The 72,089-nt window shown below is 37.2% G+C and overlaps 4 protein-coding genes, 1 non-coding gene and 1 pseudogene across 5 annotated transcripts; 1 reads left to right on the top strand and 5 right to left on the bottom strand.

The window, feature by feature from the left end:
- Nucleotides 1-19,796: 19,796 nt before the first annotated feature.
- Nucleotides 19,797-29,829, bottom strand: LOC110306333 (olfactory receptor 5AK3-like; annotated as a pseudogene).
- A 1,260-nt stretch (nucleotides 29,830-31,089) lies between these two features.
- On the bottom strand, nucleotides 31,090-32,019 carry LOC110290352 (olfactory receptor 5AK2-like). Its single transcript, XM_021156870.1, has one exon. It carries the CDS (start codon nucleotides 32,017-32,019, stop codon nucleotides 31,090-31,092), a length of 930 nt encoding a protein of 309 aa, XP_021012529.1.
- An 11,391-nt stretch (nucleotides 32,020-43,410) lies between these two features.
- On the bottom strand, nucleotides 43,411-44,355 carry LOC110290381 (olfactory receptor 5AK3-like). The gene has a single exon (XM_021156903.1). The coding sequence runs from the start codon at nucleotides 44,353-44,355 to the stop codon at nucleotides 43,411-43,413; it is 945 nt and encodes a 314-aa protein (XP_021012562.1).
- Nucleotides 44,356-49,117: 4,762 nt separating this feature from the next.
- LOC115030479 (small nucleolar RNA SNORA48) lies at nucleotides 49,118-49,261 on the top strand. Its single transcript, XR_003836075.1, has one exon. It is a non-coding gene; the product is annotated as a small nucleolar RNA SNORA48 (small nucleolar RNA).
- A 10,941-nt stretch (nucleotides 49,262-60,202) lies between these two features.
- Nucleotides 60,203-61,147, bottom strand: LOC110290382 (olfactory receptor 5AK3-like). The gene has a single exon (XM_021156904.1). The coding sequence runs from the start codon at nucleotides 61,145-61,147 to the stop codon at nucleotides 60,203-60,205; it is 945 nt and encodes a 314-aa protein (XP_021012563.1).
- A 7,319-nt stretch (nucleotides 61,148-68,466) lies between these two features.
- On the bottom strand, nucleotides 68,467-69,414 carry LOC110290330 (olfactory receptor 5AK3-like). Its single transcript, XM_021156854.2, has one exon. The coding sequence runs from the start codon at nucleotides 69,412-69,414 to the stop codon at nucleotides 68,467-68,469; it is 948 nt and encodes a 315-aa protein (XP_021012513.1).
- Between the last annotated feature and the right edge of the window lie 2,675 nt (nucleotides 69,415-72,089).

The raw sequence follows: 72,089 nt of genomic DNA, 5'->3' as shown, positions 1-72,089 counted from the left end.
TGTGGGGAAGCAGATAGGGAACGGGAAGTAGGGTCAGGATATAAAGAATCAAAGTATGTTCTCCAGCAAGGCTTCATCTAATTGTTCAGATCATTTCCCAACAGTGCCACCAGCTCGGGACCAAAATCTAAACACACTTATTCAAACCACATCAGCATGATATTGTGACGCCTCCAGCATTGTTCCTTCTGCTCAGGATAGCTTTGGCTACTTGGTATTTTGAGCTTCCATAGGAAGTTTAGAATTTTTTTCTAGTTCTGTGAAGAATATCATAGAATATTAATAGAGATACTGTTAAATCTGTAGGTCATGTTTGGTAACAGGGTCATTTTGTTCTGCAAATCACCTGTTCAGCATTGTTTCTTTTTCCAGTGCTGTAACATATTCATTGTAGAGAACTTTCATCTCTTTGGTTAATTTTATTCTTAATTACATATTTTTTTTTTACATTTTCCTTTAAGACAAGTCAATCTATGATAATTGCTTATAGCAGCCTGGACTAAGGCAGAAATATGTATGTAAGAAGTAGGGAGCTGGCATTGTATATACCTAAAGCTGTGGAATCTGCTGAGGCTCAGGCCAGTATAGGTATTAACAGAGCTTCTAGCAATAAAAATGGTTTGGGAGAAGGCTCAGAGAGAAGAAAGAAAAAGAGCTATAATGAGTGTTTCTGTATTCATAGGGAACACTTGGGTAATCATGTACAGATACTTTTTAGTAAACATATAGGGTTCTAGGAAGATAGAAGTTGTATGTAAGGAGATCTGAAATTTTGCTGAAGAGATTTCTAAGCAGAACAGTGAAGGACTTCATTCCCCTAGGACTGCTTATGATAAAATGCAAGAAGAGAAATGATTTAAAGATGAAATTAACAAGCAAATAGGAACCAGGATTAAGTTATTTGGGAAACTGAACTTTTTTAAAAATTTATTTTTATTCGATATTTCTTTATATACATTTCAAATGCTATCCTCAAAGTTCCTTATACCCTCCCCATGCCCTGCTCCCCTACCCACCCACTCCTGCTTCTTGGCCCTGGCATTCCCCTGTACTGGGGCATATAAAGTTTGTATTACCAAGGGGCCTCTCTTTCGACTAGGCCATCTTCTGCTACATATGCAGCTAGAGACATGAGCTCTGGGGGTACTGGTTAGTTCATATTGTTCCACCTATAGGGTTGCAGACCCCTTCAGCTCCTTGGGTGCTCTCTTTAGCTTCTCCATTGGGGTCTCTGTGTTCCATCTTATAGATGACTGTGAGCATTCACTTCTGTATTTGCCAGGTACTGGCATAGCCTCATATGAGACAGCTATACCAGGGTCCCTTCATCAAAAGCCTTATTTATAATAGCCAGAATCTGGAATGAACCCAGATGTCCCTCAACAGAGGAATGAATACAGAAACTGTGGTACATTTACACAATGGAATACTACTTAGCTATTAAAAACAATGAATAGGAAATTCTTGGACAAATTGATGTATCTGGAAGATATCATCTTTAGTGAGGTAACCCAATCATAAAAGAAGTCACTTGATATGTACTCACTGATAAGTGGATATTAGCCCAGAAACATATAACACCCAAGACACAATTTCTGAAACTGAACTTTTATACTCTCTTGGTAAGAGGATGATCCAGGAATAGATAAGAGATTGTCCAGTAGAAAGACGAAGACAGAGAAAATGAGATAAAGGGAAGGTGCTGTTTCTGATTTGTTAGATGCTTCGGAGCCTTACTACAAAATGTTTAGATTTATAGGTGAGAAGCTTTTAACGACAAGGAAATAACGACCTTGCAAACAATTCGGAATTCACTTGATTTACTTCTCTCACTACAGGTCCAGAGTGCTCAGGTTCTTGTCAAAGTACAAGAACAAAATACAAATAAACTGTAGGTAGGTCATGCTTGCAGAGCTGGAGCAATGGTACAATCTCAGGTCTAGCACAACTGTGCATGGAGTTGTTGGCTAGTTTTGTGCCATCTTGACACAAGGTTGTGCCATCTGAAAGGAGGCAATCATATGTGCCCCCAGCAAATATACAGCAGAGGACTTCTGGGTCTGGGTTCAGTTAGAGGAGATGCACCTAACTCTCAGGACACTGGAGGCACCAGGTAGTAGGGAGGTCTGGAGGGGAAAGGATTAGGGAGTGGGGTGGGGACATCCTCTTGGATGCAGGAGGGGGAAGGTATAGAATGTGGGACAGTCAGAGGGTGACCGTAGTGAATAAAATCTGGAGTGTAAAAGAAAAAGATTAAATAACATTAAAAAAATCTGGCTTTAAGTCATTTTCTTAATTAGTGTTTCATGGGGGAAGACCCTGTCCATTGTGGCTGGTGCCACCCTTGGACTGGTGGTTTCTAAAGTGCTTTAAACATGTGTACCAATTTAAAAAATTATTTATTTTTGACTTACATAAATCTATACAATGTATTATGTTTATATTTGACCCAATTACTCCTTCTTATATCTTTCCCACTTCTGACTCACTTCTTTCCAGATATTTTTCATCTCCATTCATATCTTGTTTTGTGTGCAGGTCTCTTATGGAATATCGTACTCTCTCTCTCTCTCTCTCTCTCTCTCTCTGTCTGTCTGTCTCTCTCTCTCTCTCTTTCACACACACACACACACACACACACACACACACACACACACACACACACACACACACATTAGTGCTTCATAATATATAATCAAATCAAATGGCTTGATTCATTCTTGTATATGGCTGTAGTGTGAGTAAATTTTTAGAGCCATTACAAAAGTGTAACTGCTTTCTGCCAAGATTGTCCAGGAAAGGAGTTCTGAGGCAGAGTGCTATTCCTGAGAGACACAGGACTCTTTTGTTAGTCCATTTTGGCTCTAGGGTTTCTTGGTGATCTTTATTAAGTCTTCCTCGTACTTTATGATCAGATAAAATGTTTCCACCTAGTCTTCCCCCTCTCTCCCTCTCCCTCTTCCCACCTCTCTCTCCTTCTCTCTCTCTCTCTCTCTCTCTCTCTCTCTCTGAATCTCTGTCTCTCTCTGTCTCCCTGTCTCTGTCTTTCTCTAGGTAGGTCAGACTTGTATCTTCCCTCATATTTCCTTACATATTGGAATTCTTGTAACAAATTGCTTCTATGTTTGATTCCATATAGTGGCTGCTTTGAAGGAAGTATGCTCTCTACTAATTAGTATGTGATTCACTTTTAGTTTTTTTTCTAACACTTGATACATGTGCTATAGGTTTTATTGTGCATGATACATGATACAGGTTTTCCAGATTCTTTGGTCAGTTTTTATTTCTATGACTGCAGATTTCTTACCATTTTCTTCTTCAGGTCTACTCTCTTCTTTGCACCAAAAATGACTGTGCTGGACTGGAGGATTTTATTCCCACTCTTAGGAGATGGCTCATTAAGATTTCAGATTTTTTGTTTTATTTTCATTTGTCAATTTCTCTATTTAAAAAAATACTTATTGAGCAATGATAATGTGCTCAGAATATCTAGACGATGTGTAAGATGTTTACCTTGCCTTTATATGTATGCTTGTGTTGGTGGGAATGATCATGTCTCCTGTTGATATGATGAATCAGATGAATCATACCATAATTAAGTAGAAAGCAAAGGAGGAAATTGGGCATTAAGTAGTGAGGATGTCACAGTATTCACTGTATAATTATGTGTCTCCTCAAGTGAGTATCCAGCACTTTATGTAGGGTGTGTCCCTTCTATGTTTGATGTGGTGAAGTCAGAGGAACAAATTAGAGGGGTGTTTTCCTAGTGAGCATTGTTTTTATATGTTGCAGAACTTGATCCTCCTATGTTTTCCTTAATTTAAGACATTGCAACTTGAATGAAGTAAAATTAGTCGATTGGAGGCACAAACATATTCCTTATTTTAGACACATTAAATTGTGGTAGAGCAAATGTACTGGATACTTTGATGTATTGACTCTAACTCTGGGTGCAATCAAGAAGAACTATTACTCTTTCATCTTTTTTGTTTGTATGCTTGCTTTTTGAGATAAGTTTTGTCTGTGTTAAGAGTCCTGTCTGTTCTGAAGACCAGGCTGATCTTGAATTTACAAGACATGCCTGCCTTTGCTAGGATTAAAAGCATACACCAACATGTCAGGCTTACATTGACATCTTTAGTTCTTGATTTACTTCCATGTTTCTCATGTCATAAATGACAGCATTCAACATGGCAACAAAAATGCAATAATATGAGAGGATCAGAGGTGAGGAGAACACAACATCTGTCCCCAATACTGGGAGTAACTAGGACCAGTGGGACCCAGGCACACAGGAATTCTGCCAGACCAATGGCAAGGCTTCCTTCCAGTCTGTCTGGGCCCCTGACCTGACCAGACCTTGGGCACAAACTCCGCAGCTAGCCTCATAACGCCCAGAGGCAGCTCCACTCCCAGGTGCTCTAACACACTCAGAATCACAGGGTCCTAGGAGCTTGGTCACACCAGTATCTCAGGGTCCCAAAGGAAGCTTGACTTTCAGGAGCTCAGACACACCCAAGACCTCAGGATCACAGGATCCCAGAATCACAGGATCCCAGAGATAGCTTGACTGGGAGGAGTTCTGACACAATCAAGATCACAGGAAAGACAGGCTCCAGTCAGACATAGCCAGGGCAAGTAGCACTACAGATAACCAGACGGCAGCAGGTAAGCATAAGAACATAAGCAACAGAAAACAAAGTTACTTGGCATCATCAGATCCCAATTCTCCCACCATAGCAAGTCCTGGATACCCCAACAGACCAGGAAAACAAGATTCAGATCTAAATGATGATGATAGAGGACATTAAGAAGGACATAAATAACTCCCTTAAAGAAATACAGGAGAACACAAGTAAATAGCTAGAAGCCTTTAAAGAGGAAACACAAAAATCCCTTTAAGACTGCCCCACCTGGGGATCTATCCCATAAACAACCACCAAACCCAGACACTATTGCATATGCCTGCAAGATTTTGCTGACAGGACCCTGATATAGCTCTCTCTTGTGAGGGTAGGCCAGTGCCTGGAAAATACAGAAGTGGATGATCACAGTCATCTATTGGATGGAACATAGGGCCCCCAATGAAGGAACTAGAGAAAGTACCTAAGGAGCTAAAGGAGTCTGCAACCCTATAGGAGGAACAACAATATGACCCAACCAGAGCTTGGGTCACTAGTTGCATATGTAGCAGAGGATGGCCTAGTAGGCCATCAATGGGAGGAGAGGCCCTTGTGCTTGCGAAGACTATATGCCCCATTACAGGGGAATGCCAGGTCCAGGAAGTGGGAAGTGTGTAGGTTGGGGAGCAGGGTGGGGGAATTGTATAGGGGACTTCCCGAATAGCATTTGAAGTGTAAATGAAGAAAATAGCAAAAAAAAAAAAAAAAAAACCAAAAACCAAAACCAAAAACAAACAAACAAACAAACAAACAAACAAACAAAAAAACAGGCAAAGGAAAGGAACATCACCATTCAGGATCTAAAATTGGAACTAGAAACAATAAAGAAATCACAAAGAGGGACAACCTAGAGTTAGAAAACCTAGGAAAAAGATCAGGAGTCATAGATGTAAGCATTACCAACAGAATACAAGAGAGAGAAGAGAGAATCTCAGGTGCAGAAGATACCATAGAAAACATTGACACAACAGTCAAAGAAAATGTGAAATGCAAAAAGATCCTAACCACAAACATCCAGGAAGTCCAGGACACAATGAGAAGACCAAACTTACGGATAATAGGTATAGATGAGAAGGAAGATTTCCAACTTAAAGGACCAGTAAATATTTTCAACAAAATTATAGAAGAAAACTTCCCTTTAGGAAAGAGATGCTCATGAACATACAAGAAGCCTACAGAACTCCAAATAGACTGGACCACAAAAGAAATTCCTCCTGTCACATAATAATCAAAACACAAAATACACTAAACAAAGAAAGAATATTAAAAGCAGTAAGGGAGAAAGGTCAAGTAACATATAAAGGCAGACCTATTAGAATTACACCAGACATCTTACCAGGGACTATGAAAGCTCGAAGATCCTGGGCAGATGTCATACAGACCACAAGGAAACACAAATGTGAGCCCAGGCTACTATACCCAGAATAACTCTCAATCATCATAGATGGAGAAAACAAGATATTTCATGACAAAACCAAATTTATGCAGTATCTTTCCATCAATTCAGCCCTACAAAGGATAATAGATGGAAAACACCAACACAAAGAGGGAAACTACACCTAGAAGATGCAAGAAAGTAATCTTTCAACAAACCCACACAAACCTAATTCCACCTCTAACAAGAAAATTAACAGGAAGTAACAACCACTTTTACTTAATATCTCTTAATATGAAAATTAATATTACCAAAACAGTAATTGATTGAAATTCAAAAATATGAGGAATTAGAAATTTGTTGGCTGTCATCCCATGGTCTCTCTAATTTGGTAATGGGAGAAGTAGGTCCAATATTGTACAATACATATACACTTTCTGCTTGTTTGTATATGACAGGGTCTTACAGTGTGCCACATAGTGGTCTTGACAGCATGCTTCTCCTATCTCACCTATGTATTAGTAGAATTGTTTATTTCATGTTTTTACATTATACTATGGCTTTCAGAATAGCTTACATATTTCAAATTTTTTATACAATAAAAAGAAATGTAGGTAATTAATTTGAAAGGTGGCTTGTAAGAGAACAGCAAAGAGTGAGACTGAAGGCTTTGCTTGCTATTTATAATTATTGTATCAATTTTGAAGAAGTGGACTTTATAATTTACTCTTATTCTGAGATGAATGCTTTTCAAAACCATCACAGCCAATGAACCAGAATCTTACCTTCACCTAACGTCTGTGCCACCCTCTAAGCAGAACCATTGTTCATTGAAACAGTTGATGAATGACTTCATGGATAGATAATCTTAATATACACATCATTTCTTAGATGAATATAAGCTGTTCCCTGCAGGCTGAGAATGATGACAATCACTCAAGTCAAATAGTTTTGATCATAGCAGGAAATCTGTATCCAAAAAATTGTGCCTACAATTCATTCCTTGGTGCAGTAGAACTGTCAACTCTTAACTTATTTACTATGGATGTAAAATCCTTTGGTGATGTGAGGGACATTCAAGTACAGCCTTAATACAATGAACTCCAATGTCCAAAAACTGTTCTTATTCTGTGTTTGTAATACAGTAAGAGCCAAGATTTTATGCTCTACTAAAACAAACAAACAAACAAAAAGACTTTATCTATTTATGTTCATTAAAAAAACCTAATAGTGATATATTATTTTAAAATACCTCTCAGTTAATATATTTGGAGTTATTTAAAATTTATATTGAGAAAAATGTATGTATTCTCAGTATTGCTGTAGACAAACATCTATATAAGACTGTTCAGTTGATTGTTGTTTTATATCAAACAACTTTTATAATACTCATTTTTATTGTTATAATATTTTGTAAATTTTGAAGAATATGATAAAAAATAAAAGGTATTGTAGGTTTTGAAGGGAGGGTCTCTGGGAGGAGTTGGGATACAAAAGGGAAAGAAAAATGTGATGTAAGTCTAATTACTCAAAATATGTTTTTAAATGTTAACAAATTCAGAAAAAAATATTTAAAAACCCCTATGCCAACAGAGGGATAGATAGACATACATAAACTTGTATTTTTTTGAAAAAAATATTTATTTTATTTATATAAGTACACTGTAGCTATTTTTAGACATACCAAAGGAGACCATCAGATCCCATTTTAGATGGTTATGAGCCACCATATGGTTGGTGGGAATTGAACTGAGGACCTCTGGAAGAACAGCTGGTACTCTTAACCACTATGCCATCTCTCCAGCCTAGTAAGGATATTTATTTTTTTTTTATTTTTTATTTTTTTTTGGTTTTTCGAGACAGGGTTTCTCTGTATAGCCCTGGCTGTCCTGGAACTCACTCTGTAGACCAGGCTGGCCTCGAACTCAGAAATCCGCCTGCCTCTGCCTCCCGAGTGCTGGGATTAAAGGAGTGCGCCACCACGCCCGGCTCAGGATATTTTTAAGAAGCATTTTTGTTGGTGCAATGGTGCACATCCATCCATCTTGTGTATCTTGCCCTCTGCTAGACTTTTATTTTTTTTATTTTTTTTTTAATATTTTTTATTGCATATTTTCCTCAATTACATTTCCAATGCTATCCCAAAAGTCCCCCATACCGCCCCCCACTTCCCTACCCACCCATTCCCATTCTTTTGGCCCTGGCATTCCCCTATATTGGGGCATATAGAGTTTGCAAGTCCAATGGGCCTCTCTTTCCAGTGATGGCCGACTAGGCCATCTTTCGATACATATGCAGCTAGAGACAAGAGCTCCGGGGTACTGGTTAGTTCATCATGTTGTTCCAACTATAGGGTTGCAGATCCCTTTAGCTCCTTGGGTACTTTCTCTAGCTTCTCCATTGGGAGCCCTGTGATACATCCAATAGCTGACTGTGAGCATCCACTCCTGTGTTTGCTAGGCCCCGGCATCGTCTCACAAGAGACAGCTATATTTGGGTTCTTTCAGCAAAATCTTGCTAGTGTATGCAATGGTTTCAGCGTTTGGAAGCTGATTATGGGATGGATCCCTGGATATGGCAGCCTCTAGATGGTCCATCCTTTCATCACAGCTCAAAACTTTGTCTCTGTAACTCCTTCCATGGGTGTTTTGTTCCCAATTCTAAGAAGGAGCATATTGTCCACACTTTGGTCTTCATTCTTCTTGAGTTTCATGCGTTTAGCACATTGTATCTTATATCTTGGGTATCCTAAGTTTTGGGCTAATATCCACTTATCAGTGAATACATATTGTGTGAGTTCCTTTGTGATTGTGTTACCTCACTCAAGATGATGCCCTCCAGGTCCATCCATTTGGCTAGGAATTTCATAAATTCATTCTTTTTAATAGCTGAGTAGTACTCCATTGTGTAAATGTACCATAATTTCTGTATCCATTCCTCTGTTGAGGGGCATCTGGGTTCTTTCCAGCTTCTGGCTATTATAAATAGGGCTGCTATGAACATAGTGGAGCATGTGTCCTTCTTACCGGTTGGGCCATCTTCTGGATATATGCCCAGGAGAGGTATTGCTGGATCCTCCGGTAGTACTATGTCCAATTTTCTGAGGAACCGCCAGACTGATTTCCAGAGTGGTTGTACAAGCTTGCAATCCCACCAACAATGGAGGAGTGTTCCTCTTTCTCCACATCCTCGCCAGCATCTGCTGTCACCTGAATTTTTGATCTTAGCCATTCTGACTGGTGTGAGGTGGAATCTCAGGGTTGTTTTGATTTGCATTTCCCTGATGATTAAGGATGTTGAACATTTTTTCAGGTGCTTCTCTGCCATTCGGTATTCCTCAGGTGAGAATTCTTTGTTCAGTTCTGAGCCCTATTTATTAATGGGGTTATTTGACTTTCTGGAGTCCACCTTCTTGAGTTCTTTATATATATTGGATATTAGTCCCTTATCTGATTTAGGATAGGTAAAGATCCTTTCCTAATCTGTTGGTGTTTTTTTTTTTTTTTTTTTTTTTTGTCTTATTGACGGTGTCTTTTGCCTTGCAGAAGCTTTGCAGTTTCATGAGGTCCCACTTGTCAATTCTCGATCTTATAGCACAAGCCATTGCTGTTCTATTCAAGAATTTTTTCCCCTGTGCCCATATCTTCAAGGCTTTTCCCCACTTTCTCCTCTATAAGTTTCAGTGTCTCTGGTTTTATGTGAAGTTCCTTGATCCACTTAGACTTGACCTTAGTACAAGGAGATAGGAATGGATCGATTCGCATTCTTCTACATGTTAACAACCAGTTGTGCCAGCACCATTTGTTGAAAATGCTGTCTTTCTTCCACTGGATGTTTTTAGCTCCCTTGTCGAAGATCAAGTGACCGTAGGTGTGTGGGTTCATTTCTGGGTCTTCAATTCTATTCCATTGGTCTATTTGTCTGTCACTATACCAGTACCACGCAGTTTTTATCACAATTGCTCTGTAGTAAAGCTTTAGGTCACAATAGACTTAAAAGTCAATATGCTTAGTCAATAAGTTTGAGCTGTGACCTTGCTGATGTAACCTGTGCCCCTATTACTGCTTGTAATATACATTCACTGTTGTTTCCTTTGTAACTTGCCTTGAGGTTCTAATTGAAGGTTGACCCAACACAGAAAATAAACCTTTCTTTTGCATGAAAAAACATGCAATAATACATGGAGACAATTTTCATATTTTTTTCAGAAGCTGTACATACACATAAGCAAATGTTCCATGAAAAATGGTGACTGCTGTCAGTTAGGAAGCACACATGGAGAAAGTTTTCTTCTTTCTGACAGCAGAGAACATATTTTGGATAGTAAACATGATGCACATGTAGGAGAAGATAATAGCAAACATCCGTGAAATCAGTGAACAGCAAGTTAAATTCTACAAAAACTTTGAGTAGATGATGTTGATGTCAGCATTAGAGCAAGTCAGGGTGAGAATAGGGAGAGAACTGCAGAAAAAGTGATTGAAGATGTTGGGCTTTGAGAAGGACTGGGAATGTTTGAATCCCATAAACAAAAGGAACTAGCTACTAAATGGATGCATGCTTGTGGAGTCATGAGTGTGAAGTGTTGGTGAGTCTTATAAATGGCACATAATGATCCATTGCCATAGCTGCCATGGAGTAACAACCATGGGTTTCAAATTGCATTGCACATCCTTCAAATGATAATAAATTTGCTGTTGTCATGAAGTTATATAGTATAAAAGTAACTTTTATTCACTTCTGGCAATGGGATGTAATGAGAGCCATACTCAATCTGTGCAAATATACAGGCTTGGGCTGAGCCCAGAGCATTTATTTCTCTGTTCTAACTATCTCTAGGCTTAGGAGCTTCTAGCCTCTGTACAATCAAATCTTCGTAAGCCCAGTCCTGAAGGCTTCACCATCCAGCCTCTGTTTGCTAACCTGGGCCTAGAATGTTTCAGCCTCTGAAACTTACTGCTGAATAAGGTCAGCCTTGCTAGAACTTCTTTCTGAACTCTGACTGATTGGTTCAACCCAGCTCTTCTGGCTGAAACACCTCTCCAAGTTTACTGATTCAATATCTCTCGACTTCACACTGAATTGCTCTGCATGACCTTAAACTAACTCTGACAATGTGTTCTAATCTTCTGGATCCTTCTTATTCTCTGGTGTCAACTGGCTCAACTCACTACACTGCAATCACTGCACTGACTCTGAACTGATCGACTCAACTCAACTCATTCAACTGACTTCTAACTCCCCTCTCTCTTCCTAAACTACTCTTGAATAGTAGCCTTTTCCTTTGCTATTTTCTAACTCATTCTGTCAAATCTTTCTCTGATTCATCACTTAGTAGGTCCCTCAATTAGACATCACTTTTAAACACAGTAGCATTCTTCTAAAAACTAACTTTACCTACATTGTTTGAGATTAAATGTATGTACTAAAGGTTTGTCTGTATTCCAGACAGAGTAGTCCTGTTGCTGGACTAAAATTCTTTTACACTGTATCATCTTGGGAGTGATAGTATATGTGTTCTCAAAAGTAGCCAGGTGTTGTAAAAGGAAGCATGTAGGAGATTGAAGTCTAGAATTTGTGTTGATGAGGAAGATCATCTACATATTACCCACCATGAACATCACATGGATGACAAGAAGCACCATGAAGGGTACACACGGATATCACCTTGGGCATGAAATCCCAAGGATAGGGATCAATGACTTCAGTGACTTTTTATTGTGTCATGGTCATCAAGTGACTAGAGAGGACTAGAAAAACATCCAAAAAAGGAAGTTTTAATGGCATTTTGATATGCTACCTGACAATTTACTCCTTCCTTTCTGAAACTATGTCAAAGTGTTTTGTTGTAGTATTGATTAATACATAAGCTGTATTTACTGTACAAAACATAAAGTACATTAAGAAACAAATACATGAACAACACTATTACCCCCCCCCCATACACACACACCTCTAAAGATTCTCACATATTTACTTGGGGCTAAGACTTGCTTGACAGTAACTACCAAGGAGGTTTTATTCTCTCAACATACTATTTTATATTCTTGATAGAAAGACTTAAATGTGCATTTGAGCTAGTAATCTATCTGAAAATGAAAATTCTTCATAAAAGAATATTACTTTTCAAGATGTGATTCTAAGAAACACTGATTAATTCTCGTTTCTATGACATTAAGCATGCATCTATATTTGTATAAGGCAATGTTCAAATATAATTTTCTGTCTTTTTACCAGCCTCTAGTTTTTTTTTATCCATTTATGATTTTAGTGTTTTAATCCTGGCTTCTCCTCAAATTACTACAGCAAGAGTGGGTAGACTTTTCTTGGAAACATAGGAACTGTGCATATACATATTTTTAGGAATATTGTATCAAACATCAATTTTGCTCCATACCATATTTATAAAATATCCCGTCCCGCGGGATTCAGTTATTCATGGGTGCGAGGGGGACCGCAAACTTGGATGGAGATGAAAGGAAGGGAAAGAAAGCAGGAGACCAAGCAAATTTGTCCAGGTCTCATTTATTATGCTGAGGTGCCTTCTTTTTAAAGCATACATCACAGGGTAATAGGGGAGGGGTCAAGGGGGAATTTTACAAAGAACAAAGAAGCAGGCATCTGCTGACATGGGGGCAGAAGTCAGGCACCAGGCAGTGGGCACTCTGCATCTTATCTCTGAAACATAGACCCTCCTTGACAGCCTTGGGTGTCAGGCTGGGCTCAGGCGTAACTCATGTCCTTGGATGGCATGGGAGTCAGGAAGAGATAGGGAAGAGGGGACTATAATTCAGCTTTTACAGCTTCAGGTTCCAGGAAGGAAATAGGGAGGAGGGGGTGATAACCAGCTCCAAGCACGAGGCCATTTGGCCTGTCAGGGAGATTGTGAAGGGCTCACTTTCTCACGGGATGGTCTCTGACAATAAAACCCATTATTTTTACATTGACTATTTATTCATTCAATGCTTTTAAAAAGTTACTATTTTATTTTGTTGCCATTATAGTTTAATTTTTTAAATTAAATAGTTGGATAATTTAAAATTTATATTTCTTCTGTATCCATATATTAAATTTCCAGTTTACCATCTCCCAAATATATTGCCATTATTATTTAATTTAACTTAGTTAATTTTTTACATATTCACTTTACATTCCACTCACTGCCCCCCTCCTGGTTACCCCCTCCCACAATTCTTTCTCCCTGTTCTCCTCTGGCCAGGTTGGTGGCCTCTCTGGGTATTCCTCCACCCTGACACTTCAAGTCTCTGAAAGGCTAGGCTCCTCCCACAGAGGTCAGACAAGGTAGCCCAGCTAGAAGAACATATCCCTCATACAGGCAACAGCTTTTGGGAAAGCTCCCATTCCAGTTCAGAACCTACATGAAGACCAAGCTGCACATCTGCTATATATGAATGGGGAGGCCTAGGTCTAGCCCATGGTTCTTTGGTTGGTGGTCCAGGTTAATTGACTCTGTTGGTCTTCCTATAGAATTTTTATCCCCTTTGGGACTCAAACCCTTCCTTCTTCTGTATGAATACCCAAACTCCATTCACTGTTTAGTTTTGGGTGTCTGTCTGAGTCAGCTGCTGGGTGAAACTTCTCAAAAGAGGAAGGAAGAAGAGGGAGGAGGAAGCGGAGACAGAGGGAATGGCCAACCAATAACTGGCCCAACTTGAGACCCATCCCATGGGCAAGCACCAGTCACTAACACTATTAATGATACTCTGTTGTGTTCATAGACAGGAGCAAGTATTGTCATTATTTTAATGTTGTTTCCTTGTGCAAGATTTAGCTGTGGCTCATGATGACACCAATATGACCATGTAATAGGCTATCATGTACTTGGATCAATCCTGGGATTTCAGTTATAATGTATCATTTTTTTTCTCTCTTCATGTTTAAATAATGTATATTTTATTACTAGTTTTTTATGTATTGTACCAACTATATTGAAGTGTGATTTATATGTGTATTAAGTCCTACATGCTCAATGTATACATCTCAATAACCATAAGTTAACAGTCATGAAATCAGTCACTAGCAAACCTACAAGCATGTGAATTAATCACTTTATTTCTGCCCCTTTATAGTGTTATTATTATTTTATAACAAGAGGATCTAATAGCTAACATATGCACTCACTGATAAGTAGATATTAACCTAGAAACTTAGAATACCCAAGATACAATTTGCAAAACACAAGAAAGTCAAGAAGGAAGACCAACGTGTGGTTACTTCATTTCTCCTTAGAATAAGGAACAAAATATCTATGGAAAGAGTTACAGATACAAAGTTTGGAGCTAAGACAAAAGGGTGGATCATCCAAAGACTACCCCACCCGGGGATTCATCCCATAATCAGCCACCAAACCCAGACACTATTTCATATGTCAGCAAGATTTCGCTGGAAGGACCCTGATATAGCTGTCTCTTGTGAGAATATTCCAGTGCCTGGCAAATACAGAAGTGGATGCTCACAGTCATCTATTGGATGGAACACAGGGTCCCCAATGGAGGAGCTAGAGAAAGTACCCAAGGAGCTAAAGGGGTCTGCAACCCTATAGGAGGAACAACAATAGGAACTAACCAGTACCCCCAGAGCTCGTGTCTCTAGCTGCATATGTAGCAGAAGGTGGTCTAGTTGGCCATCATTGGGAAGAGAGGCTTAGTCTTGCAAACTTTATATGCCCCAGTACAGGGGAACACCAGGGCCTAGAAGTGGGAGTGGGTGAGTAGGGGAACAGGGTGGGGGCAGAGTACAGGGAACTTTTGGGGTAGTATTTGAAATGTAAATAAAGAAAATATCTAATAAAAATCATTTAAATGACCAATACAAAAAAGAAAATTAAGTATGCAGTATAATATTTTTATTATAGTCCTGTACAGTACAGTGAGTCTTCAAAATTTACTAATTTGGCAAAACTGAAACTTTGTATCATTTGACTACTACTTCTCTAATTTCCTCCAGCCCTGGTAACCATGATTCTCCAGCTTCCTTGATCTATACCCTTCTAAACTGTATATAGAACACTATAGTTTGTGTTTGTAATTCTGACTTAACATAATGTTCTCCAGGTCTGTCTGTATTGTCACAAGTAGAGTTATATTTTTTTTAAACTGTAATATTCCTTTCTTAACTGTATTTGTAAATTATATACATATGATATTTATGGCATTTATACATGTATCTGTCCATTGTTAAATATTAGGGTGCCCACTGTCCTGATTCTCGTAACTAGTGCTACAAGTAACATGGAGGGTAGATATCCCTTGAGAACACTTGTTGTTTCTCATTAATTAATTTATTCACTTTACATCCTGGTAGGTGTCTCCCACTTCCCAGTCCCTTCTCACATGGTCCTTCTCATTTCCCTTCCCCCTTTTCTCTGAGAGGGTGGAGGCTATGCCTGGGTATGCCCCTACCTTGGCAGATCAAGCCTCTGCAGGGCTAGGCCATCTTCTCCTACTGGGGCCAGACAAGCAGCCTAGCTAGGGGAATGGATTCCATAGAGAGGTAACAGCTTTAGGGACACCACACTCTAATTTCTAGGTGACTCACATGAAGACTGAGCTGCACATCTGCTACATATGTTGGGGGTAGGGATGGTAAGGCTCAGCCATGTATACTCTTTGGTTGGTGACTCAGGCTCTGAGAATCTCCAAGGGTCTAGGTTAGTTGACTCTGTTGGTCTTTCTTTGGAATTCCTATCCCTCTTGAGGCTGTCAATTGTTCCCCCAACTCTTCCATAAGAACCCCCTTTCCAATGCTTGGCTGTGGGTCTTTGCATTTGTTTCAGACAGCTGCTGGGAGCCTCTCAGAGGACAGCCACACTATGCTCCTGTCTACAAGCATAACAGAGTACCATTAATAGTGTCAGGAATTGGTGCTTGTCCATGGGATGGGTCTCAAGCTGGATGGTTATTGGTTGTTTATTCTCTCGGTCTCTGCTCGTCATTGTCCCTGCATTTCTTGTAGACAGGATGAATTTTGGGGGAAAGTTTTGTAGGTGGGTTGATGTCCTATCTCTACAGGAGGTGGCCTCTTTAGGTTCATATCCCCACTGCTGTGAATCTCAGCTAAAGCCATCCCATAGGCTTCTGGGAGCCTCCCCTACTCCAGGTCTCTGGCATGGCCTACAGATGCACCCCCTACCAGCAATAGATATCCATTCACTCTCCTGGCCCTCTGGACCTCTCTCTTGTCTCTCCGCACTCTTGATCTTGACCCCGCAATCATCCCCTCTCCCACCCAGTTCCTTCCCTTCATCTGCCTCCTATGAACATTTGTATTCCCCCTTCTAAGTGAGATTCAAGCATACTAGCTTGGGCTTTCCTTCTTGTTTAGCTTCTTTGGGTCTGTGGAGTGCAGTATGGGTGTCCTTTACTAAATGGATAATGCCCACTTACAAGTGAGTGCATACCAGAGAACACTATCTTTAATGGATTTTACAATGCTGAGTTATCACATGTTCCCATCTTAAAGCTAACTTAGTTTGAGTGCATTGATGTTTTAATATGATATTTAATATGCTGCTGTTTTTACCTCACATTTATATATTAATACCTGTAAATGATTTCATACTGATTCTGAGGCACTTGGTTAGCTAGCTTTATAATGTCACTTTAGAAGTGTACTTTCCTTCTCTGTCTCCTCTCCATCAGTTCAAGATTTGGTATAGCCCTTAGTATTTTGTTTTTGGTTCATAGTACTTCAGTTGGGAGAAAAGGGCTGTATCTTCACTATTGTATTTCTTGGGTGGTTGCTGCTCTTCAGTGTCTCTTGTAGCACTGCTTGGCAATCAGTATATTGCCTTAGAGAGTTATTATCCCATCAGGTGGTATAATCTATTTCCATGCTGCAGAGTTAATTATTCTCATATTCTTCTACTTCTTTTGTCAACAGTCATACTTCTTTTGCTAAGACAGCAAATAGCAAAATGGTGAAACAGAATATCCATTATCACTGCTATTTTAACTGCATGGAATAAGAACTCATATTCATTAATTTACTTGAAAATACCGATTTTAATTAGATTAAAATAAATTACTTTCTTCTCACCTTAAAGTTATCTTACTACTCATGGAATATGAGCTTCATTATTTTTCCTGTTATTCCTTACTTGTAGCTATAGAGGTAAAACATTATTAGGACATTATATAGTATAGTTTAAGGCTTTTCCAAAATTGTGGAATATTAGTATATGCATATTTGTAAATTTGGTTTCAATTTTGTCCTTAAACAAATAGTGGTTTAAATGATCTTTAGAGTCTTAAGTGCTAGAAACCTAGCCTTACTTAACCCATGCTCACATTCTCTCTGGGAAATACATCTTTTACAATCTCCTCCTTTACCTGTCCTGTGGAGAGGCCCACAGGTTCTAAGAAGTCAAACAAAAAATGAACCACAGCCCTTAACTTGTTTTTGGCTCAAGGCATGCTTGTTCAGAAGGTATTTAAAGATGTCATTACTGCATGGATTAACATTTTCTTTGATTTATTGAAATTAAAATGGCATTTTATCATGTTTCCCTTTCCCCTTATTCTCTCCAATCCTTCCATGTACCATGTACCTCCCTCACTCTGTCTCAAATTCATGAATTCTGTTGTCTTTTTCTTTAGTTGTTGTTATATATATACAAACACATGTATTCCTAAATGTATACTAAACATTTTATATATATATACATACATATACAATTTTCTCATCTCATATAACTAACTTATCTTATAACATATCCTATAACCCATATCAAATAATTCTATAATTAAATACTTTCAATTTTGTCATTCATAAGTTATTTAGTTATTTCTATTGCTATTAATATTGTATTTCTTTTATGTCTTTATATTTATATCTCATATTTATGAATAGTGAAGACATCTCACTTGCAATACAAATACCCCATGAACCTTTCAGAATTTTGAACAGTTTAGTTCCTTTGTGCCAAGGTTTTTATGGGCATTATATTGAATATTATTAGTTATAAAGAGAAGTATCAGGATGGGTAGGCAAAAAGATAGTCCTTCTCAGGAAATAGTCCACAGTGCCAAAGATACAAACTCGTCCTTTACTTGTAGACAAATTTGTCTGAATTTCAAAGTAGAATTAAGGTTTATTATAACAGAAGGGAGGATGGACAGGCTTCTCACATGCAGTGTAAGACCAGAGTTTTGTAATTTCTTTCCTTCAATGTACCTTGTTCTATGGATTGGGTTTTCTTGAAATGCTGTGGTTGCCTCATGGCTCAGTTGTACCTGTATCATCTGTGAAATGTGACCTTTTGGAAACTCTGCAGAAATAGCAAAGTCTACTGTGGCAATCCTTCCGCTAAGTACCATCTACCTTACAGCTGGTTACTGAAACGAAAGGGAGGAAGTGATAAAGTCATTTTGTTTATGAAAGCATGTATCTTAACAGGTCCAAAATTATTTTCTTTCACAAGTGAGATAGGTGTTTTGCGCACAGGGGTAATTTTTCTCTTCAAATAAAGTACTTGGTCTTAATTTTAAATTGATTTGTAGACTTGAACCTTGAGTTTTGTGTTTCTCTTTTGTTTTTATTTGTTAATATTTAGATATATCATGCATGAAGTATGTGTAAATGAGTATGTTTTACACTAAGGAGTAAACTTTTAAGGGTGTTGTCTTAATGTTGTATTGCTGTGAGGAGACATTGTGACCAAGACTATTCTTATAAAGAACACACTTAACTGGGGCCTTGATTACATGGGAGAGCATGGTGACATGAAGGTAGGCAGACCGACATGGTGCCCCCAAAGCATCTGAGAGCTCACATCTTATCCACAAGTTGTAGATAGAAAGTGAAAGAAAGAGAGAAAGAGAAGGGAGGGTCGGTGTGGGTTTTGTAAACTTCAAAGTCCACTCCTAGTAAAACACCTTCCCCCAATAAGGCCACCTCCTAACCCTTTCCAAACAGTTCTACTAAGTGGTAACTAAGTATTCATCTATATGAGCCTATGGGGTATCTTTACTAAAACCATCAGAGGGTACAGCCATACATTCATATTTCCAATAATAATACTGATATGTGATAGATTTTTTCAAATACTAGAATAATTTAATAATTATTGTGAAAATAGGACAGGAAGGATGGATGTTGTTTCCTAATGCCTAGGTATCTATGGGCATTTTGCCTATACTTTTCCTATTCTACTCTACTTTGCTGTATGTATTGCCTTAAAGAATTCTGTGTTAGAGTTTCCTGCATAATAATAACATGGACAAGCAGAGAAAAAAGAGCTATTATCCTCAAAGAATAAAGAAGAGAGGATTAAATATAACTTTCCCATTGGAGAATCTTCATAGTCGAAGGTACTGATACATTACCTCTGTTTTCTTTATTGTAAGATTGATTTTATCATACCTATTTTCAAAGAGGCTCAAAATGTACATAAGAAAAACTAGCTATCCAGATGGATTCTCTTTCAAAAATACATAAATTAGAATTTTATTTATTCAGGTCAGTGGATTATCTGATTAGAATATGAGAGGTCTTTGGTTTAATTCTCAGAACTGAGAAAGCAAGTCTATTTATTTAACAACTTAATGCTTTTATCTACTTTTTTAGATGTTATTGATAAATAAGCGTTACCTTTGTGTGACATGAACATTTGTCAAATCTTCCAAAGCTAAGGACAAAGCTCTGTTGCCTTGCCTTCAGAGCCTCATTGACATGAAGACTACATTTTCCACTACAAACACTTGTTTTTTTATGTGCCTTCAGACTTCTATCACATCTTGGTTTCTTACACTATACATGAGGAGGTTTAACAAGGGGATAATAGTAAAATAGGACACATGAGTCACATTCTTCCGCTCTTGAGATCTGTTGATCCCAGGAAGTACACACAGGTAGCAGACTGTTCCGAAGAATATGGTGATTGTGGCCATGTGTGTCACACATGTGGAGAAAGCCTTTATCCTTCCTGCAGCAGAAACATTCTTAGGATAGCAGCCAAAATATGTGTGTAGGAAATATGACAACAGGCACAGAGAAGACAAAGTTAAAACCCACAAAACTGTCAATAGCACAATATTGAAGTCAATACTGGAGCAAGAAGGTGTGAGTATTGGTGGCACATTGCAGAAAAAAAAATGATTAATGGCATTGGATCTGCAAAAGTTTCGGTAGAAAGTGAAACCTGTATTTATAGAGGCATTTAGGAACTTTATAGTGTATGAACCAAGTAGCATCAGAATGCCATCTCTGGGACATGATATTAGGACAGTGCAGTGGGTTACAGATGGCCACATAGCTGTCTACAGCCCTAGCAGTTAGGACGAAGCAGTTACTGTTTACAAAGGTACCATATATATTGCATTGCATACAATTATATGTATGCATATAATTGCATACAATTGCATTGCCCATCCTATGAAGGGGAGGAATGGTATTGTGCTCATAAAATTTTGCAATGTCCTGGGAGTGATGGCAGAGGAGTAACAGAGGTCAACAAAAGCCAAATGCTGCAGGAGATAGTACATGGGAGTGTGCAGTGAAGAATGGAGTTTGATGAGCAGGATCATGCCAATGTTGCCCACTAAGGTGGCTTTGTAAATTACTGGGAAAAAGTGGTAGAGAAAATAAGTCCATTTTGATTTGTTTTTAAGATGTTATAATATTTGGTTTTACAATGGCTTCAGAGAATAGTTTCTATGTTTTTTATGTATATTTTGAGGGTGGCTGCATGTCTGTGCATGTGTGTGTGTGAGTGTGTGTGTGTGTGTGTGTGTGTGTGTGTGTGTGTGTATGTGTATGCCACAGGTCAACCATGGGAATCATTTCTTATATGCCATCTACCTTGTTATAGAATCTCACACTTGGAACTCATGGGATCCACTAGACATAGTGCTAATGAGCCAGCAGTCTTCCTGCCTCTGCCTCCCCATGCTGTGTTTTCTTTCTTTCAAATGTGGACTGGAGTCGATGGGGATCTGAGCTTACTTTACTGACTCAGCTATTCTCAGTTCCTCCAAGATCAGTCTCTCTGTTTTGCTTAACTTCGAATTCGAAATGAAAGTATGCTTATTTCATTTACTGGTTGTTCCTCTATGCTATATATTTGAATTAAAATTTTATTCACTCACGCCAGTTATTGTATATGGAAATCAACTTACAGTACTACATAACCTTGAACAACTTATTTGCACATACCCATTTTATTTCTCTCTTCTATTTGTCAACTGTGCTTTAGCTGTCATGTACAGTCTTCTGTCAGTGAGTTTACTGAGTTATCTATGAGAAACTGCTTGTTTCTTTCTATGATTTCTAAAAATTCATGAAAACCAAGAGACGATGTTAGCTTTGTCAAAATTCTTTAACAGTTTTATGTAAACAAGGTCACTTTCTGTTCTTATGCCACTATGGGCCACTTTGGCAGATCCACAGCCTGATGCTCCACACACCACACTTCAGTAGCTTTTCCTCATACTGTTCACCTCTCAGCATTAATCTGCGTTCTCTGCTAGTGATGAGAAGATTGGTCACATCTTATTTGTGGCAAATAATCCACTGTGAAAATGTCTCAGTGATATGTTCCTATGAACAAAATTACCAGTTTGAAGCTTGCATCTCACATATTTAATGTGACCGAACATCTACAGTACACATTTCTGGTAACACCTACCTCTGTGTTCCTTCCTACCGGAGTGTGTGATAATTCACCTATTCTTATTTCTTTATGGAGTTGGTATTTATCATACCTTTAATCCAGGAAGACAGGTATCTAGTAGTATTTTACTTTTCCTTTTACTGCATAATATTTTGATTAATTTAATATTTAGATTATTGATATTTGACGTTTCAGTAAATTGCTTGTTTGTGATGTATGGCAATATTTTGAGTAAATAGCATGTATAAATCAATAAAATAAAATAAATTTGAATTTAAAATTATATGTTACTTTAAGTAACAGTTTTAAGAGGCAAGTAATGATAAGAAACTACACCATATCTACACAGAGGATCTATCTATTTGTGAGGTTTTACTCAGTATGTCATTCTTCCATCTACAATCATGTATCTGCTAATAAGATAAATGATGAAAAGAGAATGAGCAATTACCTGAGTAATCTGAGCATGAGCTGTTTCTGAAGCTTCATTTAAACTCAGAACTGTACAGGGGTACAGAGACCCACTAACCTGCTTTTGAGTTCACACTGCTTCAGAAAGAGGACATCACTCTTTCCAATTCAGTTTCTTTCTGGTAAGATGGGATTGCATAATTACTTAAGACAACATGTTGACTGTAATAGCACTTATGTAAGTTAATGTTTGAAAACAAGTTTAACTAAATTATAGTAGCTTTATCTTTAAGATTACTACACAGCCCCTCAGAGTGAGATAAACATGTAATTATGGAAAGGCACCCACTTTATAATATAATGCACAATTGAGAAAGCATTTTAAAACATGTTTCATATACTTTCACTGAGAAATTCTGTTTCCTCACTCCATTTTTATAATGAGTATCATGGAGCAAATGACTTCTGGTCTTGAAGGTGGAATATTCTAGAACTTAAGATGAAACCCTTTGCTATATCTGAGCAGTGATGCTCAGATGTTGGAAACCTTACTGCCTCTGCTTTCTCTATATTACCTTTCCCTGCAGCTCTTCTCTCTGAAGCAGGCCCAGGCTGGTTGCCCATCAAGGCCCCTGTGAGTGTTTTCTGCTCATCAGAGAGTTCATAGCTAAGGCATAGGGGATCAATATTCCTTGAACTTGAGGTTTTAAGGGCTGGGATACAATCTCATACATTATTTTTATAAGTTGCATTTGCAGAATACATTTTAAATTATTAGAGAGGTCATTTCCCCTGTTATTTTCATTATGGAATTTTTTGCTTGTTTTTGTCCTGCTGCTTTTATTTAACAATTATTTGCTTTTCCTGTTACAAGTCAGGTTGGGCATCATTCCAAACACAGGATTAAGAAACTGTGTTTAGATCCAGATATTTAAAAAAAAACCATAGAATTCTGAAATTATGTGAATGTAAGATCTAAATTTAAAGGCATTAGGTAGAGTTGGTGTGGCACTAGAGATTCAGTTCTGGCAGAAACCTCCACACCAATTTCCATAGTGGCTGAACAACTTTAGACTCACTACAGATAGTGAATAATGGTTGGCCTTCCCCAGTTCATGATGGATATGTGGATAGTAACAATGCTGACAAATCTTCAAGCCATACTGGAGAGAGTTTGAGTAAAATGTCTTTATGGCTTCTTCTGCAGAAGGTCGGTTATTAATGACATTATATATAATTCATTACTGTTACCTGTAGGAATGAGCTCCAGTTTCCCAAGGTGTAGCTCAGGGAAGTAATACATCCATTCTTAGGTCTTTTACATTACCTTCATTTCATTTTTCCCCTGATACTGTCTGTGGTGTTGGATGAATATCTTCAAAAATGTTCAGTAAGCTGAGCACTATGATAGAATTTATGACACAGAATCTGTGCCAATCCAGATAGCATCCAAAATTTCAGGGGCCCTAATGACTACTCTTTTTACACCAATTAGTTGCAAATATAGGGTCCAATAACTCATACATTTATAATCTCAAGCAATTCTTTTAAAGAAAATGGTAAAAATCTCTTTCAGTATGAAGTAGTGAGATATTAGGGAGAATTGTTGTGGTTAGATGAGGTCTAAAGGTCAGGGGTTTAGTGTGAAGGACTTGAATCTATGTGTCACATGACAGTGTTTTCCCTTTCTTCTCTTTGAAAATTGAGTGAAAGTTGGACAGTTTGCAGCCACTTAAAACTCTCTGCCAGAACTCTATAATGCTAGCAATGTAATATCAGACTTCTGTTCTACAGATTCATGAGACATACTTTATATTGCTACAAACAAACAAACAAATAATCCAGCCAGCTGACCAAACAAACAAATAAACAAACAAACAAAAATACCAAACCCCAAAGATCTAAGACATCAGGAAAGTGCCATCATACAAACACAGTTTTATTTTAGCGAGATGATAATATTAGAACCACCCCATGAGATTCTTAGAGCAGTCTTAAAGGGAGGGATACTTGAAAACACCATCCGTTTCTAGAATATGTTTCTTTCTAAATTAGAGTAATACATGGGTGAGTATTGCCAACTTCTGAACTTAACTCGATCGATGGTGGCCAGGATTATACTGGGGATTAAAATTTTATGTATAAGACACTGGTAGACTACCAAATAATACACCTCTATAGTCAATGCACTTTGAAATTGGCACGAAATATCCCAAACTGTCACAACAAATCATTTTGTTGGACTATCCAGCAGTTAAAGCCTCCAGGGAAATACCTTTTAGTAACTGAGGTCAGAAGGCAGGATTTTCTTTATCTTATTGAGTCTAATGGTTTACTGCATACCTCAAATATATAACCTTTACTTGGCAACCACATTCAGAAATGAAAAGTAAGATGGACATTACCTTAACCCTGACAGAAACTATATGTAAGCTGTTTACTTATAGCCACATTATCTTTCTGTTTAATCATAGTTCTTTCAGAAAGGATTAAAAAAATGAAATTCATATATTTTGCCATGACAGTGAAGACACTAATGAAATGATAAAAAATTCCTAGTCTTCCCATGTATATAGATGTTTTCTTCTCCTATGCCATTCCTACTGCAAACTGTTTGGTAAATGTAATATCTCTTTCACCAAATATGAATAAGTTCATATTTTATAAGGCTACTTCTTCCTTTTCCTTACTAATTGAAAACTGGTTTGTGATTTAAATCTGTTTATATATAAGAGGTAAATATTAGGTTTATCACTCAGTCTTTAGAAAACATGAGCTTTCAAGAGTACAGCACTACATCAGGTAGCTGGTAGTATACTTTCTCACTTAATGGACTCATCCACGTTGTCTGTATGCAATCTTTGTTCATTGTTCAAGAACTACTTTAATGAAGTAAGGTTGTAAGTTCATGATACTTAGTACATGCTAGGAATAAACTAATGGGTCTCTTGTCCCAAGAGAAAGTGATCTCTAGTATTTTTTAGATATAAATCAATACTAAGATGAGTCATAATTGATCAGGGTCTCAGTAGAACTTTCAGAAAACTTATGTACAATATTGCCGTCCAGAAAATATACCTTAGTAGTTGGAGTTGCTTAGGAGTTTGATAAATACGAATAGGTTGGGAGATGGGTGGGATTTTAATGGATATTAAGGTTATTTGGAAGGAGAAGAGAATGGTCAGCAGAAAGGCTTGAGTGCCAGAATGGCACTCACGGTGATAGTGTAATAAAGATAATGAGGGAAGGATCTGAAGCCGCTTTCCTGATCCACTGCAAAGCAGTGGGTTCCTATCTGCAGCAAACTGCTTTCAGCAACTCTAAAGCTGTTTTAAGACCACCTCTTTCTATTTTATCTCACTTATGATAAAAACAGAAAATGTTTATAGTGTGGTTTGTTTCAAAGGAAGTATTAGACTAGAAATAAAATAAAGGGCTAAGTAATGAAGAAATGTATTTCTTTTTCTTTTCTTTCATTTTTTTTTTTTTTTTGTTTAGAAATGAGTTTTCAAGTGACGTGAAGTACAGCAAAAATGAAGTCAACATGGTCAAAAAAATAACTTGAATCAGAAGATAGTCTTAAAATAAATGCATTTATTTTACAGAAATAATTTGAATTTATAAAGGACCCCCTTTAAATTTAGGCAACTAATTAAAGAAGAAAAATAATGAGATTCAGTGTTAATATCAATTATATCATAAAATATATTTTTGTAACCATTAAGATATATTTGGAAATAGATCCCTTCTCTTGGGCTCCATACACTGACTGGCCCACAACTCCAGCAGGAGACCCTTGCTTTACCTGAGGCTACATAAGTACTAGGAATCCAAGGTAAGACAACACCCACCTCTTGCTCACACTCCATAAAGCTGGCCCAACAGTTCTTCACAGCTCCCCATCTCCTGGGCTTCATATGATAGCTGACTGACAACTCTAGCTGAAGACTTTTGCATTACCTGAGGCCATGCTGGTACTATGAACCCCAGATGACAAAAGGCCAGAGTAAGAAGACATTCAATAGTAGCCAGTGAAATAAGGCACCACCACTAGAGCCCAGCTATTCTACTACAACAAGCTCTGGATATTCCAACACAGTTGAAGTACAAGAAAAAGATCTTAAACCCAATCTTATGATTATAGATACGCTTATAGAGGAAATGAATAAATTCATTAAAAATCCAATCCATGGAGTACAAAGAAAGAGGTGAAGGAAATAAAACTGTTCAACACTTGAAAATGAAAATAGAGGCAATAAAGAAACACAAACTGAAGGAATCCTGAATGTAGACAACCTAGGGAAGAGAACAAGTACTAGAGATATAAGCATCACTGACAGAATACAAGAGATGGAAGAAAGAATCTTAGGCATAGATGATATGATATAAGCAACTGATACATTGGTCAAAGAAAATGTTAACGCTAAAAAGGTCTTAACACAAAACATCTAGGAAATCTGGAACACCATGAAAAGACCAAACCTAAGAATAATAGGAATAAAAGAAGATTCCCAGTTCAAAGCCATTCTGAAAATCAGTATTCCTGTTTTTCAGAAAATTGAAAATCTATTTATCTCAAGACCCAGCTATACCACTCCTATGTATATTCCACTCCAAAGGACTCTCCACCAAACCACAAGTTTGGTCAACTCTATTCACAGTAGCTTTATTCATAATAGTCAGAAACGGGAATCAACCTTGATGTCCTTCAACCAAAGAATGAATAAAGAAAATGTGGTACATTTACACAATGGAGTATTACTCAGCTCTTAAAAACAATGACATCATGAAATTTGCAGGGGGATGGGTGGAAATAGAAAAAAAATCATCTTGAGTGAGGTAACCCAGACCTGAAAAATACACTTAGTCTATACTTACTTTTAAGTGGATATTCATTGTAAAGTAAATAAGCATGCTACAACCCACAGACCCAGAGAAGCTAAGCAACAAGGAGGACTTCATGAGAGTGGGGATGCATGAATCTCTCTGTTAAGGAGAAATAGAGCAGACATTGTGGATGAACAGTTGGGGGTGTGTCTGCACAGGATGTAGTACATAAATAGGAGGGTTAGGTGTAGGAGATGAAAAGAGAGAGTACTGGGAGAGACATCTGTAATTTGTGAGCATCTCTGGGATGAACTAGAAACTTTGTGTAATAGAAACTCCCAGGAATCTACAAGGATGATCTTAGCTAAGACTCCTACAAATAGCGGATACAGAGACTGAACTGGCCATCTCCTGTAGTCAGGCAGACTTCCAGTAGCAGGACTGAGACATCAACCCATCTATAAAACCATTTACCTACAATTTGCCCTGTATATAAATTGTGCTGTGGTTCAGGTGGTTCAGCAATTGTGGAAATGGCCAATAGATGACTGGCTCATCTTAAGACCATCTTGCTACGGCTTGGAGGACCAGGTCCCAGAGGATGGATAGCCAAAAGACCTAGGATAGAAAATGATAAGTTGGTGCCTAGTCCAATTGTTGTAAGATAGTCTTCACCCAGCAACTAATGGAACAGATGCAGAGATCCACAGCCAAAGTAGGTGAAGCTTAGGGAAATCCTGCAGAAGAGGGGAAGGAAGGAGTATAGTAGCCACAGGGCTCAAGGACATCAGAAGAAAATCCACAGAATCAACAAACCTGGACTCATAGGGCCTCAATGAGACTGAACTGACAATCAGGGAGCCTGCATGGGTATAGGCTCTTTGCATATATGTTACAAGTGTGTAGTTTGGTCTTCTTGTGAGACTTTTAACAGTAAGTTCAGGGCCTACCTCTGACTCTTTCACCTGCTTTTGAGACCCTTTCCTTTTAGTGGGTTGCCTTTTCTAGCCTCAATATGAGGGAAAGTGAGTATCTTTCTGTAACTTGGTATGCTATGCTTGGTTGATATTCATGGAAGTCCTACTCTTTTCTGAAGAGAAAAGGAGGAGGGGTGGATGAAGGGGCAGAATGGAGGTGGGGGAACAGATACTGGGAAAAAAGAAGGAACCTAAAACTGCAGTTGCGATGTAAAATCATGATTTGATGATGCAAAATTTATCCATGTGTATCCAATCTAACAACCTTTTTCCTATGGCTTTTTTGGTGGAGGGGGGTGGCAGGGTGGGAAGATTCAAGACAGGGTTACTCTGTATAGCCCTGGCTGTCCTGGAACTCACTCTGTAGACCAGGCTGGCCTGCCTCGAATTTAGAAATCCACCTGCCTCTGCCTCCCAAGTGCTGGAGATAAAGGTGTGTGCCACCACTCCCCGGATCCCTATAGCTTTCTTCTTCTTCTTCTTTTTCTTCTTCTTCTTCTTCTTCTTCTTCTTCTTCTTCTTCTTCTTCTTCTTCTTCTTCTTCTTCTTCTTCTTCTTCTTCTTCTTCTTCTTCTTCTTCTTCTTCTTCTTCTTTCTTTTTCTTCTTCTTTCTTTTTCTTCTTCTTCTTCTTCTTCTTCTTCTTCTTTCTTTTTCTTCTTCTTCTTCTTCTTCTTCTTCTTCTTCTTCTTCTTCTTCTTCTTCTTCTTCTTCTTCTTCTTCCTCCTCCTCCTCCTCCTCCTCTCCCTCCTCCTCCTCCTCCTCCTCCTCCTCCTCCTCCTCCTCCTCCTCCTCCTCCTCCTTCTTCTTCTTCTTCTTCTTCTTCTTCTTCGTTTTTTGTTTTTTGTTTTTTGTTTTTTGTTTTTTGTTTTTTGTTTTTTTTCGAGACAGGGTTTCTCTGTATAGCCCTGGCTGTCCTGGAACTCACTCTGTAGACCAGGCTGGCCTCGAACTCATAAATCCACCTGCCTCTGCCTCCCAAGTGCTGGGATTAAAGGCGTGCGCCACCACGCCCGGCCTCCCTGTAGCTTCTTATAGCATGCTTTACCTTATGTCTTGCATACTGTAAATTGAAATATTCGACACAGGAATTGTAATGCTATAGAATAGTGAAGCCACCCTTAAATCTTCAGGATTAACAAAATGGTGCCCTAAGTATCTGGGAGCTAGAGTTCTACAGAATATTACTAAATGAATGTCTCATGTGGAGAAGTTCTTCTTCCAAACAGTACAGGATAGTTTTAGAATGGTGGCCATGGTGTCTATTTAAAAGATGATAACTCACTCAATGAATGTCAAGTCAGATCTCAAAGACAACAAGAAACCTGAGGCTGGCATTAAAGTTGGAGCACAAAAGTGCACCAACTGGAGGAAATCCACAAAGAGAGTAATTGATGGATGGTAGACTTACAGCATGAATGAAACATTTTAAAATTGTGTGCTCAGAGGTTCACTCAAATAGGAGCCAGCTACTATCTAAATATAAACGTTTTATGGACATGAGTGTGTTAGTAAAGTGGTTTATAGATGGGCACATAATGGTCTATTGCTATAGCTGCCAGGAGGTAACAGCCATGAGATGCAAATGTGTCATATACCAACAATTACATTACATATCCTCCATATGATATAGGTTCTATCTTCTACCTTTCTATGGTATGGTCTATCTTCTTCCACAAACTTTTGCAGCATTGTGGGAGTGATGATAGATGTGTAACAAATATCAACAAAACCAGATGTTGTAAGAAAAGCATGGGAGTCTAAAGTCTGTAATCTATGTTGATGAGGAGGATCTTTCTAGTGTTACCCACCAAAGTTGACATGTAGATGACCAAAAACACAATGAAGAGGACCCAGCAGAACATCACTTGCTGGACCTTAAATCCAAGAAGATAAAAGTCTGACTCAGTGCCATTTCCATAAGTCATGCTCCCTAGTAGGACTAGAAAAGTAGCAAGACAGGAGGGAAATCTTTGTAACTCTTTTTGATATAAAGATAGTCATATAATATATATTTAAGATAGTCATATAATATATATATAAAGATAGTCATATAATATATATTTCATATAATATATATTATATTAAGATAGTCTTATAATATATATATATATATAAATATATATAATATATAATATATATAATTATATATAATATATATATAAAGATAGTCATATAATATATATTTCATATAATATATATTATATTAAGATAGTCTTATAATATATGTATATAAAGATAGTCATATAATATATATTTCATATAATTTGAAAATTAAAATTTCCTCACAAGCATCATCTAGGAGGTTTTATGCTTTCTAAAGAGATTTTAAAATATTCTTGATAGGAAATGATCATATAAAGAGAGCATCTGAGCCCTGGATCCACTTGAAAATGAATAACTCTTTATAAAAGAATATTAACCTTTAATGTATATTTCAAAGAAACAGATTCATATTATTTTCTAGTAAATTAGATGCAAACCCATATTAACAAAGAACAATATTCAAATATTTTTGTGCCCTTTCAACGTCTCCAACATTTCTCAGTCACTTATTATTTTTTTGTGTGTGTTTTATTTTTGGTTTTTGGAAAGCTGGTGAACACTCTCCTGTTAATCTTCCCACCAACTATTCCTTCACCCTTAATTGACTAATGATGTGTGGAAGAATAATCACAAAAGGGGTCTTAGATTTTTTTGTCTATATTGTCTATTCTTCTGATTGCTGGACTCTACAGTGTATACTATCATTCTAGACCCTTACAGAAGGTTTTATAAAATTTAATTACAAAAATGACAGTATCATACTTGTACACAATTCATACAATTCTGTTAGCTCCTATAAAATGCGGCGAAATACCATATTTTTTTTTTCATGAGTACTATTTGGAAAGGGGCTCATAAAAGATAAAAAAGCAATATCAATACTTTATTTAGATACCTGGATGAATATCAATAGTAGAGTACTTGATTAGATTGTAAGAAATCTTAGGTTTACTTCACAGCACTAATAAAACAAGCTTATTTACTTCATAATTTAATTGTTTTTATGGTACTTCAGGTATCATCAACAGTCAACTAGTGCCTTTGTGTCATATAAACATCTACCACGTCTCCTCAAGCTGACCAAGAATAGAACCTTGTTGCCTTGCCTGTTGAGTAATGTTGATATGAAACCACATTTTCCTCTAGAAACATTTGTTTCCTATGTGCCTCAGGGCTTCTATCACATCCTGGTTTCTTAGGCTGTAGATGAGGGGGTTTAACATGGGAATCATAATACCATAGAACACAGAAGCTACCTTCTCCTGTTCTTGAGATCTGTCAGTCCCATGAAGTACATACATGTATGAGAGTGTTCCATAGAATATAGTGACAGCGGTCATATGGGATGCACACGTGGAGAAAGCTTTTCTCCTTCCTGAAGCTGAAGACATCCTTAGGATGGCAGCCAAGATAAATGTGTAAGAAAGAATGACAACAGACACAGTGAATGTCAAGTTAAAACCCACAAAAATTGTCAGTACCATGATATTGAGGTCAATACTGGAACAAGAGAGGGCTAGAATTGGTGGTACATCACAGAAAAAATGATTAATGACATTGGATTTACAGAAGTTTGATAAGAAAGTAAAACCTGTATTTACAGTGGCATTAAGGAAGCCCATAGTGTATGAACCAAGCAGCAGCAAAATGCAGAGTCTCTGGGACATGATAATAGGATAGCGCAGTGGGTTACAGATGGCCACATAACGATCGACAGCCATAGCAGCAAGGATGAAGCAGTCACTGGTTACAAAGATACCATAGACCAGTAATTGAGCTAAGCATCCTGTGAAGGAGATGGATGGTTTTGTGCTTACAAAATTTTGCAGTGTCCTGGGAGTGATGGCAGAGGAGTAACAGAGGTCAACAAAAGCCAAATGCTGCAGGAAAAAGTACATGGGAGTGTGCAGTGAAGAATGAAGCTTGATGAGCAGGATCATGCCAATGTTGCCCACTAAGGTGGCTATGTAAATTACTAGGAATACCACAAAGAGGATGTGCCAAGACTCGTTTTGACCAGCGAATCCCAGGAGAATAAATTCAGTCACTTTGGAGTCATTACTGTGTTTCATGGTTAGTAGAAATCCAATATCAGCTGAAATCAACAAAGGAAAAAAATGGCAGAGAAAATAAGTCCATTTTGATTTGTTTTTTAGAAAGGTTAGAGTATTTGTTTTTAATCACTTCAAAGAATACTTTAATTGTGTATGTATGTGTACATTTATGTGAAATTGGGCATATGTGTACAGGTGCATGCACACACATGTTTATGTGGATATTTGAGAGCTGAAGGTGACATTCACTAGGTATTGTCCATCTTTTGTTTTGCAACAGGTTTTTCATTTTATTTGGAACTTGACATGTCAGCTAAAGTGGCTAGCAGGGAACACCGATGATTTCTCTGTCTCAGTTCTGGGTTTATAACTGTGTACCACCATGTTTGTAAGGTTTAGTTTTATATGGTTTCTGGAGATCTAAATTCAAGTTCCCATAGCTGTATGTGAGTAGTTTACTGACTGGACTATTTCCCTTGCCCCTCAAAGGTTATATTTTTCTGTGACATATTTGATGGCATTTAAAGGCTGAACCTTACTACTTAGATTACTTTCATCCATATTTTTAAGAAACTGCTTTTGAACAAATCCACTCTCAGCAACCACTTGTTATTTTATTAATGTAACAGTTTAACAAAAATGAAAAAAAAAGCTTATTTTCTTTTCTGATTGTTCTTTATGCGCTATATTTTAATGAAAACATGTTCATTAATAATTGTGACTGAAAATCTGGATCTAACATTATATTCCTGTACAATATTTCTCTAAGTTAATTCCAGGCCTCACTCTGACCTTTCAGCCTCCTTACTAACTCCGCCTCGCCCACCATGGACTTATTGTCATGGAAGATAATTTTCCCAAAGAATAGAGAAATATTATTTGCTTTGTAAAATTTAAAAATTGTGTGAAAATTGATAAAATGTCAGCTTTATCAAAAGTTTTAGTTAATTTTCAGTGATCAGGATTACTTCCTGTGTTTTCTTCATCACAGACTAGGCAGAGTCCATGGCTTGGTATTGGTTCCATACATATCATACATCAGTGTGTTTGCATCTTATTGCTCCCCTCTCACTGTTCACTTGTTCTGCTGCTAGTGCTGAGCTGGAGCTGGCTACAGCTCATCTCTGCTGTAAATAATTCATTGTCACAATTTCTATGTGACACATTTCTAGGAACAAAATTACTGAATTTGAGTATTGACGGTGAGCTTTATGTGATGGGTGTGCTAGTGTTTATTGCTATTGATATATATTCACCTCCCTGTATCCCTACTTACTCATGAAATTGATGTTTTCTTAAGGAAAATAGGTGTCTAGAAGTGTCTTTTTTTGTAAAAATAATTTTATCGCTTTTTAATGTTCTTAGATTTTGACATTTGTCTCTTTTTAGGAGGTTGCCTGCCAGTGTCTCTTTCTCATGATTTGATTTGTGAGTGATTTTTGGAATTTCCTTTAGTTGTCAACACTGATATTTTCACATTCTAGCCTCTTTTCAGCTAGTCTATTTCATCTTTCCCAGAGCAGAAATAATCAGATCTGAAATTAGAATTGATTACTTTCACCTATTCTCTTATGAGAAAGCTTAATAATTGATAATTTTGAGCTCTTGTATTCTGTTGAGGAAATTTAGTGTAGCCCACTACTTTCTCAAACATATTTCTGGCAGAACTAAATGCTGAAATAAAACTACTATATTCTTACCTTGCATTAACTATAGCTAATGTTGGTTAAACAATGATACTTTGTATTATGGTTTTATTTTATCAATTATTCTCAATATTAATTTTTAAGAATGTTGACTAACTTGACTAAACATCTAGAGTCTAATCATATGTGTGAATGCATGTCTGTTTATGAACATTTGTGTGTGTGTGTGTGTGTGTGTGTGTGTGCCCATGCCTTGGAACGATTAAAATATTTCAAAGCATTAGTTGATTTTTGATCTAGTATTTTAAAATATCATAAGGCACTTGATTCTAATACATTACATACAAAATTTAGCACATGTTTATGGAGAAACTATTTCCAATTTTAATGAATATTGGCTTTTACTCTTTGAGAACTTCATATATTGTGTCTACTCCTTTTTCTCCCCTTTTCCCTGTATATTCTCCCCAAATATTCCCCTCCCAACTTCATGTCCCCTTCTTAAAAACAAATAAACAAACAAACAATACAAAGTCAAACAACCTCCTAAATCCAGTGGGTCTCTCATATGTGTTTATAGGAGTTGGGCTATTTACTGGGACACAGAATTCAATCATTATACACAATTAATAGAGTAATTATTCTCTCTCCCTCCATGTAGGCAACAATTGATAATAGCTCCATAGTAAGGGGTGGAGGCTATCAGAACTCCTCCTTCATTAATGAATAACTAAAAAATATTCACCAATTTCACGAGGTTAAAAAAAATAAAACAAGTTCAATATGAGAAAGAAAGCTAAAACTCCAATTTGGGACTACAGTTGCAAACATCTTAAATTCATTCATGATTACAAAGATGACAGAGAAGATCAGTAAGTGCCTATTTCTTTCCCTTCTGGATTTTCATTAAAATTACATTAAAAACAAAGTGTATGTGGGTACCATATTATCACCTTTAGATATTGGATGACGAACCAAAGCAAGTAGATTTGGCTTACAGTTCCAGTTAATCTTGGCAACAGATGGTGGCCTTATTAAGTGCTGTGGGGGAGCAGATCATGGGCTTCAACAGTATAGGTTTTCCTTAGATGATAAAGAACAGAGTATGCCAGGGCATTTTCAGATTCACAAACCAAATGTGCCATATTTCTTGTCTAGGGATGGGGTAAATAAAATGAAGAGAAGGAAACCTCCCATAAATTGTCTTTACAAGAAAAAAACAGTATAAAGGGAAATACATTTCTATTGATTTCCAGGTAATTAATATGAAGTTACATTTATCCATGGAATGAGAACAATTTTAACATTGAAAAGTTAGTTGATATAGTTTTCTATATGAGATAGTAGAGTGATATCATTTCAGAAGATACCAAACATTATTTGGCAAAGGTTGATAATCTTTCTTGGGAAATCATAAATGGGGGGGTAATGATGTCACCCTGATAAATGGGTTTACAACATTTCTGTGTCATCACTACCAACAAGTCATAAGAAATGCTTATAAATGAAGGAATACTGTAAGATTCCTTAAGTAATTGAATATGTATTCAATGGGCTTTGATACCCAATCTGGGTAAAAGGCATGAAAAGAAATTAAACATAACATAACTATAAGGGAAAGATAATGATCATTATTATATTTAGATATTCCAATTATCCTGAGGGAATAATTTAATAAATTGTTAGTGGAGCAAGTAAAGTCGTTTAATACTAGGCTAATATATGGAAGTATATTTAGTAGAAAAAAGTACTCTAAAAAATCTCTACTATAATTCAGGTCTGGCCCCTGGGTGCTACAATATCACCTTGCTAGACAAAGTACATCCACTCATGCAATAATGACATGATTGTTCCAAAAGAAATCAACCATTTTATGACTGAATCCAAGCAAGCCTGGTTTATGGAACAGAATACATGTGTGGTACTGTAAAACCTGTCGAACATGTATGACTAGGACAGTCATGGTCCTTTGAGGGAAATTTACTGCTGATGTTTTGCTAAATGAACGTCTAGTCCTACTGTCATCTAAATAGTATGTTTATATTCATAGACGTCTGTATCTCTGAGCCTTAATTCAAGAAGCCTCTTTTAATCATGGGTGGTGATCAAAGCAGGGGCTCATTATTCACTAAAGCACTGAAAGTAAGAGATATTCTAGTGCTCAGATCTAACTGGGATATCTATACCACCCATTCTGAGCCCCAGGAAACATTGTAGAAGAGTTAGTGGAAAGACTGTAATGGCCAGAGGATGAGGAAGAGTACCATAAAATGCTGTTTATTCTGGATGTGATGTGGCTGTTGCAATTATAAACATTCATAGCTATGACCACTTGCAGAACATCCCTGTTACACCAAAACACAGGAAAGTAAGTGGAGAACTAGAGAGGAAAAAGAAGGTTTCATCAAGAGATAAGAGAAGGTAATGAGAGGAGGGTGCAATAGCAAGATTTTGTGTGTAAGTAAGAAACTACAAACCACAATGAAATCATACTAAACCAAAGCAAAACAACAACAAAACAACTAAAACAAAGTAAAGAAACATTTTAGTGAGATTGCCCCAATATAGGGGAATGCCAGGGCCAAAAGAATGGGAATGGGTGGGTAGGGAAGTGGGGGGCGCTATGGGGGACTTTTGGGATAGCATTGGAAATGTAATTGAGGAAAATATGTAATAAAAATATTAAAAATTAAAAAAATTAATGTTAAAAAGCTGGATGCCTTCAAATAAAGACTTTTAGCTTTTTTTGAAAAAAAAATCTAAATCTAAATATAATAGACTATTTTTCATGAAGGAAATAACTTTTCCTGAAGACTTGAAAAGTCCAACAGACCAATTTCTTGGATAAAATGCAGAACTGTACCATTACATTTTCAACATATTAATCTATAAATTTTCTGTAGTTGCAGTTACATCCTTAAGAAAAAAATATGTTTTACTTGACTATTCTATATGGAATTTGAAAGGAAAATAGGTTGAGCAAACAACTTGACCTGCCAGACAGCAGAAGTTACAGAACAGTAATTATGATGACATCATGCAACTGTCCTGAAGGTAGAAGAGCATGTTGGCAAAGCTGAGAAAACAAACTATGCAAGCTTCTAAAAGAAGGAGGAAACCAGCAGCCTCACCCAACGATAGTGCCTGTATATCACATCAATAACCATCATGCCATGCCAGTAACCAATAGCTCTATAACTGCACTTAAAACTTGCTCGACAAGACAGTAACTACGCCTTGTACTGGAAACCTGGCTAACTCCTCAGTACTGGTGAAGTCATGGATATTGGAGGAGAACCTATAACCACCACTTTCCTAAAACAGCAAAATCTATAACAATAATCTAAATATTTGTCCCAATATCCACAGATAAGTGTAGCTTTTACCCCTAATCAAGGAAACTTCTTTTTGTAATAGAGGGAGATCACCACAGAGGATGACAACCAATCAAAATGCAGAGTTGTGGAGTTCAGTCCTAGTAGATACATCCATAAAACATCCCTGTATCTAAGGCTCAAGGAACATTGTAGGTGACTGGGTGGAAAGATTATAAAAGTCGGAGGATCAGGGAGGGTTTTCTTTTTGAGATCCTGTCTCCTAGCTCTATCCACAAAGCATCACCAGCATGACTTCCTAAACAGGAGCTGAACAAGGATGAGACCAATATTCATGCCAAATGGGCCTCAATCCTACTCAAGCAACAATGGTCAACAACAACAACAATACCAATCGTGGGAGAAGTAGTCTTTTCCAGGGAAGAACATATCCACACCAATTAGCCACTCTTAAAAACATGTGTGCAAGTTATAGTATACAGATGGAACAGGTTATATTTAGTAGTATATATGTATATATTATATGTATATGTAATAACTAAAGAAAAAGGAGTCTGTGAATTTGATAGAGGGCAAGGAGGAGTTTGTAAGAGGGCTTGGAGGCAGAAAAGGGAAATATAAGATCACAATAAATATTAAAATTCACTGTGATGCTATAAATACTTAGGGATATGAAGAAATAATACTGAATTCCAACTTTATGCTTTACAAACGTTGTTTCCTAGTGCACTAAGGATTTAAACATGTACATTTGTTTTTGATAAAAACACTATTGATTACTTGTGACTTAGCAATACAGAAAACATTTAGATAAATTATAAAACAATATGGAATACAGAAATTTTTGAGAGTGGAGAGAGAATTCATAGACTAAGAGAACTAGCTGTGAAATTGGACATAGGTGGACAGGTTCCTATAACTTAAATAGAAATATAAGGATCAGCCGGGCGTGGTGGCGCACGCCTTTAATCCCAGCACTCGGGAGGCAGAGGCAGGCGGATTTCTGAGTTCGAGGCCAGCCTGGTCTACAAAGTGAGTTCCAGGACAGCCAGAGCTATACAGAGAAACCCTGTCTCGAAAAACCAAAACAAAACAAAACAAAACAAAACAAAACAAAACAAAACAAAAAAAAACAAAAAGAAATATAAGGATCTTTGTGGCTTGCTGGGCACCAGCCTATGTACAGGTAAACTAGAGACCCTTTTCAAAGAAATAAGGTGCAAGACAACCTACATCATTCTCTGGTGCACATACACACCCACTCAGACATAGACCTTTACTAGCTACACTCAAAATAAAAAAGTACCCCCATTAAAATTCTCAACAGTACCAAGAGGAAAAATATTGGAATTTAGTTATACAAATTTGTTTCAACACATATAAATATTAAAGATTCAGTATGTATAATTTTTATGAATTAATCTAATGGAAAATTTTATGAAAGATATGAGCAAGGCAATTGTAGAAGAAAAACTAAATGTTTAACTGAATATGAAACGATATACAGCTTACCATTAATCAGGCAGGTAGATATGAAAGCTTAATTAAAATGGAATTTTATTCATCAATTTAAAGTGCTAGGTTTTGTTGAGAATTGTAGATACACAGGAATACATATTTTTTTGTTAGAAATGTAAATTAGTGGCTATATTAGAGACAATTTTGAAACCGTTTAAATAAACCTGTTTCTACTGGTCAAATTTCCAGTATAAGGTAAATACTTAAAATAACTTAATGACCACATACAATAGCCATTCAAATTCATGTACATTTACATATATGTTTGTACATGAAGGCACACAAACATAGGAATATCCATTCTCATTTATTAAAGAAATTCATCAAGTGAAATTGTTACATCTGTAAATATTCCAGTGTAACTCCAAGTTAATAAAGTTTCAGAAATTCTCATGTACTCAGCTGCCAGGAAGGCCAGGCAGAGCTATGTGCAGCTCCATAGGTGTGATGGTGAATTTTGGATAAGAATGTTTCTTTAGGCTTATAATCCACTAAGTTTACCTCTACTTTGGGCTTCTCTGGCTCTTTGAAATTCCATGTGACAAACAGAACAGGGTAATCTGTAAAAAATATAACTAGGGTACCATAATGATTTTGAATAAAAACAGTACAATTTGTGTGTGTGGGTAACAGCTTTCTAGAGCTCAGGAAATAAAGCACATGAACACACACACACACACACACTGAACACAATGATGGTATTTGCTAATCAGATGAATTCTGAGAAGAGAAATGGGAAAAGAGTACCTGAATGTTCTGAGAAAGTCAAACCTCTGACGAGTCCATATGCTTCCAAAGCTTCATGTAAAGTCAGAATTGTGCAGGTGTCCAGGGACAGACTGACCTTGGCTTGATTATCATTCACAGCTTCAGAGTGATAGAGGACTTCATGCCTTCTGCCTCAGTTTTGTCTCCTGTAAGATGGGGTCACAGCTTTCCTTAAGGTGACATGTTCACTCTAGTGATTTATGAAAACAAGTGATCAGAAACAAAGTTAGTAAAACCACAGTAGCTTCATCTTATAGGCTGATATGAGGACTCTCAAATTAAGATAAATAAATACACTTATGGAAAAGTACCCACATCAGATTGCATACTGAGGAAAGGGTCTTGTAGTTTGATATGGACAGTGGAATATTCAAAATATATTTTATGCAATTTTACTTCTTTTCTAATTTTCCTCTTTTCCCTTTTATTGTTACATTTAAAAAATATAATATATATTTTGATAATATTTTCCCCTCTCTCAGCTCTTCCTATATTCTCTCCACTTCCCTAGCCACCCAACTTCCTGTTTAAAACAAAAACAAACAAACAAACAAAGAAGAAAATCAAACAAATGAAGATGACAAATTCAGACAAAGCAAAATGAATCAAGAAATGCGTTCGCACGCATGCACACACATACACAAACACACACACACACACACAAACACACACACACACACACACACACACACCACAAAAATCTATGGAGTTGGTTTTGTGTTTACAAACTATTTATGAGCACAGGGGCCGCTATGGAGTGTGCTTGACAGACTCAGTGACACTTCATTGAAAAAAACTGATTTTCCTCTTCTCAACATGTATCAATTACAAATAGCTTTTTGGTTAGGGGGTAGGAGTTTGTCTCCGTTTCTCCCTTTCAATGCTGGAATTTTGCCTGCTTTGAAGCCATGCAGGTCTATGTTTGCTGTCACATGGTCTTTGTGTTTGTATGCATATCAGGTCTGTTATCTCAAAGATGCTGTTTACATTGGGAACAGATAAAAAAGTTTCTGATCATTATTTTAGTCACGGTGTGGAAGAGAGATAAATTAAGATGATAGATTGCTGATAAATAGATAGCTGATAGCCAGCCAGCCAGCCAGCCAGATAGATACATATAGATATTAAACCTGAAAACTCAGTTCATAATTTTCATTTTATGGCTGAAAGATATTCACTCACCACAAGGCCAGTACTGAATGAGTGCTCAATACTCAGTTATACACATGCAAATAAAACACTGAGGGAGTTCAGATTCCTTCTGTAGTTTCATTATTTGATCTTTTGTTTACTCTCATTCTCTCTGGACAAGTCAGTGCAATTCATTTTCTTAATTCAATTTCCATAATGGGACCAAGGCAGACGTGGAACACTCTGGGACGCAGGCTGAACCCCTTTTGCATTTCACTACCTGCTCCAATGGTGCACAGAAGGCACTGGAACCCTCAGAGCCCCTGCAGCAGCCACAGGCTGATCATCAAGGTATCTTGAATGTTTCCTACCCGTGAGGGAGTTCATAGTTGGGGGATAAGGGATCAATATTCACTCCCCTGAGAACCCGAAGCTCCAGGAGCTGAGGTGAACTGAGGTAAACAATATTCCGAAGTTATATGTTGCTGACAATTTAGAGACTACTTCTCTTTCATTTTTATTATGGACTATTAGTTTCCTTTTTGTTGTTGTGTTGCCTTATTTAACAGTTGTTATTTCTTGTTACAAGTTAGGTTGAACACCTTTTCACAATGGAGCCAAGGAATTGTGCTTAGCTTTAGATATAAAGCTTTGCTCCTGAACTCACGAAAAGCTGGAAAATATGACTCAAATTTAAAGGTGTTAGAGATGCAGCCTTTTGGAGATATATCACCACATTAGCCATCATTTATTTACTAAAACAAAATTTAACTCATGATTATTTCTTTCTTTACTCAACAAATACTTATTTTCCAAAGACATCCCTACATAAAGAGAATGTTTACTCTAGTTGCACAGTACATAAACTATTTCAACTAGAAATCTCTGGGGTAAGAAACTTTGAATTGTGTTTGCCTATAGTGCTGTTATTTAATCTGAGTTAATTGGTCTTCCAGGAACAAAGTAACTCTAACGAGGTGTAGCTTTTAGCTTACCTAGCAACTCTAGAAAAGGGAGTTGTCGCATATTCTGGCTGATTATCAAACAATGGCTGCCCTATTCCAGGTATCTTATGACCTTTTAAAGTAAGGGTAAGAAAAGAATTGGAGAAGTGGAACATCATCTATTTGATGTATTTAAACATGAAAACAAAGGCTTTGTGTCCTTAAAAATTCTGTATGTAAAAGGTGTTGGCTAGACTTTTAAATATGGAGTGAGAGAAATCTGTTTCTTATACTCAGACTGAACATGAGTTTGGTACATATGCCATAAAGAGATTTTCCCTGTTCTAAAATTGCTCCTTCTTCCATGGCATCTCTTAACGTCTTGTCTCAGGTACATCTCTGAATCCAGAGAGGATGACTTATCTGAGTGAATATATGTATATGTATATACACGCATATATACACAATATTCATAAATCTCCAGCCCCTGAGTTAGGGAGGGAAAATAGATATCTCAGTTCTTTTTCTTGCAGAGGAACAACTTTTTATTAGCTCCTGAAAGTCCCCTATACCGTTCCCCCACCCTGCTCCCCAACCCACCCACTCCTGCTTCCTGACCCTGGCATTCCCCTGTACTGGGGCATATAATCTTCACAAGATCAAGGGCCTCTCCTCTCAATGACGGCCTATTGGCCATCTTCTGCTACATATGCAACTAGAGACACGAACTCTGGGGATACTGGTTAGTTCATATTGTTGTTCCTCCTATAGGGTTGCAGACCCCTTCAGCTCCTTGGGTGTTTTCTCTAGCTACTCCATTGGGGGCCCTGTGTTCCATCCAATAGATGACTCTGATCATCCACTTCTGTATTTGCCAGGCACTGGCATAGCCTCACCAGAGATAGCTATATCAGGATCCTTTCAGCAAAATCTTGCTGGCATATGCAATAGTTAGAATCACACCAAGGTATTTTATATTTTTAGTGACTATTGTGAAGGGTGTTGCTTCCCTAGTTTCTTTCTCAGCCTCTTTATCCTTTGTGTAGAGAAAGGCCACTGATTTTCTTTGCCCCCCCCCTTTTTTTGTGAATAAGAGAACTGTCAGCAGAGAGACTTGAGTGCCAGTATGGCACTTCATACAGTGCAGTATCTAAAGCCAGTTTCTTGGCACACTACAAAGCAGTAGGTTTCTGTTTTGTCTGTTCTAAAGCAGTTTGTCTGCATAAAATTGTTGCATATAACTTTTGTAAATGAATGATCAAGGATATATTTTTAGTAACATCTCTTTCTAGATTATCTCACATGGGATAAAAATAGAGAGCATTAGTGTTGTTACAGTTATAGGGAAGATTATGGTAGATCAAAAACACAGAAGGTACTAGTGAAAAAATAAGTATAAAGTGCCAGGGAATGTAATAATGATGAGAACATGAGATGGGAGGGACAGGTTGAATTGTAAGACATTTAAAAACAAATATATTTATTTCATATTCAGATCATTGAAGTAATTTGAATAGAATTTACAAAAGACTCCATGGTAAACAATTTATGAATCTCCATTAAGGTAGGAGAAAAAAAATGAAACTAAATGTTAATGTTTAGTATATACAGTAAATGTATTTCTAGACATTAGAGAAATGGTTCTCATTTTAGTACAGTTTATTATTTTGTTGTTACTTAATAACTGTAATTTTGCTACTGTTATAAATTGTATTGCAAATATCTGATATACAATCCCTGAAAGGTTCACTACCCTCAGTATCAGAACCACTACTTTAAAGTACTTAAAATATTTAAAAGAGTATTTCATAAAGAATATTTTTAAAAGTATAATTGACAATATCTAAAATAATCTTCATAAAGTCCTCTTCATGACAGTGTGAAATATAAATTTCAAACTATGAGTTTTAAATATGTTTAAGGAGAAGTAATTGAATATTTCATATATTATATGATTAGGTACATTAATAGGTGGAGTTATTATTTAAGAACTCACAACTTCAAATTTCATAATTATTTTGTTATAGTTTCACAGTTATACTAATTATTTGACATGGTGAATTTTTATTATTGTGTGTTAAATCTAAATAACTTTTTCTTTGTCAATTTTATAGCATCTTTGACCTCCTTGTTTCTCAGGCTGTAGATCAGTGGGTTCAGCATGGGGATCACAATGCCATAAAACACAGAGGCCACTTTCATATTCTCCTCAGAATTTTCTGAATGAGGCTGTAAGTACATGTAAGCAAGGGTTCCATAGAAAATGGTGACTGCTGTCAGGTGGGAGGCACATGTGGAGAAGGTTTTCTTCCTCCCTGCAGCAGAGGACATCTTTAGGATGGCAGCCATGATGTACATGTAGGAGAAGATAACAACCAACACAGTGAATATCAGGTTAAATCCAACAAAGATAACAAGAATCTTAATATTGGTCGCAATGTTGGAACAGGAAAGGCTAATAATTGGGGGGACATCACAGAAAAAATGATTGATGCGATTAGATTTACAGTATGACAATGAAAATGTAAAGCCTGTGTGTACTGAAGAATTTATTGATCCAACGAGATAGGAACCAGCTACCATCTGGATGCAGACTTTTCGAGACATGAGTATAGGATAACGAAGTGGTTTGCAGATGGCTACATAGCGGTCCACTGCCATAGCTGCCAGGAGGTAACAGTCACAAGTAGCAAAGATTGCGTAGATCAGTAATTGCACTGCACATCCTCCAAATGATATGTATCTGTCTTCCACTACAAAGTGTTGTAGCATCTTGGGAGTAATAGCAGATGTATAACAGATATCAACAAAGGCCAGATGTTGTAGGAAGAAGTACATGGGGGTCTGAAGTCTGGAGTCAGTGTGGATTAGGAGAATCATCCCAGTGTTACCCACCATGGATGCCATGTAAATGATAAGAAACACAATGAAGAGGACACACTGAATATCATGTTGGACTCCAAATCCCAGGAGATAGAAGCCTTTGACTTCAGTCTCATTGTATTGTGTCATTGTCACTGAAAATCCCGAGAACACTAAGAAAAGGAGGGACAAAGAAGAAAATCTCAGTAATTTGATTTTCAATATATTGTTTGTTCCATTTTTATTAATTTTATAGTAGTTGGCTTTTTCTAACAAGCACTCATAATACTTGTCAATTTTCAGAGCCTTTTATATCTATGAAATGAAGTCTCTTTATAAATTAATGTACTTGAGCCATTATTCTTCTCTAAAAAAGTAAAAAATATCCCTATTTACAGATAATGTGCTCTATACTCAAAAGACCACACAGACTCTACCAGAAAATCAATTGATTGAGTTAGCACTTTCACTAAAATCGCAGGATACAAAATCAACATACAAAATTAGTAGTCTTTATACAGTACACAGTGAAATTTTAAAAATCAAACAGGAAAAATAATCTTCACAATAGATTAAACTGTATCTAGGAATAAATGTAAGCATGGAAATGAAAACTTTAAGACAAGGTGGGAAGAAACTGAAGAATATGCTAGATATAGAACAATATTCCATACTCCTGGATTGGTAGAACTAATTTGTGAAAAGTCTATATTACCAAAGATTTTCTATAGACTCAACGCACCACCCACCAAAATTCTAATTATGTCATTCACAGTAGCAGAAAAAACAAAATTCATCCAAAAGCACAAAAGCCAACTACGGCCAAAGAAATCGTAAATAGAAAGGACATATCTGGTGGTATAATCTCACCTGACCTCACCATGGAACTATAGTGACAAAAAGCCTGGGACAGCACAAAAACAGAAGCATAGAAGCAAGGAATAGATAGAATCACAGACCAGTAGAACCTAGAACCATGGGATAGATCAATAGAACACAGAACTGAGGGAGAGACAGAATCATAGACCAACAGAACATAGAACTGAGGAAGAAACAAGCATAAACCAATAAAACCTAGAACCGAGGGATAGACAGAAGGATAGACCAATAGATAATAGAAATGAGGAATAGACAGAAGCATAGACCAGTAGAACACAGAACAGAGGGGTAGATAGAATCATAGATCAATAGAACATAGAACCAAGGGGTAGACCCATGAAGCCATGATCATCTGATTTTTTGATAAAGGTGTCAAAACTTTTTGGAAAAGGTAGTCCATTCAACAAATCATACAGACAAAACTGGGTGCCTACCTATATTAAAAGTAAAATTAGATTCATATTTTTCATGCTGCACAATGTCATATAAAGTAGATCAAAGAACATTGATGCCGCAAATGCTAAGCTGGAGAAAATGGACAAAATGCTTCAATATTTAAGTATTCACAAGAACTCTCTGAATATAATTCCAGTAGAACAAGAAGTAGTCAGAAGAACTAACTAATGTGGCAACATGAAATTAATAAGCTTCTGTATTGCAAAGGAGACTATGAGCAGAGTAAACAGACAGGAAATAGGAAAAAAATCTTCAGTTGTACCTATGTACTGACAAGGGTACCTAGGTACCCTTGATTGAAGGTACCTATGTACACACAGTTATATCTATGTGTTGACAAGGTCAATATATAGAATATATAAAGAACTTAAAATACTGAACATTAAGACTCCTAAACTTCTAAGTAACAAATGTGTTAATAATTATAATAGATGTTCTTAGAAGAAATAAAAGTTGTCAATACACTTAAAATTTTTTTGAATATGCCTAGCTATCAAAGAAATACAAATGAAAAGTACTATGAGATTCCATCTCATTGTAGAAAGAATGAGCATCACCAAGAAAAGAAAGAGAACAAATAATGCCAAAGAGTAGGGAAAGAGAACCTTTTTATTTACTGCTTGTGTGAGTGTAACATAGTAATGACATTTTGTAAATTTGTATGGAGAGTTTTGAAAACTAAAACCAATCAAAATGCAGTGTGTGGACAGTGACAATGTATACATCTACAAAACATGCCTGCTCTGAAGGCTCAAGGAACAGTGTAGCAGAAGAGGCAGAAAGCTTCTAAGAGCTAGAAGAACAGGGACTTTGATGTGAGACTGAGTCTCATAGTCACACCAGAAGTGTGATTACCAACATGATTGCCCAAATAGGAGCTGAACAAGGATGACACCAATGTACATGCCAAAGCAGAAAGAGCAAAGCCCATAAGGCCTAAAGCCTATGCAAAGAACTATAGCTAATGAAGGAAAGCTAGGAGTGGTATTCCCAGGGAAGTTCACACCAATTGGCTGTCCAGAGCCAAAGAGCCGGCCTTGAAAACGTACATATAAGTAACAATATATGAACTGAGCAGGTTGTATTTATAAAACATCTGTATAACATACACATATGTATTCAATAACAGTTAGTGAAAAAAGGGGTCATGAATTTGAATGATATACAGGATTAGAGGGAGGAAATGGAAGAAAAAAATGTTGAAATTATATTAACTCAAAAATAATAATGAAGTAGAATTACTGAAATATGTATTTAGAGCATTCCAGAACACATACTTAGAGAACTACATTTGTCGTCATCGATAGACTTACACATCCATGCTTATTGTTCTCATATTCATAACAGCAAAATGGAAGCAGTCTAGATGATCAACAGACCAATGGATTATGAATTTATGCTAAATATATTCAATGGATATTTACTTATTAGTAAAATAATTGAAGATAAATGGATAAATAGAAAATAATCCCTATACAAATAGTATGAAAAAGAAACCTAGTTCCTAATATGTCGGATAACTTTTGAAGATGCATTTCACGTTATTCAACACATGGTCATGACTTTTAAAAAGTTCAAACTCTATGAATAGGAGGGATATTTTCTATTTGATGAAGAATATCTACAAATATGAATACTTGCCTTCTTGGAGAAACACATGACCATCAATGCCATTCCTTATGCTTATGGAAATTCAAGTTAGTAAAATGAAGGAAGAAGAGGAATCAAAATCATACATGTTAGGAACAATACACATGTGTATATTTGTAGGTGACATAAACAATTCAGAAGATCCCAAGGAATCTACCCTCATCTTCTAGAGTTCCCAAGTTACTCCAGCAAAGCTTCAGAACACAAGATGACTATAAAGAAATCAGCTCCCTGCATACTAGTATTGGAAGATGGGAGATGAAATTAAAAGTCTCCTTTTGAGTCACTAAAGTAGAATACTTCGGTATAAATGTAGTCATATCTGTGTAGGATTAGTGTGTAGAAACTCAGAAAACACAGCTGAATGAAACCAAAGATCTATATGCAGAGACAAACTATGTGGTCTAAAAAGCTTAGTATAATGAGATGTTAATCTGTCTGAAATTGATACACAATAGACATAATTCCCAATCTGTCAGATTTTTTTCTAGGTATATGAGGGACTATTCTATAATTTATATGGAAGGGAAATTTTGTTATACTCCCTAAGCAAGACTTCCCAAAGAATAAAGTATAGTGAGCTAATAACCTTGTTGTCAAGATTTATCTGTGCATTGTATAAGTAAACACTGTGCTATTGGTGGATGAGCTGAAACACAGATGAAGAGTAGAGGAAGCCAGAAAGCAGTATACATAGGTCTAGCCCACTGATTTTTACAAAAAATGCAAACGCCATTCAGTAGGACGCTAGAATGCTTGATCATTTCAGGGTAAACATCACGTAATATAAAATTTACATCATAAATCAAAGCGAACTCAAAATAGATCATATATTTAAAGCTAACATAAGAGACATGATTTGTTTTTCAAGACATGGTTTCTTTGTTTAGCCTTGGAACTCACTCTGTAGGCCAGGCTGTCTTTGAACTCAGAGATCAGCCTGCCTCTGACTTCCAAGTGCTGGGATTAGAGGCATGTTCACATCACCCAAGTAAGCTATTACTTTTTAGTAAAATAATATAAGGTAAAATATTGAAGTCAGAGAACATAGCAGAGAGTTCTTAGACATTATATGCAAAAGTTTCATCACGTTGTATAAGATGTAACAATTGAGAAAAATTGGGCAGTATAGATTAATAGGTATAAATAAGTAAATCGAACCTAATGAAAATATTCAACTAACAAAAAACAAAGAGTCTGAAAAGGCAGACTCCATGGGATAAAGATGTTCATAACTCATTGCTGAAAAAAGAATCATAGCCAAGCTACATAAAGAACTCTCAAAATGTATTAAAGGCATATAGTGTCAATTGGTTGGAAAACGACATATTTGCTCTCATGTTAATTTCATTTCCTAGACATTTAGATTATTTTTTATTAGATATTTTCTTCATTTATATTTCAAATGCTATCCCGAAAGTCCCCTATACTTTCCCCCTGCCCTCTTCCCCAACCCACCCACTCCCTCTAAGCCCTAAGCATTTTGTTTCATCACCAGTGATGGAAAGCCCCCTCCTGCTTTTGTGAGCCATGCTGGACTCTGACAAAGGTCCTTTGCTTTGTCAGTTCCTTCACACACTGAAGATGTGTAACTGGTGTTGAGCCTGGGATTACTTTGTCTTACTTACATCAGAGTTGCTCCAATTCACTGACTGGAGCCAGAGCTCTCTGATTGCCTACCAAGTCTCTCTTGAGTGTTTTTTCCTCTGTGGGGAGTTTATTACTGGGGCCTAAGGGACTGACTCTCTTGAGAAGGGCTGAGGTGGCATTGGATAAACAACATTTGTAATTTTTTTGACTGAAGTGATTTATACTTTCTAGAGATGGTAATGCATTAGATGTTATCTCTAGAAAAGATAATTCTTTTTCATGCTATTTGTTCCTTGCTGTTTTGAAACAAAGTTGAAGTTTATTAAGAAAAACTTTACCCCCCTGGCAATGGGCAAAGAAATATCTTGTTTGTGGTGCTGTTCTTATGTCAGTCAGGGTCAGAGCAGATGGCAGTTCTTTGTTCATCTTAACTTGATGCCTGGCTTGGTGACCAAAACTGACTTCTACCTAGGACTCATAAAAATCAAGTCAAGTCAAATCAAATCAAATTAAATCGAATCAAATCAAATCAAATCAAACCAATCAAATCCAGGCAGATGCAGTGTAGGAGGAGGAAGATAGACAAAGTCCTGTGGATTTCCATGCCACCCACAGATCTGCCCTCAAGGTCATAGCACAGAAGGGTCATGGATACCTTATTGTATCCATGATCTACAGCATAGATGGAGGACATTGCCTAGGGCCTGACATCCATGTAGCGGGAGCCTTCCCAATGTGTGAAAATGTGGTGTTCAGATGGGAGAGAAAGAGAAGTGGAGCAGCTTGACCATTATGAGGAAAGATGGAACTGGAAACGCAAGGGTGGAGAGGAACAAGTTGTCACTAGGGCCATATCTGGGTCCATGCTTATGTATGGAGTGGCAGGGGTCAGTGTGTTGATGATCCTGGCTCATGTTCCCACTAGAGAACATGGGAATGTCCCTGTTTGAGCCTCTGGGAACTACATGGATGTCCAAGGGCTGTGTATAACTGGCCTCATCTCTCATTAAATGGAACACTCTGGAGATCTGGGCCCATCTCTCACTCCTGGCAGCAATTTTAAGAGTGGGCCCTGTGCCTCACACATGCAGAGAAGTAGAGCTGGTCCTGGTGGTGGGGCAGGAGAGCTGACCCTGTTACTCATCTGCTGCTGGGTGGCAAAAGTGCAGAGATGATACTGCCCCATTACCCTCTCCACCTTTGCCAGACGGCAAAGATGCTCACAGGTTCTTGAGTTTGGGAGAGCTAGCCATGTCCCTTACTGTAAGGAGCCGCCTTCACATTCACCATTACAAGATGGCGCTGATGGCACTGACACCCGTGTTCTAAGTAGTAAACAAGCAAGCTGCGCATGTGCCAGGGTAGCTTTCCACGCCATGTGCTCTGCCTTTCCCGTGACGACAACTCCGGCCGATGGGCTGCAGCCAATCAGGGAACGACACGTCCGAGGCGGAGGACAGTCCTCCATAAAAGGGACGGTTTCCGCCATTCTCTCTCTCTCTCTCTCTGGCCATCTCTCTCTCTCTGGCTCCCTCTCTGGCTCTCTTCGCCACTGGCTCCTGATGGGGTAAGCAATAAAGCTTGTGCTGCAGAAGATTCCGGTTGCCCTGAGCGTGTTCTTACCAGGGGACACAAAAGCTCGCAATACCTTACCATCTGCAGCACTTTGGAGAACAAGCCCTGCATCTTGCCTGGACAGCCTAACAGAGCTGATCCTTGGGGCATGGAGCACTGGTGAACCAGCCTCAAGGGTGAGAATGAGGGAGAGCTGTCCTGCTACTATTCAGAGGTGTCAGGGTAATTACATGGGTGCCAGGGTAATGCCCTTTCCCCTTCTTTTCCCTCTTACCACCATTGTTCTGAGGACTGGCCCTGAGGTCATGAGAGTAGGTGGGCTGACCTCCCTCACCCAGTGGAATACCTGGAGGGCAGCCCCTGCACCTCACTTGGGCAGCATAGTAGAGGTTGCCCTGATGGCAAAAGCCCAGGTGAGTCATTCCTGAGAGGGTGAGAGCAGGAGAGCTGTCCCAGCCCCTCACAGGCTGTAGCACTTTTTAAAAATAACTCCTCTAATATGACATCTGCCCAGGATCTTCTAGCTTTCATAGTCTCTGGTGAGAATTCTGGTGTGATTCTGATAGTTCTGTCTTTCTATGTTACTTGGCCTTTTTCACTTACTGCTTTTAATATTCTTGTTTTGTTTTGTGCATTTGGTGTTTTGATTATTACGTGACAGGAGGAATTTCTTTTCTGGTCCAATCTATTTAGAGTTCTGTAGGCTTCTTGTATGTTCATGGTCATCTCTTTCTTTAGGTTAGAGAAGTTTTCTTCTATAATTTTGTTGAAGATATTTGCTGGCCCTTTAAGCAGGGAATCTTCATTCTCTTTTATACCTATTATCCTTAGGTTGGTCTTTTTATTGTGTCCTGAATTTCCTGGATGTTTTGGGTTAGGACCTTTGGGGATTTTGCATTTTCTTTGATTGTTGTGTCAATGTTTTCTTTGTATCTTCTCATCTGAGATTCTCTCTTTTATGTCTTGTATTCTGTTGGTGATGCTTGCATCTATGACTCCTGATCTCTTTCCTAGGTTGTCTGTCTTCAGAGTTCTCTCCCTTTGTGATTTCTTTATTGTTTCTAGTTCCATTTTTAGATCCTGTATGGCTTTGTTCAATTCCTTCACCTGTTTGGTTGTGTTTTTCTATAATCCCTTAACAGATTTTTTCTCTTTCTTCTTTAAGGGCTTCTAGCTGTTTACCCATGTTCTCCTGTATTTCCTTAAGGGAGTTATTTATGTCCTTCTTAGAGTCCTCTATCATAATCACAAGGTGTGTTTTTAAATTAGAGTCTTGCATTTTCGGTGGGATATCCAGGACTTGCTGTGGTGGGAGAACTGGTTTCTGATGATGTCATGTAGCCTTGGTTTCTGTTGTGTATGTTCTTTCCTTTGCCTCTTGCCATCTGGTTTTCAGATGTTAGCTAGTCTTGCTGTCTCTGACTAGAGCTTGTTCCACCTGTGGGCCTGCAAGCCTGTGAACCCCCCCCCGAAAAAGTAGTCTCCAAAAAGGAGATCATTTTATTCTCATAAAAGAGAGGAGGGTTATTACACTTAGACATACATTACAAAATCAATGTTAAAAGATGTCTTCATTTGAAACAAAGCAATAACTGAAAGCAACAGAAAAACAAAGCAAATTGGAATAATACTTTAATGCTGAAACGGTGGTACTTCAATCAGTTTCAATTCATGTTTCATTCTAGAATGCCTTAACAAAGTATAAAATAATTATAACTATAAAATATGTCAGGCTGGAGAAATGGCTCAGCAGTTAAGAGCACTGACTGTTCTTCCAGAAGTCCTGAGTTCAATACGGAGCAACCACATGGTGGCTCACAACCATCTGTAATGGAATCTGATGCCCTCTACTGGTGTGTCTGAAGACACCTACAGTGTACTCATATACATAAAATAAATAAATAAATAAATAAATAAATAAATAAATATTAAAACCATGCCATTACAAACATAATATAAAATATATAATTTGTAATACCAATAATATATAAATTATGAGAAACAAAGTATAGATAATTTGTATACATCTGAAAGTGAGTTAATATAATCTTTTTTTCAATTTTTTATTAGATATTTTCTTCATTTACATTTCAAATGCTATCTGGAAAGTCCCCTATACCTTCCACCCGCCCTGCTCCCCAACCCACCCACTCCTGCTTCCTGGCCCTGGAATTACCCTATACTGGGACATATTAAGTATACAAGACCAAGGGGCCTCTCTTCCCAATGATGGCCTACTGGGCCATCTTCTGCTACATATGCAGCTAGAGACCTGAGCTCTGGGGGTACTGGTTAGTTCATATTGTTGTTCCACCTACAGGGTTGCAGACCCCTTCTGCTCCTTGGGTACTTTCTCTAGCTCCTCTATTAGGGGCCCTGGGTTCCATCCAATAGATGACTATGAGCATCCACTTCTGTATTTGCAAGGCACTGGCATAGCCTCACCAGAGACAGCTATATCAGGGTCCTTTCAGCAAAGTCTTGCTGGCATATTCAATGGTGTCTGCATTTGGTGGCTGATTATGGGATGGATCCCTGGGTGGTTCATCCTTTCATTTCAGCTCCAAACTTTGTCTCTGTAACTCCTCCATGGGTATTTTGTTCCCTATTCTAAGGAGGAATGGAGTATCCATGCTTTGGTCTTCCCTCTTCTTGATTTTCTTGTGTTTTGCAAATTGTATCTAGGATATTCTAAGTTTCTGGGCTAATATCCACTTATCAGTGAGTGCATATCAAGTGACTTCTTTTGTGATTGGGTTACCTCACTAAGGATGATATCCTCCAGATATATCTATTTGCCCAAGATTTTCATAAATTCATTGTTTTTAATAGCTGAGTAGTTCTCCTTTCCCAATCTGTTGGTGGCCCTTTTGTCTTATTGAGAGTATCTTCTAGGTTTTCCCCCACTTTTTCAACAATAAAAGAACCTCTGGTCGAATCACCATGCCTGAACTCAAGCTGTACTACAGAGTAATTGCGATAAAAACTGCATGATACTGGTACAGCAACAGATAGGTAGATCAAGGTCAAGTCTAGGTGGATCAAGGAAATCCACATAAAACCAGAGCCACTGAAACTTATAGAGGAGAAATTTTGGGAAAAGCCTTGAAGATATCAGCACAGGGGGAAAATTACTGAACAGAGCAGCAATGGCTTGTGCTGTAAGATCAAGAATTGACAAATGGGACCTCATAAAATTGCAAAGCTTCTGTAAGGCAAAAGACACTGTCAATAAGACAAAAAGGCCACCAACAGATTGGGAAAGGATCTTTACCAATCCTAAATCAGATAGGGGACTAATATCCGATATATATATAAAGAACTGAAGAAGATAGGCTCCAGAAAATCAAATAATCCTAGTAAAAAATGGGGGTACCGAGCTAAACAAAGAATTCTCACCTGAGGAATACTGAATGGCTGAGAAGCACCTGGAAAAATGTTCAAAATCCTTAATAATCAGGGAAATGCAAATCAAAACAACCCTGAGATTCTACCTCACACCAGTCAGAATGGCTAAGATCAAAAACTCAGGTGACAGCAGATGCTGGTGAGGATGTGGAGGAAAAGGAACACTCCTCCATTGTTGGTGGGATTGCAAGTTGGTACAACCACTCTGGAAATCAGTTTGGCAGTTCCTTAGAAAACTTGACATAGTACTACCAGAGGATCCAGAAATACCACTCCTGGGAGTATACCCAGAAAATGTTCTAACCTGTAATAAGGGCACATGCTCCACTATGTTCATAGCAGCCTTATTTATAACAACCAGAAGCTGGAAAGAGCCCAGGTGTCTCTCAACAGAAGAATGGATACAGAAAATGTGGTACATTTACACAATGGAGTACTACGCAGCTATTAAAAATAATGAATTTATGATGGATCTGGAGGATATAAAACTGAGTGAGATAACCCAATCACAAAAGAACACACATGATATGCACTCACTGATAAGTGGATATTAGCCCAGAAGCTCAGAATACCCAAGACACAATTCAAAAATCACATGAAACTCACGAAGAAGGAAGACCAAAGTGTGGATACTTTGATCCTTCTTAGAAGGGGGAACAAAATACCCATAGAAGGATTTACAGAAACAAAGTGTGGAGCAGAGACTGAAGGAATGACCATCCATAAACAGCCTCACCTTGGGATACATCCCATAAACAATCACTAGACCCAGACACTATTATGGATGCCAACAAGTGCTTGCTGACAGCAGCCTGATATAGCTGACTCCTGAGAAGCTCTACCAGTGCCTGACAAATACAGAAGCAGATGCTCACAGTCACCCCTTTGATGGAGCACAGGGTCCCCCAATGAAGGAGCTAGAGAAAGGACCCCAGGAGCTGAAGGGTTTTGCAGCCCCATAGGAGAACAACTATATGAACTGACCTGTAGCACTAGAGCTCCCAGGGACTAAACCACCAACACAAGAAAACACATGGTGGGACTCATGGCTCTAGCTGCATATGTAGTAGAGGATGGCCTAGTAGGTTATCAATGGGAGGAGTTGCCCTTGGTCCTGTGAAGGTTCTATGCTCCAGTATAGGGGAATGCCAGGGCCATGAAGTAGGAGTGGGTGGGTTGGTGAGTAGGAGGAGGGGGAGGGGAAGGGGGGTTTTGGAGGGGAAAACCTGGAAAGGCTTTAACATTTAAAATATAAATAAAGAAAATATGTAATAAAACATTAAAAGAAAGAAAGAAAGAAAGGAAGGAAGGAAGGAAGGAAGGAAGAAAGAAAGAAAGAAAGAAAGAAAGAAAGAAAGAAAGAAAGAAAGAAAGAAAGAAAGAAAGAAAGATACAAACAAACAAACAGGCAATGGACCCAAACAAAGTATTGAATCAGGGAAGTGAGTTCTGCTATCCCTAATCTGGGGAATAATTCATTTAGCCTGATATACTGCCCTCTAAATACTTTAGGGCTTAAAACTCTTTCTTTTCAAACTCACATTGAGTCATTTCTTCATGAACATCATTGCCATCATTTTTCTACCAATACATGGTTCCTTAAGCTCCAAGAATAAATAAAATTTCTCCATATCTCTATCAGTCCTGGTGTGAATCATTTTACTTTTTCAAGCAGCACCTCAAAATTCCATCCAGCATCTATTCACTACCCACATCCAAAGCTGCTTTCCTATTTTTAAATACTTGAAACAGATGCCCTTCACTCTGTGTAAAAATTTCAGAGAGTCTGGGCTGCTATAACAAGCTACTATAACCTAGGTTGTTTCTAAGCAACAGAAATTTGTTCTTCACAGATTTGGAGAGTAAAAGCCTGAACTAGGACATCAACTTGATTAGGTTCTGGCAGGGGTTAACTTCTGAGATACAGACTGAAAAATTCCCATGATAACTTCAGAAGCAAAGGAAGAGAAGAGAGGGGAATAGAGTTTTGTTTTTTTGTTTGTTAAATCTAGTTTAAAAGGCCATAATCCTCATTCATTAGAGTATCTTACAACCTTATATACACCCAATAACTCCATTTTCTTTTTCTTTCTTTCTTTCTTTCTTTCTTTCTTTCTTTCTTTCTTTCTTTCTTTCTTTCTTTCTTTCTTATTTATTTATTTTACATCCTGATCACAGCCCCACTTTCCATCTCTCCTCTACTCCCAGTAACACCCTTACAAATTCTTCCTCCCTTTATTATTTCCTCCCCTTCTCCTCAGAGAAGCTGAACCCCCTCCCCCTCCCACTCTTTGGATACCACTCCACCCTGGGACATCCAATTGCAGGAGGCCTAAGCACATCCTCACCCACTGAAGCCCGACAAGGTAGTCCAGTTAAGGGAAGGGGATCCAGTGGCAGAAAACAGTCCAAGACAGCCCCAACTCCAATTGTAAAGGGACCCACATTAAGTCCAAGCTACACATCTGCTACAAATGTAGGGGGACAAGGTCCAGCCACAGCATGCTATTGGTTGGTGGTTCAGTCCTCCTGAGCCCCTATAGACCCAGGTTAGTTGACTCTGTAGGTCTTCTTGTGGTGTCCCTGACCCCGGCAGCTCACTCAAATTCTATACTCTACTCTTTTCATGGACTCCTTGATCTAGTAAGCTATATCCAAGTTGTACAGAGAGCTCCATGGATACAGCTTTTGTGAGTAGTCACCCTCATATTCTGTTTTCTTTATTACTTTTATTTCAAGTTTCATGTCTTAAATTGTTTTATTCATTTCCTTCACCTGTTTAATTGTATTTTCCTGTGTTTCTTTAAGGGATTTATTAGTTTTTTCTTTAAAAGCATCTATCGGCTTTTTTTTTTTTTTTTTTTTTTGAGACAGAGTTTCTCTGTATAGCCATGGCTGTCCTGGAACTCACTTTGTAGACCAGGTTGGCCTTGAACTCAGAAATCCACCTGCCTCTGCCTCCCGAGTGCTGGGATTAAAGGTGTGCGCCACCATGCCTGGCATCTATCAGCTTTTTAAAGTTGGATTTAAGGTCATTTTCTTGCTCTTTGGGTGTGTAAGAATATCCAGGCCTGGCTGTAGTGGGACAGCTGTGCTCTGAAGGTTTCAAATTGCCCTAGCTCTCATTATTTGTGTTCTCATGCTGGTCGTTAGCTATCTGGTTATCCCTGGGTGTTCCTGTTGTAGCAGATATCCAGAAGGCAGGCCTAATCTGAATGTTCTCCATGCAGCAGGCTTCTGGTGGGCAACCTTGGACTACAAGTTCTTGGTGTGGCAGGCCTGGATGTTCCTTTTGAGGTAGGACTGGTGGAAGCTAGCAGGGTAGTTGTCAGATCATGAAGCTCAGGGGACAGCGTGCAGCTAGCTTAGGGTAGCAGAATATGTCCTGGAGCATCTCAGGTTCAACGTATGGAAATCCATCAACCTAATCCACTGTATAAACAAACTCAAAGTGGAAAAAAAACACATGATAATTTCATTAGATGCTGAGAAAGCATTCGACAAAATCCAACACCGTTCATGATAAAAGTCTTGGAAAGATCAGTAATTCAAGGCCCATACCTAAACATAATAAAAGCAATCTATAGCAAACCAGTAGCCAACATCAAACTAAATGGAGAGAAACTTGAAGCAATTCGACTAAAATCAGGGACTAGACAAGGCTATCCACTCTCTCTCTACCTATTCAGTATAGTACTTGAAGTCCTAGCTAGAGCAATTAGACAACAAAAGGAGTTCAAAGTCATACAAATTGGAAAGGAAGAAGTCAAACTATCACTATTAGCAGATGATATGATAGTATACATAAGTGACCCAAAAATTCCATAAGAGAACTCCTAAACCTGATAAACAACTTCAGCAAAGTAGTTGGATATAAAATTAACTCAAATAAATCAGTGGCCTTTCTCTACACAAAGGATAAACAGGCTGAGAAAGAAATTAGGGAAACAATACCCTTCACAATAGTCACAAATAATATAAAATACCTTGGTGTAAGGAGTTGAAGGGGTTTGCAGCTCCATAAGAGCATCAGTATGAACTAACCAGTATCACCAGAGCTCCTTGTGACTAAACCACCAATCAAAGAAAACACCTGGTGGGACTGGTGGTTCTAGCTGCATATGTAGCAGAGGATGGCCTAGTTGGTCAGCAATGGGAGAAGAGGCCCTAGGTCCTGTAAAAGTTCTATGCCCCAGTATAGGGGACTGTCATGGCCTAAAATGGAGTGGGTGGGTTGGGGAGCAGGAGGAGGGAAGAAGGGATAGGGGATTTTCGGAGGGGAAACTAGGAAGGGGTATAACATTTGAAATGTAAATAAAGAAAATATCTAATAAAAACTAGAAAAAAATACCTTGGTGTGTCTCTAACTAAGGAAGTGAAAGATCTGTATGATAAGAACTTCAAGTCTCTGAAGAAAGAAATCAAAGAAGATCTCAGAGGATGGAAAGACCTCCCATGCTCATGGATTGGCAGGATTAATATAGTAAAAATGCCATCTTGCCAAATGCAATCAACAGATTCCATGCAATCCCCATAAAAATTCCAACTCAATTCTTCATAGACTTAGAAAGAGCAATTTCCAAATTCATCTGGAATAACAAAAAACTCAGGATAACAAAAACTATTCTCAACAATAAAAACATCTGCAGGCATCACCATCCCTGACCTTAAGCTATACTACAGAACAATTGTGATTAAAAACTGCATGGTTCAATTTCCATGTAGCTGACTAGGTCTAGGAGTTTCTTATGGCCAGCTTGGATGGTTCAAGAGCCTACTCCAGGCAGTTCTGCTTCTTCTATTTTTCCCCAGCAATTGTTATTTTGAAAGCACACAACTAGCAGTTTCTCAGATTTATAGTTGGATTTTTTTTTAAAGTATAATTTCTTGAAACTCACCTGGATGCCCTAAGGAGGGGTTGTATCCAAAGTGGGGGTGGGGGGTTGCGCTTCTCAAGTGAGATCTGGAATTAAAAGTCAGGTTCTTTTGCTTACAGCTGAAGGACTTTATCGAATGATCACTCAAACCTCCCTTTCCAATTCTGAGTGAAGACTTGAGCATCTATAGTAATACGCAGGAACTATTGTTGGAATGCGTAAATCATGATCTGCCATCATGAGTTTGTTGTAGGTGAGATCTAGGTACTACATAGTCTATTGCAATGGACATATTCAGTTCATCTGGGTGCATGCTTTGTTTATTGATTTTGAAGCAACAATGTAAAGGTTGTGTGTGTGAAAAGATGGCTAAACTGTTTGGAACAGTGGTTGCTTTTCCAGAGAACCTGGGTTTGCTTTGCAACACCAGCATAATAGTTCATGACCACCCACAGCGCTAGTTCCAGGGGATCTGAAGGTCTCTTTTGACATCTATAGGCAACAGACATGCCAGTGGTGCACAGACACACATTAAGGCAAAAATATTCATACACATAAAAATTTAACAACTAGATTAATGCACAACTAGTAAATCCCTGAAAAGAAATAAACAAGGAGTGTATACTAATGAATATTTTGTCTTAACAAACATTTAGGGGCTAGAGTTTTGTATGTGTGTCTATGGCAGGCATATCATATAGTTTTATCAAGATGTTTCCTGAAAAACAATTCTCTTTGAGTGACAAAGACTGCTTTGCAGTGGGTTTTTCCTACATACATTCAGGTCACTGATGTGAGGTACAATATGGTACTACAGCTTTTCTGCTAATGGCTGATTTTTGACTAAAGGGTTCTTTGGTTCAACAGGAATTCCCACTGAGTTTCTATAGTTTATAGTGACTTATATAAACAAAAGAGATTCATATGCCTTTTAAAGTGGATATTTACCTGTAAGTTTTAAGATGACTTCATTTAAAATTTATCTCTATTGGAGACAAATAGGATATGCTCCTAGTAGTTCCTTTCCCAAATATAGGGATAATTAAATCAAGAGGATTACCAACAATATAAAGAAGTACTTTAAAGTATCAAGGAAAGCAATCAATGTGTAAATATAGAGCAGAGATGATAGTTTGGGCAAAAAGATGTTTTGTAGAAAGGAAAATTTATTTAACATCATGATTATTTGCAATAATTTGAACAGAATGGGCAATGGAAATCATTGCAGATAATTTACAGAACTGTTTAAACAATGGGTATGTAATGCCCATTAATTTTGATAATGATAGTGTACAAGTAGGGATTTTGCTATGTACTTAAATACATTTGAATTAAGATTTTCTTTAAGACACACATTTACTCCTCAGTATTTGGATAATCTCTGTGAATATACTTCTCATCAGAAGTGTGAGATGTTTTCACATGTTCTAGGGATGAAGAGTCTCTGGGTATGATTTCAAAATCAATATTTTCAGTTTCTGAAATACTAAATGTGCTACAGTGATGGTTTGTGGACATTCTAGATGAACACTAGTCTACTGAGGAATATGATATACTGAATTTTAATAATTTAAATCCAATTTAAGGAACTTTTTCCCTGTGGCTTTAATAGCATCTTTGACTTCCTTGTTTCTCAGGCTGTAGATCAGAGGGTTCAGCATGGGGATCACAATGCCATAAAACACAGAGGCCACTTTCATATTCTCCTCGGAATTGTCTGAAGGAGGCTGTAAGTACATGTAAGCAAGGGTTCCATAGAAGATGGTGACTGCTGTCAGGTGGGAGGCACATGTGGAGAAGGTTTTCTTCCTCCCTGCAGCAGAGGACATCTTTAGGATGGCGGCCATGATGTATATGTATGATAAGATAACAACTGACACAGTGAATGTTAGGTTAAATCCAACAAAAATCAAAATTAGCATGAAATTAGTGTCATTGTTGTAGCATGAAAGAGTGACAATTGGCGGAATGTCACAGAAAAAGTGATTGATTTTTGATGCACAGAAGGACAGTGAAAATGTAAATCCTGTGTGTACTGAGGAATTTATTGATCCCATGAGATAAGAAACAGCTACCAACTGAACACAGAATTGCCGAGACATGATTATGGGGTAGCGAAGGGGCTTACAGATTGCCACATACCGGTCCACTGCCATAACAGCGAGGAGGTAACAGTCACTGGTTGCAAATACAGCATAAATAAATAATTGTATTACACATCCCTTAAAAGTTATTGATTTATCTTCTACCATGAAATTCTGTAGCATCTTGGGAGTGATGGCAGATGTGTAGCAGATATCAACAAAAGCCAGATGTTGTAGAAAGAAGTACATGGGAGTCTGAAGTCTGGAGTCAGTGTTGATAAGGAGGATCATCCCAGTGTTACCCACCATGGATGTCACATAAATAACAAGGAACACAATGAAGAGAACACACTGAATATCTCTCTCGACTCCAAATCCCAGAAGATAGAAGTCAGTGACTTCAGTGCCATTGCCTTGTGTCATAGCTACCAAGAGTCTAAAGGGGTGATCAAGAAAATGATCAAAATAAGAAAGAATCATTCATCAGATTTTTAAAAATTCTTACTTTTTACAATAAAGACTTATAAATGAATAGGTTTGTTGCTTTGCATCTGTATTTTAGAAATAGATTCATTTAAAATTAAAGAATACTTCATGGAAAAGTCAACTATGGAGATAGAATTGTAAGAAACACAAATCTCATACTTTTCTACTCTATTACACAGGAATTTGCATTTGTGTATGACAATATACAAATAAAATTTTGACTGTCTCAAGAGTGTTATCTAATTTTACTCATTTTTATTAGTTTATTAATTGTGCTTCAAACTCTTGAAATTAATAGAAAAGACTATTTTTGGAGGCATTAATGAGGTCTACACAATTTTGGTGGCTTCATAATATTTTTGTATAATTTAGGTGATTATTTTACACTGAAACTTTGTGAAATGTTTCCAGAGGTGAGCTTTGGGGAACACAGTAACACAGTGAGCATAAGTAGTTCTCCTTCTTACTGTGCACTTCTTACATAGTATTTGATGTGACTGATAATTCTGTTGGACTATGTCACTGAATTTTAGGGATTTTCTTTTTTATAAATGGTTTATTTCTTAAAGATTTAAAAATTATTTTTAGTAAGAGAGAGAGAGAGAAAAAGACACACACACACACACAGAGAGAGAGAGAGAGAGAGAGAGAGAGAGAGAGAGAGAGAGAGAAAGAGAGAGAGAGAGAGAGAAAGAGAGAGAGAGAGAGAGTATGTGCCCACAGAAGCCAGAAAATGGGTTCAGATCCCCTGGAATTTGAGTCATATGCACTTGTGAATTCACAATACATGTTCTGGAAAGCATACTATGCCCTCTGAAAGGGCAGCAAGTGCTTTTAACCATGGAGCCATCTCTCCAGTCCCTGTCTGTCTTATTTTAAAGGGGTGTTATGTCAATGAAATGTACAAAAGTTTTTGAATTAAGTCATAAATATATGATTTTGTAATAACAGTACACATTTGTACCTCAAAAGATGGAATCAGCATTGTTGATTACTGATTTATTAACATCAAGAAGATCAAATCCTAAGCCAGCAATAGAGAAAGCTTATGATTGACTACATTTATCTTGCAGAATTCCTAAAATGTTCAGGGACTGATATTGCTAGATCTCCCCAGAGAGGACCCAAAGGAGTATTAAAACTATGGGCATTGATTCAGAGCCCTCTGAAAAGCAGATCATCAGTTACAAATTTGACTGTAACTCATAGGCCATCAATTTACCACAGGCAACAATGCTTCTGTGACTTACAGTGTTAATACTCAACACAGGTCAACAGATACCCCAAGCCTGAAGACAGAAATAAACACCATGGGAAAAAGCAGGAAATACGATTAAAAAGCATTATCCTTTGAGTCAAATAACTCAGCAACCTATCATCACCTTCTACAAATAATAAACAGAAATATAACTACTGAAGGATATATGCTAGTGCTGAAATAATTACTGAAGAATATATGCTAGTGTTGAACACTACATATTGTTTTCATTCTGTAGCATACTCGACAGAGTTGAATTTTGTTTATATAATTATAATTTATATAGACTTATATCTGTAAAATATTATTTAATTTATGTAATAAAATAATCGTATATTCAAATATATTTATATTTCTACAATATCTTTTATAATAAATATATTATATATAAAATATTGTATATGAAATAGTTGTATTTATAATATATGACATAATATATAAACATTTATAGTAAATATATATTTATATATACCATATAATCATATAATTAAAGGAATTACTTATGAATGAACAAATCATGCTCTAAGTGTACACACACACACACACACACAAGCACGCACACAAAATACATGAGTGTAACTGAAATATGTTCCTGGAGAATATATTAAAATTAAGGGGGAAGTAAATATTATGTAGAAAGATGTTTTTTTCTTTATTTTGAGTGACTTATTCCTTAATGCCAGATATCAATAGCAGAAAAGATACAACAGCTCCTCAGAATCCCACATGAATATGAAAGCAAGATATTTAAAAAACCCAAAATATCAAATGTTTAATTTGGACACACATACAGAATTGCATACACAATCAAGAGGGATTTATTCCATGATTGCTCTGGTTTCAGATGTGGAAACCAATCAGTGTAATCAAATACATTCACTGCAGAAAGAAGAAAAATAATCAAATAAATTTCTGGATAAAGACATTTGGAAAAATTCAATTCTTCTTCACTATTGTACAAAAACCTCCTACTGTCAGTTCTTATTCAATGTAAAAAATTTACAGGAATTATCTCTGATGATCAGAGACTAAATGCTTGCCTCCTAAGATCAAGAACAAGGTGACTATATCCTCAATTCTGTTCTGATAGTCATCAAACTTCGGAAAGTTCTACCCAGTAACACATTCCAGGAACTACAAAATAGCACTGCCCTACTTGCAAAAGATACAATGCTCTATGTTAAGGAGCTGAAGAAATTTCATAATAAAGGTGATCATATGAAGCGCAATAGCATTTCTATACTGGCAATAGAGACTGATGGGAATTGAGACTTAAAATATATCTTTATTGGTGGCTGAAAAAATGAAATATTTAAGCATAAACATAATAAAGTATACATAAGACTACTATACAGAAAATTAGAAAGTGTTGATAGGAGAAATAATAAATATTGAAAAGGAACACTGTTCACTGCTGTAGCACACACCACAATGAAACAGTCTTCTCAATTACTAAACAGATGTGACCATGGCTATTAAGTTTTAAGCACTATTTAAAAATTGACGTTGAAGAGAAAAGCTAGGTAAAATATCTAAACCAGTTAATAGAAAAGAATTAAGTGTATGAATCAAGCCTCTTCCCATGTCTAAGACCCTACTGTTTGGGTTGCCAAACCCAGTGGCTGCTTGTCAAGGACTGCCACTTTGTGGCTATGTGGGTTATAAGCCCCAGTAGAGTACCTACTGCAATTATTTTGCAGAGTGGAAATAGCATTAAAGCAATTCCCAGCGACTTAGCATTATACCCTTACCAGAGAAGCTTCTTTATTCAGTGGATGGCTGTTAACATAGAGACTCTGTCAAGGGTCAGAGAATGAGAGATTACAGAACTCTCAGCCATAATAACACATCTCTATAATGACCTCTCCTTCTGTGGCTCAGGGGTCATCAAGAAAAAGGGGGCAAAACAGTGTAAGAGCCAGAGGCAGTGGATGGTAATAAAAAAAACTGTGAACAAACAGCAGTTATGATACACAAGCAAAAGACCTGGGATAGCTTAAGCCAGACAAAATTCCAGCATGGAGAGAGGAGATGGCCATGAAGTGAACTCTTAGTTGAAGAGCTATTGGCAAATTGATGGCTGTCGAAAGAGGGACAGTCAGTTTTCTTTATGGGTATGGGCCCTGGCAAGTTTGACCATCCTCTACTGGATGACTACACATCCCAAATATTTGGGTTACACAAACTGGACTTAATGAGTTTTACAAGGTTTATGTGTGTGAGGGCAAGGTTAGTAAGAAAAGAGGTAGATTTTGGAGGAGTTGGGTGAGAGGTAAATGTTAAAAATACATTACATGAAATTCTCAACCAATGATTATGAAACGAAGAAAAATGCATGTAGCACTCCACTTGCTTTCAGAACATTTTTTTTAATGCCACTATGCTAACGAACACTCCAATATTGGAGGGACAGGCACACAATGAAAGCACATTAGGGCTCCTAAGAATAAACTGAAGACAGGTGCATTCATTAGTTTTTGATTAAAAGGCAAAAATCATTGAAAAAGTGATACTGCTAGATTATTTGACTGTCATTAGAATGATGATATATGCTCAATTCAAACAACACACTGTATAAAAATAACTCAAAACACACAATATGTTTAAATCCACTAATACAGTCATGAAACATTTTAAAAGTAGGGAAAGTTTTGTGTCCTACAGCTAGTGAAGAATTCTTTTTCATGATGTGCAAAGTAAAATAGATAAATGAAAATAGACAAATACATTGAACTCTCAAAATGTAAAGTTTTACTTTGTTAAAAACTTGGTTAAGAAAATGAAAGCCTTAGTGCAGAGTTGATAAAAAAAGTTTTGTATCTAAACCAAATAAACAATCACACAAAGAATAAAAGAAAAACCGAATTAGAAAATTGGAAAAATATATGAAAAGACTATTTCACCAGGGGAATATATGCATGAATACATGAAAACCACTCAGGCTTTATTAGCCATTAAGAAGATGCAAATTATCAACATGATGGGATATTATCATACCAAGCATGATGAGCTATTGCTGCTCAGCCATCATCATTGCAAACAAAAAAACAGTGGCAAAACTAAAGCTAGCAAAGACTTGGAGCTATGGGTCTTTTATAGATTGTTGTGGGCATGCAAAACGTCATAACTATTCTCCAAAATAACTTGGAAGTATTTAAGGAATGCAAACATACAGTCCAGTCCCTGTACCCATAGCCAATTTTGCTTACACAAAACTTATGCTTATGTCAAAATGTGCAAAAAGTTTCAAAAAAGCTTCATTGGCAATAATTTAAAAGTGTCAACAGCTAAAATGTTCTTTAGCAAAATGTTGGTTAAACAAATCTCATTATGTTACACTGTGAAACAGCACTTAGAATCAGAGAGAAAGAAACATGGGCAACTGGTGACTCTCCATGGCAATGTCTAATTTGAAAAGGTCATATAGTGTATGATTTTACTTATAACGTCATCAAGTTGGCAAGATTTTAAGATAAAGGTGAAAGTAGTGATTGACTTAAATTAGAACTAGTAGGTGGTTGGGGTAGTGCGTTTTTAAGTGGAAGATGTGACAGATCTCTGTTGGATATCTGATATCTTGTCTAACATGAAGGTTATGAGAATCTATCGAAAGAAGTGAGAAAATGCCATATGACTATATGTTTACTGTACCAATATCAAAGCTCTGGGTTATTATGCAAGCCTATGGTTATTATGCAGGATGCAATCATTGAGGGAGAATCATCTAAAGGTATGGGTGGAAATTTTTGAATTATCTTTAAAAATCTCCTGTGAATCTATAAGCATGTAAAACCTGAAAGGAGTTAGTAGAAAAACATAGAGCCAGCTGTGCAGAAATACAAGGATCCAACAAGCAAATTTATGCAAACTTCTCAGCATAGGACAAGCACTGAGTGAGCTCACCCAAATGGCTGTGATAACAGATGCTAAACAGTGATTATTAGTTGACCCAATTATGTTTTCTTTACCTTCTTTCCCAGGAAGTGCTCAGCCAGATGAAAACAAACCTCTTCACCCATGATGGAGTTCATCCTCTGGGCGTTGGGGAGACATGCTGGGACTCTCCCTCTGTTCCATTGCTTCCTGCTCACACTGCAGTGATCACAACTGATGGAAAAAAAAAAAAACGACATTTATTTTTTTGTTGTTGATGTTCTGGTGTTGCTTCTAGATTTTTCTCTCTGTAGCTGGTTGAGGTGACTGTCAATTAAAGCTTCTATGTTTCTTCCTCATCAGGGAGTTTATAGCTGAGGCCTAAGGGATATATACTCTCTTGACAATCTGAGGTCTCCAGGGCTTAATAGGAATTGGATAAACAATAATCATTAGTGATTATAAAAATTGCACATGTTAATCATAATAAAGGGTTTCATTATGATAATTTTATATAAACATAGAGTATATTTTGATTATGTTTGTTCCCTATTAACCTCTCTTGTCCTCTTCCACTCCTTCTGTTCCTCCTAATTTTTTTTTTTTTTACAGTTAGTCATTTTAAATTTGTTTGTTCATGTGTTTGCATGATTCTCTGTGTGTATATGTATATGTATGTGTGAAGGTGCATGTATCTGCGAGTGAGTAGAGGACAAAATGATGTAACTGATCCCTTACAGCTGGAAGTATAGGTGATGTAGGACTCCCAGCTTGTTACGAAAGTGCAAGGATCTGAACTTTTCTCCTCATTAGCAAGTGTACCTAACTGCTGAACTATCTTTCCAGCCCTCCTTTGCCCCTAGCTAGTCTTTTTTGACTAGTAAATTTTTTTCTGTATAAGGCCTTTTACTTAATGATACTTTATTTCTAGAGAGGATAATTCTTTCTCATGCTTGTCTTTAACAAAAGCTTATTATCTATTGTTATAAATCAGGTTCAATATCCTTTCATATTGTTCAAGGGCCATATTTATGAAGATATCAGTGTAGAGATAAAATACTTGTGGATGTAATCAGTGAAAAGAGATCAATATCTAATCTAAATGTCTCCATTTGGTCCCCAGGGTGACAAAGAGGAAAAGTACTTTGTAACATTACATTGACGGTTTATATTTATTTTTAAAATTACATTTGTTTTTTTCTTTCATTTTACCCTAAAAAAACCCACTTCTTGTGTGATTTTAGTATAATTTTATAATTTCTCCTTTTTCCTCCTTCAAAATTTTCCATGTAACCCTCAGTGAATTTCTGTAGATATTACTATGATGACAAGCATTATCTACATGACTTTCATAAATGCATAATAGTTTTTAGGCATTTACTCCTGTATGCATTTTATATAGAGGAATAGAAAATATTTTTAGGAGTTTTTCTTCCTAGGGCAAGAAAGAGATGGAATAAGAAAAAGGAGGGTGATTATTGACATAAATAATTTCCCTGATATGCTAAGAATGTAATACATGTGAGATATATCGTGTAGAAAACATTACCTAAACTGTAAGATAATATTAAATAATACATGTATTTCTGTGTAGACTTCTGTAACAATTAGAATCAATTAATAAGGTGGCAGTTATTCTTTAACCAGCTACTACTCCAAATAACCACACAAAGACCTTTTTAATATTTCAAAGCTTAGGCCTTAGCTTTGAAGATTTTCAACTAGTTTATTTATGTTAAATCCACCTTCTATCACCATTCAACCACATGGCTAGCTGTACCTTCCAGGTCCTTAGTCCATGTCTTTCTCCCCTCATGTCTCCTGGTGAAAAGGCCTTTCTCTTTCTTTTTTCCAGAGTTCTTTTTTCTGTCCCAGGAAGTCCTGCCTATCTCTATGCCTAATCACAGGCTTTATTTTTTTATCGACCAATGAACTTGGGAAGCAAGGTTTGCACAACAAAAGCTGGTATACATGAGAATTTGCTTTTGGGGCAACTAGATCTAGGGGTACAAAATTTAGCATTAGAATACATAACATAAGAGCACCAGACCAAACCCAACATTCAGTTTCAGAATTACTGCACTGTGGAAACACACGTCCATGAGACACTTTGATGGTCCCGGTATCAAGGATTTGATTTCAATCTTAAGAACTTTCTGCTCATTGCTTTAAAACCTTCTTTGACTTCCTTGTTTCTCAGGCTGTAGATCAGAGGGTTCAGCATGGGGATCACAATGCCATAAAACACAGAGGCCACTTTCATATTCTCCTCAGAATTTTCCGAAGGAGGCTGTAAGTACATGTAAGCAAGGGTTCCATAGAAGATGGTGACTGCTGTCAGGTGGGAGGCACATGTGGAGAAGGTTTTCTTCCTCCCTGCAGCAGAGGACATCTTTAGGATGGCGGCCATGATGTATATGTAGGAGAAGATAATGACTAACACAGTGAACGTCAGGTTAAATCCAACAAAAATAACAAGAAGCATGATATTAATATCAATGTTGGAGCATGAAAGGCTGATGATTGGGACAACATCACAGAAAAAGTGATTGATATTTTTGGAATTACAATAAGACAATGAGAATGTAAATCCTGTGTGTACAGAGGAATTTATTGATCCCATGAGATAAGAAAAAGCTACTAACTGAACACAGAATTGCCGAGACATGATTATGGGGTAGCGAAGGGGCTTACAGATTGCCACATACCGGTCCACTGCCATAACAGCGAGGAGGTAACAGTCACTGGTTGCAAATGTGGCATAGACCAACAATTGTATTACACATCCTGTATATGATATGGAACTGTCTTCTACCATGAAGTTCTGTAGCATCTTGGGAGTGATGGCAGATGTGTAGCAGATATCAACAAAAGCCAGGTTTTGTAAGAAGAAGTACATAGGAGTCTGAAGTCTGGAGTTAGTGTTAATGAGGAGGATCATCCCAGTGTTGCCCACCATGGATGTTACATAGATCACAAGAAATACAACGAAGAGGATACTCTGAGTATTTTGCTGGACTCCAAATCCCAGAAGATAGAAGTCAGTGACTTCAGTGGTATTTCTTTGTATCATGACTATCAAGAATCTGAAGGAAACATAGATAAGAGGGAATAATTAGGACTTCTTGAAATGAAAGGGTTCCGATTTTCAACATTACTTTTTAAAAAAGCTTTTATTTTATTATATATATATACATATATATACATATAATATATATGTATGTGTGTATGTATTACCTAATGTATGCATGCATACCACATGCATACAAGGCTCACTGACACCTGAAGAGGGTGTTAGAATCCTTAGAACTGGAGTCATAGACAGTTGTGTGCAGACCTGTGCATGCTGAGAACCTATCCCAGGTCCTCTGCAAGAGTTGCAAGCACTCTTCAATGCTGTGTTCTTAGTCCCTCACATTAACTTTTTGACATTAGGTGTTCATAATAAATACTAGCAATTTTGATCTGTATCAAGAGACCATTACATTACCTATGTATTTGAGCCAAGAATTCATTTTCAAATCAAACATGCTTGATAGAAGAATGCTGGCTTTGAATGTATAAATCTATCAAAATCTAGGTAGACATAGCTTTCTCCTATAATAAGTAAGTTTTTATGTTTATATAAGTTAATACTAAATTTTTATTTTGTTCTTTTAAAATAGCCTACAGCTTTTCTTATTTCTTTCCTCTTTTAATCATTTAATTCTGCAATTAGTAGGAATCCATGCAAGGAAAAGGTTCTGATACACACTCACACTCCACATATTTTATGATTTTCATCACATGATTTTTTTTGTTATATTTTTGCCAGCTATCATCTAAAGCTTCACAAATGGATATCTTATAAGATAGATACTTGACACTTCCCATGGCATTTCTCCTTTAAGTCCAGTGTTATTAAAATCTTGTGGCAACAGTTTAGTACTTATAGTATCTTGTTTTAAATAGTAACAACTTTTATTTTCTTTTATTGATCTGTAAAGTATAGAGCCAATATGCATTCATATAGTGTGAAACTTCAAACTCTGTGATTCACTGCCATGACATGTAAACTTCCTTAAACCCTCTTACCATGTCTGGAGGACTCAGTAGTGCAAGTCTAGCTGATGCTAAGCTTTCTCTGTAGCTGGACCAGTCTTTTATTTTCCTGTGTTTGATAAGTCAAAAAGACTTTTGGCACTGTGCAGTATTGAACTCAGGGATACATGCGCTAGGCAAACACTTTACCCTTGAGCAATATTTGCAACCACAGGATACTAAAAGTTAGCTATTGAATTGCATCACAACTAAACACAAGATTGAATTTTTGCTTTGCCATTTTGTTCATTTATGTGTATATACAAAATGTCAAAATGTGACCTGTAGAGAAAAAATACCCCATGTCCCCAGAACATCAGTAGAGTGCTCCATTACTTTTCCATCAGTAACTCTAAGCAGTTTTGTGTCATCACTGAGAAGTGGTCAGGAACAACTTACCCTTAGCAAAGGAATGTGGAAAACTGTCAGTGTTCACATTGGCTTCTCTGGTACTTTCCTTGAGAAAGAAGCACTACAGGACATATAAAATGAATGAGCAAGACAACTGAAGGCAGTACCAGTTTAATGAGGGCTGAAATGAGTAAATTCTAGGAAATGATTTCCTTATCCAAATGAGTCAGAAAAATAGGCAAAATGGAGCCCTTCAAAGCAGATTGTTCCTTGTGAGGAAAAGCAGTGACCAGGCAGATCTAGACTAGGTCCATTTAAATTACTCTATAGTCCAGATGTGTGGGAGGTGGGAAGGAATTGGAAGGAGTACAGGAAGAGGAAACCATAATCAGGAAATGTGTGAAAAATTTATTTTCAATAAAAGAATAAAATATAAAGAGCTCTGTATATAGGGTGATGCTGTTTGGTTTTAGTCATTGTATATCCTAGTAAAAAGATATAAAGTTACAGACACATATTTGAGAGCTAAGAGCAGTCTTCCCACCATTTCACAGATAAATCATATGGGTCAAGAAAGAATAGACCCAATATGAATTATTTCTTTTGTGTGTGTTGTAGACATTTCCTAATAGAATACAATAAGAAAATGGGCCACTATCAAAATATTTTAAATAAAGCCAATCTATTCCTAATCTCAGCACTTCAAAAAACTGTGTATATAATTTAAAATCACCCACAAATGAAGTACATAATTTGTATTTATTTGTGTAGTTTTGCTATGCTGAAAATAGAAAAAAAATGGTGAAAAAAACCTAAAAGGCCTAAACATAGAGACACGCCACATTCACGTGTTAGGAACTCAATGAAACAAAACATCATACTGAGACACAAGTATAACATAATTTACATTAAGTCGTGCAAGACTCTTTTTGAAATATAGACCAGGATATTTTAAGATGTATGTGGAATGGAAAAGTTGTTAGAATAGCTAAAGTAATTCTGAGAAAGTGGCATGTGCAGATCAATCCACTTGATACAAATATCTATATTCTAGCCATGGTGACCAATGTTAATGTTGCACGAAAGATAGACATATATATAAAGCAGAGTAGAGAGCTAAGGAGTAGATATTCACAGGTTCAGCCCACCTGACATTAACAAAGCTGCAGAAGCCCGTGGGAGAGAATAGTGGTGCTTGTTCATTTTAACATATGACTCTGGAATATCTGGCCATCCACCGGAAACGTGATGAACTCAATGCAAATATTACACTATATACAATTATTTAATTATTTTATATACAATTATTATTTAATA

Source organism: Mus caroli, unplaced genomic scaffold (genome assembly GCF_978045245.1).
Source record: "Mus caroli unplaced genomic scaffold, Mus_caroli_1 scaffold_2, whole genome shotgun sequence".
Taxonomy (NCBI): Eukaryota; Metazoa; Chordata; class Mammalia; order Rodentia; family Muridae; genus Mus; species Mus caroli.
This window is presented reverse-complemented; position numbering and strand designations above follow the sequence as displayed.

What these genes read in the sequence shown, in the direction of transcription:
- LOC110290330 (XM_021156854.2), bottom strand. Translation starts at nt 69,414, where the DNA reads ATGATACAAAGAAATACCACTGAAGTCACTGACTTCTATCTTCTGGGA.
- LOC110290352 (XM_021156870.1), bottom strand. Translation starts at nt 32,019, where the DNA reads ATGAAACACAGTAATGACTCCAAAGTGACTGAATTTATTCTCCTGGGA.
- LOC110290382 (XM_021156904.1), bottom strand. Translation starts at nt 61,147, where the DNA reads ATGACACAAGGCAATGGCACTGAAGTCACTGACTTCTATCTTCTGGGA.
- LOC110290381 (XM_021156903.1), bottom strand. Translation starts at nt 44,355, where the DNA reads ATGACACAATACAATGAGACTGAAGTCAAAGGCTTCTATCTCCTGGGA.